Source organism: Dasypus novemcinctus, chromosome 30 (assembly GCF_030445035.2).
Source record: "Dasypus novemcinctus isolate mDasNov1 chromosome 30, mDasNov1.1.hap2, whole genome shotgun sequence".
Taxonomy (NCBI): Eukaryota; Metazoa; Chordata; class Mammalia; order Cingulata; family Dasypodidae; genus Dasypus; species Dasypus novemcinctus.
In genome coordinates this window covers 26842579-26911969 of record NC_080702.1, presented here as the reverse complement: position 1 = coordinate 26911969, position 69391 = coordinate 26842579, and the positions used below count along the sequence as shown (strand labels likewise).

The window sequence follows — 69391 nt, the reverse complement described above, 5'->3', positions numbered from 1 at the left end:
GCTTTTTTAAAAACACTCTAACCCTCAGCTTTCCATAAAGCTATGCAGAATTGATAAAAAGGTTGTTTGTAAATCTTTGGAAATGACTAGAAAAGGCGAAGGCACATCATGCTGTTTGTAACTAGCAGAGGTAATATATGAGTATGAGAGAGGTGGAAAGGGAAAATCTAAGGTCATGTATATTACTAGAAGGAAAGCTAAAAAATGTAACATGGGACTGATGGCATAGAAAAACCTCATGTGAAATGCATATATGAGTAATATGGCATGTATGACTTTTTCTTTGAATCTCAAATGTACATTAATGTTACAAGTATTAATATCAGGCAAAAATACAACCAAAGCAAAATTTGAACACTAGTATATGGTAATATATTAATGATCTTCCAGTAAGGGTTAAAAAAAAAAAAGGAAATATACTAAGTGAAAGAAACTAGACAGAACGTACTACATATTGCTTGACTCCATCTATACAAAATGTAAATACAAATTAACTAGAGAAATGGAAACAGAATAGCAGGGGAAACAGCTGAGAGGTAATGACTTTTGGTTGTTTGTCTGCTTTTTTGGCTTTTATTATTATTATTGGAATAATGAAAGTGCTCTAATAATGATTGAAGTGATGAGTGTACAACTATGTGACTATACCAAATACCATTTGATCGTACACTTTGGATGGATTGTATGCTTTATGAATAGTTATCAATAAAATTGCTTTCAGGGAAGCAGATTTGGCTCAAAGGATAGAGCATCCGCCTACCACATGGGAGGTCCACGGTTCAAACCCCGGGCCTCCTGATCCGTGTGCAGCTGGCCCATGCGCAGTGCTGATGCACGCAAGGAGTGCCCTGCCACGCAGGGGTGTAGCATAGGGGAGCCCCACGCGCAAGGAGGGTACCCCATAAGGAGAGCCGCCCTGCACGAAAAAAGCACAGCTCGCCCAGGAGTGGCGCCACACACACAGAGCTGATGAGCTGATGCGGCAAGATGAAGCAACAAAAAGAAACACAGATTCCCGGTGCTGCTGACGAGAATGCAAGCGGACACAGAAGAACACACAGCAAATGGACACAGAGAGCAGACATCAGGGGGAGGTGGGGAAGGGGCGAGAAATAAATAAAAAATAAATCTTAAAAAAAAAAAAGATTTCAGCTGTGTACAGCAGGGGAACAGAGAGAGACTGAGAGGTGAAGAATTTTCTTGTTTGTCTGTTTTTTGTTTATTATTATTGAAATAATGAAAGTGCTCTGGAGATAACTGAAGTGATGAATGCCCATCCGTATGACTGTACCAAGTGCCATTGATTGCACACATCGGATGAATTACATGCTTTATGAATATGTATCGATAACATTGATTTTTTTTAAAGTATTTTAAATAAAAAAGATAGATTTCACCAGTTTTGCTGGAGAGCGAGTCCTTGAAGTGCCTCACACTGTCCTGTTAGAAGTAGGTCCTCTTTTAATAGTTTCTTATATCTCAACCAGGTCAATTTGTTTCCCATTCAAAATTTAAATAAAATTTTAAAAAATTAAAGACATTTAATAAATATTATTTATGATTCAATTTTAATTAAGTAGGTCCATCTCACGTTTTAATAGATAGTACATTACCATATAGTTCAAAAAGAAATATGGAGAAAATTAATATTATGAATTATTCTTTCCACTCCCGCTCTCCTGTCCAAATAGGTCTCATCCTCTAAAATTAGTTAACATTGATTATTCATTCCTGTCTATACTAAGGCATTTCTATCAGCATCTGCAAGCAAATGAATTTTTTTTTTTTGGTATTGTTGTTGTGTTTGGATTGATTTAGATTACTACTAATGGACCTTTCAAATGCATTAGATCCACTAATGGAGTTTTCAAGCTGTCATTTTCCACTACGCATGGATTATTGAGTCATGAAATTGTCTAAAAACATTCCAAAAACCTTATAAGCTACTCCAGTATAAACGTCATATTAATTTTCTTTTTAAAAAAATATTTATTCTATTTATTCCTCTGTACCCCATTGTTTACACCTGCCATCTGCTCCCTCTGTCTATTCTCAGTGTGCTCTCTATGTCTGCTCATCTTCTTTTTTTTCTTTTAAGGAAGTACCAGGATCCAAAGCTGGGAACTCCTATGTGGGAGGGAGGTGCCCAATGACTTGAGCCACATCCGCTCCGTGGTTGTTGTGTCTCCTCACTGTGCCTCCTCTTTGTGTCTCCTCATTGTGTCAGCTCGCTGCACCAGCCCATCGGGTCAGCTCACTGTCTTGCTCGTGTTTTTTTGGCACAGGGTGCCAAACTCAGGACCTCCCATGTGGTAGGTGGACACCCAACTGCTTAAGCCACATCCGCTTCCCTTACTATTTTTTTTTAATCCAATCACACAGAGGAGGTGTGGGAAAAATGACTGGTTGTCTCCCAACATCTATTCCACCAACAAAGTGATATCATATCACATCTAGTTTCTTATGACTTGTGTTATGTTCACTGCTACTATGTTTCTAAGTTTCACTCCTGTTGCGTATAACAACAGTTGATTAATTTCTCCTGCATATCAATATACAATTATGTATTGCTATAAATATACCACAGTGTGTCCATTTTCCAGCCAATGGACTTGTAGGATTTTCCATGTTTTTGGTTTTGTTTTGTTTGCTGTTGTATACAGAGCTGCTGTGAGTATTTGTGAACATGTATCCTTGTACCCTCCTTAAAGATTCCTAGGAAAGGAATTGCTGGACCTAAGCTAGGTGAATATGCAGCTTTCCAAGGCAGGACCAACTCTTTTCAACTGTCCCAAGTGACATTGCCCAAGAGCAGTGGAGGAAATTTCCCTCATGTCACCTTCTCCAACTGGTGGCATTTTCAGAACTCTTTTTTTTTTTTTAACATTTCCTTATTTCTCCCCACCCCCCTCATTGTTTGTGCGCATTGTCCGCTCTCTGTGCCCTCTCATTGTGTGCTCATTTTCTTTTTAGGAAGCACTGGGAACCAAGCCTGGGACCTCCCATGTGGGAGGGAGGCACCCAATGGTTTGAGCCACCTCTGCTCTGGCTTGTTGTGTCTCTCATTGTGTTTCCTCATTGTGTCTCTTCGTTGCGTCATCTCACTATGCCAGCTCATTGTCTTGCTTGTCTTCTTTTGGAGGCACCGGGAACCGAATCTGGGACCTCCCATGTAGTAGACGGATGCCCGACTCCTTGAGCCCCATCCACTTCCCCATTTTCAGAACCCTTAAGTTTGGCAAATCAGGAACGTGTGAAATAGCGTCTCACTGGGATTTCAGTGTGTATTTCCACGATTCCTCCTGAGGCTAAACATCTTTTCACATCTTCAAGACATTTGCAGAGGGAAGCGGACTTGGCCCAGTGGTTAGGGCGTCTGCCTACCACATGGGAGGTCCAGGGTTCAAACCCCGGGCCTCCTTGACCCGTGTGGAGCTGGCCCACGCGCAGAGCTGATGGGCGCAAGGAGTGCCCTGCCACGCAGGGGTGTCCCCCACGTAGGGGAGCCCCACGCGCAAGGAGTGCGCCCCGTAAGGAGAGCCGCCCAGCGAGAAAGAAAGTGCAGCCTGCCCAGGAATGGCGCCGCACACACGGAGAGCTGACACAGCAAGATGACGCAACAAAAAGAGACACAGATTCCTGTGCCGCTGACAACAACAGAAGCAGACAAAGAAGACGCAGCAAATAGACACAGAGAACAGACAACAGGAGTGGTGGGGTGGTGGGGTGGTGGGGTGGGGGGGGTGGCGGTGGGGGGGAGAGAACTAAATAAATCTTTTAAAAAAAGACATTTGCAGACATCTTTCCTTACTCAGCTTAGGTGATTTGGCAGAAGAATTCAAAACTATTGAGCTGCTGGTCTCTTCTTTTCTTGATCTTAGCCAAAAGGCAGGATACAAATTTTTTCACATGGACCAAAAATACAGGAGAATACATGTCAGTCTTCAGGAGTTGTGACAATAAGCATCTTCAGTGAACTGTCCTTTTAGGTTTTATGCACTTTTCCTGCATTTGTCATATTTCACCTTTAAAGATGTCCAAAAAATTCACAAAGTGAATTCATACCTCGTCCCCCATTCACCCAGTTTCCACATCAACCTTCCCCAGTGTTGGAGAAAATACGGCACTTACTGCGACCCAGAGACTGAAATGACTATAGACAAAGAAAGATTGAGAAGCTCTCCCAACGGAGGGGGTCTGAGGAACAGACTTCGCCCCCCCACCAGCATGGTGGGGGTCCGAAGAGAGACTTCAGCCCATTCCTGGAAGGGGGGGGACTTGAATTTATACAGAACGTCCCTAGGTGGGGAGAGGATAGTTGGCGGGAGGGGTTGAGGATCCGAGAGAGGTCCAGGGGCCAACAGGAAGCCCTAGAGGTGAAAACTTTCCCTGACAGTGACTAGAAGATAGTGGGTTAGGGAGTGATGTTTCCTTGGCATGCTGCAGGAGTAGATGTTCCTTTGTTTTGCAGAAATTTTATCTCCCTCTGATATGTAGGTAGGGAAGGATTCCATTTCCCTTTACTCCCTTTTCTATGTGGTGTCTTTATTTAACCAATGGGGAAGCACCATGCCTTGGACATGTGGGCTTATGGGGGATGGGGTTAGCCTTTCCCCAGTGCCTATCAGGGGAAACTGAGCTACAGCTTGTTAATTATTGCAAACCTCTGACACCTAGTAACCCATTTTATTAGATTCGCGTGTCCTTCTAGAGTTCCTTTATGCAAAATAAACAAACACAAACGTAAATACTTATATTTAGCCTTGTTTACACAAGAGGAGGCTTGTCGGTTGCCCTGGTGGGCTGCAGCTCGCTTTTTTAAATTGTAATTAGAGAAGTTATGAGTTTACAAAACCATCATGCAGAACACACAGGATTCCCATGCAGCACCCCACCACCAGCAACTTGCATTGTGGATAATTGCAAGGAACATCATCAAAATATTACATTTGTGGGGTAGATGTGGCTCAGACAGTTGGGCACCTGCCTCCCACAAGGGAGGTCCAGGGTTCGGTTCCCAGTGCCTCCTAAGGAAGACAAACAAACAACGAGCAGACAACAAGCAAGACAACGAGCAAAACAACAAGCAGACAGCAAGCAGAAAAAAAAAAACACTCAAAAAACAAGCAGGAAATGGATGGGCGATCCCAGGTTCTGTTCCCTGTGCCTTCTAAAAAGAAGAAGAAACAAACAGACAGTGAGCAGACAACAAGCAAAAACAACAAGCAAACAGATGAGGGCGCCATCTCAGAGGGGGAAAATAAAATAAAATAAAAATCTAAAAAGAAAATTTAAAAAATATGTATATATATTACATTTGGTGCCTTTTTCCCACAAACCAACCTCTGGCATTTTCAGAACTCAATTTGATACATTGAATATTTGATGCCGTTCACGTGAAAACGTTCCCATAGTTGCCCTGTTAACCAGCCCATCTCCCGCCGCAGGATTCACGGTGTTATGTGGTCCCCTGCTTTGCACAATTCATCCTGCGTGTGCGCTCAGTGGCTCTCAGTTTCGCCCCAGAGTCGTGCTACCATCAGGTCATTTCTTCTGGCAGCAAGCCTACCTGCAGAATGAATTTCCAGAAGCGGGATGAACGAGTCAAAAGGTCCAAACCTTTATAATGTGCGAAACCCCCCACGTACACTCTCTCTAGAGTTCTGACATTTGCACCCACGCTAGCAAGTGGCAGCCCAGCTGGTGGCTGAAACATGGTCACTCCGAGTTGCTTTTTTCTTTTTTCTTGGGGTAGCATATCTGCGCCGTCAGATTTCCTGTTTTAACCACTTTCAAGGGTTACAGTTCAGTGGTAGCTGTTACATTTACAGGGTTGTGCTGCCATCACCGTGGCCCATTACCAAAACTTTCCGTCACCACTAAGTGTTAATTCTCCCTTCTCCCGCCTCTGCACCCCTGATACTCTGTAGGCTACTTCTGACTATGAATTTGCTTATTCTACCTATTTCATGTAAGTGGAATCATACAATATATGTCCTTTTTTTTAAAGCAGTTTTGAGATATATTGACATACCACACAGTCCATCAAAAGAGTAGAAGCAAAGGCGCTGAGTATCACCACAGTGTTGTATATTCGTCGCCACAAAAACTTTTAGAACAATTTTATTCCTCCAAAAAGAAAAACTCTACACCGCTTAGCAGTCACATCTGGATCCCCCTCTCCTTCCCCAGCCCTACGTAACCACTAATCTAATTCCATCTGTATAAATTGATTTATATTTGCATTTTATATAAAAGGGATGATAGAATATGGAGTACTTCGTGTCTGGTTTCTTTTTTTTTTTTTTTTTTTTTTTTTAATTCCCCCCCTCCCTTGGTTGTCTGTTCTTGGTGTCTATTTGCTGCGTCTTGTTTCTTTGTCCGCTTCTGTTGTCGTCAGCGGCACGGGAAGTGTGGGCGGCGCCATTCCTGGGCAGGCTGCTCTTTCTTTTCACGCTGGGCGGCTCTCCTCACGGGCGCACTCCTTGCGCGTGGGGCTCCCCCACGCGGGGGACACCCTTGCGTGGCACGGCACTCCTTGCGCGCATCAGCGCTGCGCATGGCCCGTGTCTGGTTTCTTTCACTTGACATAATGGGGTTTTTTTTTTTGACTGTTATTAATTTCTTGTAACATTAACATACATTTGTTCAGTTTCTAAGAAAAACAGTCTTATATATGCAATATTACCCACATTCGTATTTCACATGAGGTTTCACTGTTACACAGTCCCATGTTACATTTTTTGACTTTCCTTCTAGTAATACACGTGCCCTTAGACTTTCTCTTTCAACCTGTCACACCCATGTAATAGCACTGCTAGTTACAAACACTGGGATGTGTGTAGCAGTTTGATGTGGTTATGAATTCCAAAAAGAGATATTGGATTATGTTTGTAATCTGGCCTGTACCTGGACGTGATTGCATTATGATTAGGGCTTTGATTGGGCCACGTCATTAGGGCGTTGAGTCACCACCCTTTGGTGGGTGGGGATTCACGGATAAAAGGCACGGCAAGGGACAGAGTTGAGGGTTTTTGATGTTGGAGTTTGATGCTAAAGCTGGAGCCGCAGGGAGAGAGACAGAGCCGTTCACCTGATGGTCTACAGCTGCCCTTGTGGAGAGAGGCAAAGCCTAGAGAGCCTCATGGTCTACAGCTGGCCTTGTGGAGGAAACAGAGGAGCTGAGCCCAGAGGAGCCCAGGAAGCCTGAGCCCTCGCAGCCGTCGGCAGCCATCCTGCTCCAACACGTGGAAATAGACTTTGGTGAGGGAAATAACTTATGCTTTATGGCCTGGTACCTGTAAGCTCCTACCCCAAATAAATACCCTTTATAAAAGCCAGCAGATTTCTGGTATTTTGCATCAGCACCCCTTTGGCTGACTAATACAACAGGCTTAGGTGATTCTGGTTCATGCTATCCTTTATTGTTTTATTTTTATCCCCCTCCTCCCACCCCCCCCCCCCCCTGGAATTTCTGCTTGTCTTCTTTAGGAGGCATCGGGAACTGAACCCAGGACTTCCCATGTGGGAGGTAGACGCCTAACTGCTTGAGCCACATCGGCTCCCAAAGGTATACATTTTTTTAAAAAGAATATTTATTTACTTATTCATTTCCTCCCCTTCCCCTCCTCCTGCCCTGCTGTTTTTGCTGTCTTTGTTGTCTTCTCTTCTCATTTCTCTCCTCTAGGATTCACCAGGATTTGTTCCTGGATTCCTCTGATGGGGAGAGAGGTTCCCTGTCACCTGTGCCACCTCGGTTCCTGGTCTCTGCTGCGCTTCACCTTGACTCTCCCCTTGTCTCTCTTTTGATGCATCATCATCTTGCTGCGTGACTCACTTGTGCAGGCACTGGCTCACCCCATGGGCACTGACTCGCTGCATGTGCACTCTTTCTTTTCTTCTTTTTCACCAGGAGGCCCCAGGGATCAAACCCGGGTCCTCCCATATGGTAGGAGGAAGCCTAATCCCTTGAGTCACATCCGCTTCCCCAATCTATACTTTAAGAACCACTGGTTTAAGCCAATCGAGTCTCCTTGACTGCCAGTAAGAATTCCATGGCACCTGACAATTTTTATGTTCTATATTTGTACCCAATTTCATAAATAGTGCAGCTATAGATAAAATTAAGGAATGCATTTCCCGCAAGTGTACCTGTGGTCTTTGTCACAGCAAGGATGGCGTGCAGCCACAACGCTGGGCTAACCTGCCTGGAGAAATGTCCAATGAATGGTTTGGGACTCTGTGGTCCCATCAGATGTCAAGATGTGAAAGTCTGAAATCCTCCGCCTGAGCTACAGTGAGAAAACGCCACCCAGAAGGCCGGGGACAAAGGCTGCTGGAATTAAAGACGTGCCCACCAGGGCACCTTTCCCCAGGTTAGCAGGTGAAGCGGCTGCCCGGGAGGCTCCAGCGCGTGGGCTGAAGACAAGGTCAAGCAAACGCTGAAGGTGATTGTAACGAAGGCTAAGACCTTCATGCAGGTGGGCCCTGTTAGGACCGAGTGACCTTCTAGCAGGTGGAAGATCAGCGGGGAAAGCACCCGGCGAAGGGCGCGCAGAAACCCGGGGCGCTGAGGGGCGGGTAAGGGGGAAAGGTCAGAACTGAACACCAGCCGCAGGTTCTTCCCAGGTCAAGAAGGGGCTGGAAATTTATATCAGAATCCTACTGCAGGGAAGCGGACGTGGCCCAGTGGATAGGACGTCCATCTACCACATGGGAGGTCCGCGGTTCAAACCCCGGGCCTCCTTGACCCGTGTGGAGCTGGCCCACGCGCAGTGCTGATGCACGCAAGGAGTGCTGTGCCATGCAGGGGTGTCCCCCGCGTAGGGGAGCCCCACGCGCAAGGAGTGCGCCCCGTAAGGAGAGCCACCCAGCGCGAAAGAAAGTTCAGCCTGCCCAGGAATGATGCCGCACACACAGAGAGCTGACGCAACAAGATGACGCAACAACAAAAAAGAAACACAGATTCCTGTGCCGCTGACAACAACAGAAGTGGACAAAGAAGACAACGCAGCAAATAGACACAGAGAACAGACAACCAGGGCAGGGGGAGAGGAGAGAAATAAATCTTTTTTTTAAAAAAAAAAGAATCTACTGCAATAGAGAAACAAACGAACGAGTGAAAATGTTAAAAAAAATAAAAAACAAAACAACAAAGACGACTCCTATTGCATGGTCATCATGAGGCATTGCATATATTTTTCTTTAACGCAGCATAGAATGTAGTCTACAGTGTTTCTAGCCTAGAGTAGATTTAATCAATGATAAATGCCTTTATTGGCTTCATAAAATACCAAGTTAAAAACCGATTTGAGGGAAGAGGATGTGGCTCTACTGTAGAGCATCTGCCTACCACATGGGAGGCCCAGGGTTCAAACCCAGGGCCTCCTGACCTGTGTAGAGCTGGCCCATGCGCAGTGCTGATGCGCACAAGGAGTGCCCTGCCACGCAGGGGTGTCCCCCATGTAGGGGAGCCCCACGCGCAAGAAGTGCACCCCGTAAGGAGAGCCACCCCACATGAAAAAAGTGCAGCCTGCCCAGGAGTGGCGCCGCACACACAGAGAACTGACGCAACAAGATGACACAACAAAAAGAGACACAGATTCCCGGTGCCACTGACAAGAAGGCAAGTGGACAGAGAAGAACACACAGCGAATGGACACAGAGAGAGGACAACTGGGGAGGGACAAGATGGGGAGGAGAGAGAAATAAATTAAAAATCTTAAAAATAAAAGGAGCTATGTACAGCAGGAGAATCATGGAGAGATTGAAAGGTGATTGTTAAGGGGTCGAGCTTTTTTTGTTTGTTTTTTGTTTATTATTGGAATAGTGAAAATGCTCTCATAATGATAAAAGTCATGGCGAAGAACAGAGCTGAGGGCTTTTAATGTTGGAGTTTTGATTTGAAGTTTGATGCTGAAGCCTGAAACTGGAGCCCTGGGAAGTCAGCACACAGAGGAAAGAGGAGCCAGCCCCAGGAAGGAAGGAACCTTGAACCCAGAGAAAAGCAAGCCCCAGGAACGGAGGAACCCAGGAAGCCTGAACCCTCGCAGACGTCAGCAGCCATCTTACTCCAATACATGAAAATAGACTTTGGTGAGGGAAGAAACTTACGCTTTATGACCTGGGATCTGTAAGCTCCTACCCCAAATACATACCCTTTATAAAAACCAACCAGTTTCTAGTATTTTGCATCAGCACCCCTTTGGCTGACTAATACAGTATTTGAATATATCTCAATAAAACTGCTTAATAAATAAATAATTGTGTGAGAATAGCCAGAAATAGCAGCTAGGTACAGCAGGGGAAAATCAGAGAGACCATGAGGTGAAGAATTCTCTTGTTAGTTTGTTGTTTTTGATTTGTGATCGTTATTATTAAAATAATGAAAATGCTCTAATAACAATTGAGGTGAGGCACGCACAACTACGTGCTTATACCAAATACCATTGACTGCACACTTTGAATGAACTGTACTCTTTATTAATATCTATCAGTAAAATTGATCTGTTAAACAAAAAGACTTGGCAACCAAAACAAATTCAATAAAATTGATTTGTTAAAAAAAAAAAAAAAAGACTTGGCAACTGAAAAAAAATACCCATGTATCCATCAACTGTGTGGAATTTTTAATGTCATCTATAACCAGGTCACCCCAGAACACACATTAAAAGCTCTGGGGATGGGATGCAGGCATAGGTTATCTTAAGCCCCCAGGTGATTCCGATGTGCAGCCAAGGTTGGGTATCGATGGTTTAAGTTTCAGAAGCTGCATTTCACCCCAATTTGGGGGTCTTGGCCTTTGAAGGAGGACCCACCCATGGAGCGCTGATGTGATCAGAATTCTGGGGTACCTGAAGTCTCAGGTGTGTTGGGGGGCGATTCTCAGGACTTTAATTTTTTTTAAAATTTATTTAACTTCTTAATTTCTCCCCACCCCTTTGTTGTTTGCACCTGCTGTGTCTGTTCTTCTTTGTTTCTTTAGGAGGCATTGGGAGCTGAACCTGGAACCTCTGGTGTGGGAGGGAGGTGCCTAATCGCTTGAGCCACCTCTGCTCCCCTCATTGTTGGGTCTCTCATTATGTTTCTCATCCCTTTCTCTTGTTGCGTCAGCTTGCCGTCTTCTTTAGGAGGCCAGGAGCCTCTGCTGCCTGCTTTGGGATGTGTCTCTCATTATGTTTTCTCTTCTTGTGTCTCTTGTGTCAGTTTGTCACGCGCCAGCTTGCCGTCTTCTTTAGGAGGTACCAGGATCCCAGCGACCTCCCGTGTGGCAGGTGGGAGCCCAGTCGCCTGAGCCACATCCGCTTCCCTCTCTGGGCTTTAGACGGAATCCCTTTGATTGGATTAGTGGCTGTCTGGATTAAGGGTTGCTTGGATTTGCTCTTCTAAAGAAGCGTCATCCCCTGCTTTTGTGGCCACCCGACATCGGCGCCTTCCTATGGCTACAGAATATCTCATCTTCAGACGGAAGTTAACTTCCCAGCATCCTCTGCACTGGTTACATCCCTTCGGTTCTGCCAATCATGTTTTGGATCAGAAGTCACTGATGCGAAGAAAAGGTCCCTGCGCCAGAATCCACTGGGACCCACGTTCAGAGGTGTCAAGGGCCAGGTTTCAGAGATTAATGGAAATGAGAACACTCCGCTCAGAACAAATAAATAAAACGCATGAGGTGAAGCTGAAGCTAGTCAGGTGATGAAAATGGGAATGTTTATGTATGTACGTTCCCACGATGAAAAAAAATTAGAACTCATAGAACCGTACTTGAATGGCATAAGAACAAGATATTGGTTCATTAGTTGTAACCAATGTACCACACTAATGCAAAACACCCATGGTAAGGGAAATGGTGCACTTTCTGCACGTTTTTTCTATAAACGTTTGGGGTAGATTGAATTACACACTCCAGTCGGGACGGGGTCTGAATCTTAATCCTCATTCCTGTAAGTGTGACCCCTTGTGAAAAGGTTCTTCTTGAAGATGTCTTATGTATGTGTGTATTTATATATTAATTTGTTATTTTTAGGAGGCACTGGGGAGCCAACCCCGGACCTCGTACATGGGAAGCAGGCGCTCAACCACTTGAGCTACATCTGCTCTGAAGATGTTACTTTTATTTTTTAAAGATTGATTTATTTCTCCCCCCCCCCATTGTCTGCTCTCTGGGTCCATTCGCTGTGGGTTCTTCTGCGCCTGCTTGTCTTCTCATTAGGCGGCTCCAGGAACCGATTCTGGGACCTTCTGGAATGGGAGAGACGCGATCATTCTCTTTTTTTTGTTTTTGAAACATTTATTTATTTTATTTCTTTCCCCTTCCTCCCCCGGTTGTCTGTTCTCTGTATCTTTTTTTTTTTTTTTTTAATTTTTTTATTTTTTATTGACTTTGTAATAATATTACATTAAAAATATATATGTGAGGTCCCATTCAACCCCACCCCCCCACCCCCCCTCTCTCCCCCCCCCCCAACAACACTCGTTCCCATCATCATGACACATCCATTGGATTTGGTAAGTACATCTTTGGGCACCTCTGCACCTCATATACATTGGTTCACATCATGGCCCATACTCTCCTCTATTCCATCATGTAGGCCCTGTGAGGATTTACAATGTCCGGTGATTACCTCTGAAGCACCATCCAGGGCAGCTCCGTGTCCCGAAGACGCCTCCACCTCTCATCTCTTCCTGCCTTTCCCCATACCCTTTGTCCATTATGTCCACTTTTCCCAATCCAATGCCACCTCTTCTATGTGGACACTGGATTGGTTGTGTCCATTGCACCTTTATGTCAAGAGGAGGCTCAGATTCCACCTGGATGCTGGATGCAATCCTCCCATTTTCAGTTGTAATCACTCTAGGCTCCATGGTGTGGTGGTTGTCCTTCACCTCCATCTTAGCTGAGTGTGGTAAGTCCAATAAATCAGATTGTAGGTGCTGGAGTCTGTTGAGGCTCAGGATCTGGCTATCACATGCGATCATTCTCTTGTGCCACCTTGGCTCCCTGTTCTGCTGCGTCTCTTGTTATCTCTCCTCTGTGTCTCTCGTTGTGTCATCTTGCTGCATCAGATCTCTGCTTGGGCTGGCACTCTGCGTGGGCCGGCTCGCCCTCACCAGGAGGCCCCAGACATCGAACCCTGCATCTCCCATATGGTAGGCAGGAGCCCAACTGCTTGAGCCAAATCTGCTTCCCTGAAGATGTTACTTTTAATTAAGATGTGGTCCGACTCAGTGACGGTGGGTCTTCATCTAATAAGTGGAGGCCTTATCTAGAGAAGAAACCAGAAGCCGGAGGTCAGAGAAGCCGGAAGTCAGGGGAAACCTAAAGACTGTGTGACAGAGGCGAGGCCAGGAGCCCCCGGGGCTGTGGCAGATGACATGACAACACCACAGCACCGGCAGATAGATACCTTGACTTTGGACTTCTAACTCAAGATCATGAGCCAATAAATGCCTGCTATTTATTTTTTAAATTTTCTTTTCTTCCATTTTAATTATTTTTGCCTGTTCTTCAAACCAAACCAAGTTGTAGTCTACGCGAGGGCAGTGCTGGCAAATGAAGACAACCAACGACGGCGCTGAAAAAAGTAAAGGAATAAAACGCCTGAGGTGAAGCTGACGTCGGGAGAATGCACAGCAGCAGCAATTCCAGCAGCGGAGCTGAGCCCCCATGAGGTATGCAGCGTCGTTGTGACAGAGGATGCAAATCATCATTTCTGGGGCAGGATACCCGCCTGGTGTTCCTGGCTGTGCAGCCCCCAAATCCTGGTTGGCTGCTGCTCTTCTAGAGCTCTCCGTGCCATCTGACTTTATTATACACTGTTCAAACACAGACCAAGAGTAAGGAGAATTGGATAATAAACCCTTTGCACCAATGACACAGCCTCAAACTTATAGACCCATGGCCGATCTCATTTCATCCACCCATTACAAAAAAAAAATTATTTCTCCCCACCCCCTCGTTGTTTTGCACTTGCTGTGTCTGTTTGTCTTCCTTGTTTCTTTAGGAGGTGCTGGGAACTAAACCTGGGACCTCTGACGTGGGAGGGACAGTCTAATTGCTTAAGCCCCTCCCTTCCCTGCTTTGGAGTGTCTCTCGTGTTTTTCCTTTTGGCCTCCTGTTGCATCGTCGTTGCACCAGCTTGCTGTCCTGCTGGTCCTCTTTAAGAGGCACGGGAATCTCAGCTCCCTGCTTTGTTGTGTCTCTCATTATGTTTGCCTTCTTGTGTCTCTTGGTGTCAGCTTGCCGCGCCTGCCCTCAGGCCAGCTGTCTTCTTTAGGAGGCACCCGGAACTGAACCACGAATGTCCCATGTGGTAGGCGGGAGCCCAGTAGCTTGAGCCACATCTGCTTTCCCACCCTTTTTTTTTTTTGAGTGTTTTAAAACAGATCCAAGACATAAATCATTTCATTATAAACACTTCAGTATGTATCTCTAAAAGATAGACTTTTTTTTTGTTATACAGCCACAATAAAATGATCATCACTAACATACGTAACAATAATATCTTCTAATACTTAGTTCATGCTTAACGTCTTGGGTTTAATAATGTCTTCTGGCTTGTTTAAAACAGGATCTGAAAAAGGTACGTGTGTTGCATTTGGCTGATTGCATCTTCAATTTCTCTTCCTCTGTCGCTTTCCTCCTCTCTATTTTTTTTCAGGGATCTATGAGATAAAGAAACCAAGTCATTTGTCCCGTACAGGGTCTGTGTTCTGGGTTTGGTTGATTGTTTCCTTCAGTTGTCATGAAACTGGGTTGTTTGTCCCTTGCATTTCCTGTATACTGGTGGTAAGACCTAGAGGCTTTAATGTAATTTAGGTTCAGTTTTGAGAGGTCTTAATTTGATTTGGGTTCAGTTTTTCTCTGTTGCACACTTGGCCTTCCTCCCTGCTCCCCTTCCTCCCTTCCTTCCTTGTTCTTTCCAAGAATACTTTGGGGTTCATGCTGTGTAGTCCATCGCATTAGACTCGTTGCTTCTCGGTATCAAGAACAGTCAGGATTTTCGGGTGCTGTCAAACCCAATTCTTTCCCTGGAATGTTTCCCATGAGTCTTTCACATGCTGGCTTTAAAAGTCCATTTTCAAGATTTATTTATTTATTTATTTCTCTCTTCTTTCCACTACCCCGGTTGTCAGTTCTCTGTCTATTTGCTGCTGCTGCTTTTGTCCGCTTCTGTCGTTGTGAGCGGCATGGGAATCTGTGATTCTTTTTGGTTGTGTCACCTTGTTGTGTCAGCTCTCCGTGTGTGGCACCATTCCTAGGCAGGCTGCACTTTCTTCCACGCTGGGCGGCTCTCCTTACGGGGCGCACTCCTCGCGCGTGGGGCTCCCCTACGCGGGGGACACCCCTGCGGGGCAGGGCACTCCTTGCGCGCATCAGCACTGCACATGGGCCAGCTCCACACGGGTCATGGAGGCCCGGGGTTTGAACCGTGGACCTCCCATGTGGCAGATGGATGCCCTCTCCACTGGGCCAAGTTCACCGCCTGATCACTATGTTATACAGCCCATAGATTATCCTCTAGATGTCTTTCAATTAGCATTAACCTCCCTGGACTACCTGTTTCAGCCACACTTTTATAAACCAAGAGTTTGTTATACTCATTATAATGTGCTACCATCAATTCCATCCATACCATATATAACATATTTATTTTTTTAAAGATTTATTTATTTATTTCTCTCCCTTTCTTCTCCCCACCCCAGTTGTCTGTTCTCTGTGTCTATTTGCTGCGTGTTCTTTTTCCGCTTCTGTTGTTGTCGTCAGTGGAACGAGAATCTGTGTTTCTTTTTGTTGCGTCATCTTGCTGTGTCAGCTCTCCGTGTGTGCGGTGCCATTCCTGGGCAGGCTGCACTTTCTTTTGCGCTGGGCGGCTCTCCTTACGGGTGCACTCCTTGTGCGTGGGGCTCCCCTACGCGGGGGACACCCCTGCGTGGCAGGGCACTCCTTGCGTGCATCAGCACTGCGCATGGGCCAGCTCCACACGGGTCAAGGAGGCCCGGGGTTTGAACCGCAGACCTCCCATGTGGTAGATGGACGCCCTAACCACTGGGCCAAGTCTGCTTCCCTAGAGTTTACTTTTATGAAATTAAACTTTTAAAAAATTTTCTTCATTAACAAGGAGACCTTGTTTATGCCATTTAACCCATCTATGTTTGTTTATCTACCTTTCTGAACAGTGGAGAAACAATTAAGCTTGTTTTTAGGATTAAATGAGATAAACATGCCTGGACAGAAAAAAATAAAGCTTTATTGAGATATATTTCACATATAAAAAATTCAGCGATGTAAAGTGTACAATTCAATGGCTTTTAATATATTCACAGAGTTGTGCAATCATCGCCTCAAACTACACTTAGAACATTTTCATTATCCCCAAAAGACATGCCATACCAACTGGCAGTTACACGCCATTCTTTCTAGCCCCAGCCCTTGACAACCAGTAATCTACCTTCTTTCTATGTACAGTTGCCTATTCTGGAAATTTCATATGAAAATAGATTTCTAGAATAGGTGGCCTTTTGTGCCTGGCTTCTTTCATTAGCAAAATGTTTTCAAGGTTTATCCATATTGTAGCATGTATCAGAGTGTCACTCCGTTTTATCGCTCAATAATATTCCATTGTATGGATGTGCCGTATTTTATTTACCCATTTACCTATGGACATTGTTTTTTTTCTTCATTGTTTTGGCTATTAGGAATAATGCTGCTAGGAACATTCATGTCCAAGTATTTGTGTTGACATATGCTTTCGGTCCTCTTGGGTATATAGCTCAGAATGGCATTATTAGGGTTGCAGGGTCCATCTGTTGAGCATTTTGAGGACCAGCATACTTTAAAAAAAAAAGATTTATTTATTTATTTCTCCCCATCCCCTCACTGTTTGCACTAGCTGTGTCTGTTCATCTTCTTTGTTTCTTTAGGAGGCACTGAATCCGGGACATTGGATGTGGGAGGGAGGCACCTAATTGCTTGAGCCACCTCCATTTCCTGCTTTGTTGTGTCTCTCATTATGTTCTTCCTCCTGTCTCTTGTTGCATCATCTTCTTGCATTAGCTTGTGCCTGCCCATTATGTCAGCTCACTCTCTTGCCCATCTTCTCCAGGAGGCACTGGAAACCTCTGCTCCCTGCTTTGTTGTGTCTCTCATTATGTTTTTCTTCTTGCCTCATCTTTTGTGTCAGCTTTGCTGTGCCTGATCATTGCGCCAACTTGCTGTCTTCTTTAGGAGGCACCGGAAACCGAACCATGGACCTCCCATGTGGAAGGCGGGAACTCAATTGCCTGAGCCACATCCGCTTCCCCGGCATACTTTGATCATTCCCTTTATTGGTTCTATTAGCCAGATTGGTCCTTGCTGATGGCACTTTATGGAAATTATTTCAGTTTATCCATTAATTATAGTCACAATTGCTATAATCACAGCTACAATTGATTAACTATTATGTGCCAGACACATGGCTACTAAATTTATTTTTATATGGTGCCTATAATTTTAGTTCATCTACATAATCGTGATAAGGAAGATGATAGTTAAACATGGAACTTTTTTTTAAACATGCGACATTGACGGAGCAAGTCCTGCTATGTATGAAGTGTCTGCTAAGTTCTACACTGTCAATGCCTCATTTAACTTTCACAACCCAATGAGGTGAGCACTATTATCACCTCCATTTTATGAACAAAGAAACTGATTCACAGAGACGTTTACAGTACTTTCTTTCTTTTTTTAAAGGTTTATTTTATTTATTTCTCTTCTCGCCCCACCCCTCCCCGCAGTTGTCTGTTGTCTGTGTCTATTTGCTTTGTGTTCTTCTTTGTCTGCTTCTGTTGTTGTCAGCGGCATGGGAATCTGTGTTTCTTTTGGTTGCGTCATCTTGTTGTGTCAGCTCTCCGTGTGTGCGGCACCATTCCTGGGCAGGCTGCACTTTCTTTCGCGCTGGGCGGCTTTCCTTATGGGGCGCACTCCTTGCGCGTGGTGCTCCCTTGCGTGGGGGCACCCCTGCGTGGCATGGCACTCCTTGCGCGCATCAGCACTGTGCATGGGCCAGCTCCACATGGGTCAAGGAGGCCCGAGGTTTGAACCACGGACCTCCCATGTGGTAGACGGACGCCCTAACCACTGGGCGAAGTCCGCTTCCCTACAGTACTTTCAACAAACATTTATGGAGCACTCACTCTGTGCCAGGCACTGTTCCCACTGGTGGCGATGGAAGAGTGAACAAGTAGATAAAAGCCACTACCCTTAATGAATGAATCAGATAAACAAGTAAAAGATACAGTGGGTCAGGTGGTGATACATGTGGTGGAATAAAGGGCTAGGGAAGGTAGCTGGGAAGCAACTGTTGTGTTTTTTTTTTAGCTTTATTTTATTTATTTATTTCTCCCCCCCTCACTCCATCTCGTTGTTTGTGCTCTCTGCTTTCTGTGTCCATTCACTGTGTGCTCTGTGTCTACTCTTTAAGAGGCACCGGGAACTGGACCTGGATCTCCCATGTGGGAGAGAGGCACTCAATCGCTTGAGCCATCTCCACTCCCTGCTTTATTGTGTCTCTCCCTGTATTTCCTCTTTGTGTCTCCTCGTTGGGTCAGCTTGCCCTGCCAGCCGCTCGCGCCAGCTCACTGTCTTGCTCATCTTCTTTTGGAGGCACTGGCAACCAAACCGGGACCTCCCATGTGGTAGGCAGGGTCCAAATGCTTGAGCCACATCTGCTTTCCGGCATGTATGCTGGTCAGGGCCGACCTCACTGTGAAGGTGAGATTTAAGGACTGAAGGAGGTGAGGAAGTAGGCTAGTAAGATAGGGAATCAATAGATGGATCTGGAACCTGGCAGAGAGTCCACATGGACATCAATAACCCCCGAGATGGCTGCTGGAAGACCCCCACCCCCAAGATCCTGCCATCCAGAACAAAAACTTCTTCTGGAAGCCAGGAGAAGCCCTGGATTTTCCCCAAGGACTTGATCATTGGGCCCTCATGGGGGATTGATGGGTGGGGTAATCAATCAAAACAGCCAACAGCTGGAACCCCTCCCCTGCCATTAGCAAGGGGTGGAATAATAGTTCAAAAAGGCAGGCACAGAGCCTAAGCGCGCTCTCGCACTCAACTCTCTTGCATCTGGACCCATTCCTGTCCTCTGCGCGCCGCTCTCGCCATTTTTCCTGTGCCACGTGGCCACGCAAGTAAACCTGGGCATTTATCATCTATAAAGGGGAATTGTAGCTTGTAAAGTAGCCTTCTTGATCCTTTTTCACTCCCTTCCTCTAGCTGGGACCCCCCGATCTGTTATTTTCTCCCATTTCTCGCCCCTCCCTGCCTGAATAAATTGCTGGCCTCACTCACCTGACGAGCTCTTGAGATTCATTTCTGCAGCACAGCCAAGGACAGTGATAAAATCCGGTAACAGGGAGGGCCGAGCCAGGAGAGCTTGGAGGCCGAGCATGTCAGTCAGCGGCAACCGTAGGAACGAAGGCCCCGAGGCGGGAAGGTCTCGCAGTAGAGCTCGGAGGTCACTGTGGCTGGAGCGAGAGGGGATGGGAGGTGAGGGTGGGCTGGTGACTGCACGCGGTCGTGCCGAGGCCCTGGAGCCTGGTGGGATGGCGGAGGGTGGACGTGAAGTCTTGCCATCACCAAGGCGTGAGCTGCGGGGTGGGGGGCGCAGTGGCGGCCCAGCCGCACCTGCTGCAGAGGAAAACGCCTTCCGAGCCTCGAGGGCGGTCGCGGAGGCGGTAATGGAGATGCTGGGCGACCGTAGAGACCCCGGCCTGAGGACGCGCGGGGAGCGCGCCTTCAGCACGGTGGACAGCGCCGCGGGCGTTGCCTGGAAACCGCGGAAGTCCCCGCCCTCGGGGGCGGGGCCAGCGAGAGCGTCCTATGAGAAGCGGCGCACTTCGTGGGGCGGGGCCAACGAGAGCGTCCTGAGAAGCGGCGCGCTGCGTGCGGAGGGGCGCACCCCGTGGGGCGGGGCCAGCGAGAGCGTCCTACGAGAAGCGGCGCACTTCGTGGGGCGGGGCCAACGAGAGCGTCCTATGAGAAGCGGCGCACTTCGTGGGGCGGGGCCAACGAGAGCGTCCTGAGAAGCGGCGCGCTGCGTGCGGAGGGGCGCACCCCGTGGGGCGGGGCCAGCGAGAGCGTCCTACGAGAAGCGGCGCGCTGCGTGCGGAGGGGCGCACCCCGTGGGGCGGGGCCAGTGAGAGTGTCCTATGAGAAGCGGCGCGCTGCGTGTGGAGGGGCGCACCCCGTGGGGCGGGGCCAGCGAGAGCGTCCTATGAGAAGCGGCGCATTTCGTGGGGCGGGGCCAGCGAGAGCGTCCTGTGAGAAGCGGCGCGCTGCGTGCGGAGGAGCGCACTTCGTGGGGCGGGGCCAGCGAGAGCGTCCTGTGAGGAGCGGCGCGCTGCGTGCGGAGGAGCGCACTTCGTGGGGCGGGGCCAGCGAGAGCGTCCTGTGAGAAGCGGCGCGCTGCGTGCGGAGGAGCGCACTTCGTGGGGCGGGGCCAGCGAGAGCGTCCTGTGAGGAGCGGCGCGCTGCGTGCGGAGGAGCGCACTTCGTGGGGCGGGGCCAGCGAGAGCGTCCTGTGAGAAGCGGCGCGCTGCGTGCGGAGGGGCGCACCCCGTGGGGCGGGGCCGGTGAGAGCGTCCTGAGAGGCTGCGCGCGCCGAGGGGCGGAGCCAGCTGGGCGACCTCTTAGGCTTTGCGGCCGGCGCGGGGAAGAAGCGGCCGGCCCCCGAGGGGCGGGGCCTCGCGGAGCGGAGCCTGGTGGCTGGGCCTGGAAGGGGCGGGCGTCGGGGCGACCGGAGGGTCTTGGCGGGGGTGGTGCGTGCAGTGGCTGGGCCTGGGCCGGTGCCGCGAGCCTCACAAGGGGCTCCCCTTCCCTGGGATCGCCGAGGCTGCGCAGGGGAGCTCCCCGAACGGGGACTTGGTGGCTCGGGAGAGGACGCCCAGGTCCTGGCACCCAAGCGGGCAGGTGCTGCGCTCCTGGGCGCGCAGTGGGGAACCCGGGCCGCCCTTCCGGGGAGCTGGGGTTTCCAAGCCCCAAAGTTGAAATTGGGGCCCCTGCTCCTCCCGCAAGCCTGGTGGACACGTGTTTTCTGGTTTTCCTGCCTCGAGGCTGTCCTGATTCTGGTGGTCTCGCCGCCCCCCAGCTCCTTGGGTGACGCGTCCTATGGGTATCAGGGGACAGCTGTGGACATCAGCCCTGAGACCTCAGGATACGGTTTGTCTCCCCACAGTAGAAAGAAGGGGCCCAGGAGTCGGGGGCTCCCTCCTCTCCAGATACCCTGAGGGGAGACCATGCGCCCCTGGGTCCCAGCCTGCCTCTCCCAGGACCTGCGCATTGCCCGCTCTCGGGTCCAATGGCGGGTGGGTCTCTCACCAAGCCCCCACCGGAGGAACCACTCTGAAACTCAATCCCGACGCCGCGGAACTGCGCCGCCCTCCCCGGTTTCTCAACCTGCTTCCTCCCCCACACCTCTCCTCTGCCTCCGTCAAAGGGCCTGTTCCCAAGCACCGACCAGCCCTTACCCCCAAATCCTTCCTCGGCTCCCCCCTGCACAGCCAGCGCTTCTGCCACATGACTTCAGCCCCTGGGCGATCCCGCTCCCCTCCCCCGCCTGCATTTTTCCTAAGGTGTTCCCTACGCCTGGCAGAACTTTCCTAACACACCTTTTGCCTTTCCTGACACTTTCCGACTCAACTGGTGCCTGGTGAGAGGCCTTTAGACCGGAAGCCCCACCAGGGCGGGACCAGGTTGGTTGCAGTATTCTCAGCACCCAGCAACAGGGCCTGAGATACATCACCCGGTAAATACATGTTGAGTGAATGAAACAACGAACAAACGAAGTCTCTGTTTATTCCAGGACGGGATAGAGGTTGAACATCCAAGCCTCTGAGAAGGCTTGCTGCATTCGGCCTAGAAACGTCTCGAGGTGTCAGGCCTGGCCAGTGAAGGGCATGGCGTGGGGTTGACTTGGGAGAGTGGGGGCTGAGGCCGACAGCCCAGTCGCAGAGGACGGGGGTCTGGGAGCCAAGGTGCCGGATGCGGCAGAGCAGAGGGCAGGCGCATGTGGGGTGGCAACTCTCTGAAGGACTAGGGCCCCCGTGACTGTCACGTCCAGAGGTGGGCATCCTGGGTGCGCCCCCGTTTCTGCGTAGAGGCCCTCTTTCCAAGGTCACCCACCCAGAAGCATCACCCAGGGATCAGCCCCCAATTCTCCACGGGGGGGCAGGTCCCTCCCGACTCCGCTAGACACGCACAGGGCTGGCTGCTGCTCCTGCTTCTGTCCTCTTGCCTTCAGGTGGTGCCGAGTCCTCCAGGCAGCACACGCCTAGCTGCTGACGCTCCCCACCTAGGCTCCAAGCACCCACTTGCCAAGGTCAGGGCTCTGGCCTTGCCCACTGCTGCTCGGGAGGGCGTCCTCTGGTGGCCAAGACATCCAGGCCACCCGTCGGCAGCAGCTGAAAGGCCAGCAGGCCTGGGTAGGCCCTCACCAGCTCCACGCGGACAGCACGGCACCTCGCCCAGGACAATAGCCGTATCTTCCTAGAACCAGCTTCCGACTGGGGCCGGCCCCGAGTTGCGGGGCCTCATCCAGGCCTGGAGCAGGGAGGATCCTGTCTCCACAAAGACCCATCCAAGTCCTGTCCCCAGGGGGCTGGACTGTCACCTCGGCACCGGGAACAGCCGCAGGCCCTGCTGGAACTTGGCCCCACCCCTCCAGGTGTGGGCAGTAGACGCGGCTCTGGGCTCTGCACAGTACATCCTCTCAGAGCCACCCTCCTGCTCTTGGCCCAGGGCGGTGGGCTCAAGCAGGGCCTGCCCAAGGAGGTAAGCCCCCGGGGCCCTGCTGCCCCCAGGGCAGAGGAGCACAGCACCGTGTCCTGCTCCCTGAGGACGTCACCTCAGGAAGACGAGCCTTTTCCAGGCCCCTCCCTGCCAGTGGAGGGTGGGTGATCTTGGAGTGTCTGCATCCAGAAGCTTCAGGGTGGTGGGTGGTGGGGGCCACTGCTTGGGAACCCAGAATTGAAGACCCGTGTCCAGAATCCGGCTGCTGGTTCAGAGAGAGGAAAGCTGCAAGGTGGAGTGGGTGCTGCTCTCCCGGGAGTCTCTTCTCGTCCCAGCCCCTGGACGGCAGAGGGGTCATGCAACATGCCATCAGCCGGTGCCCGGGCTGGGCTCCTCCTCGGTCCGTCCTCTCGTCCTGGGCACCGCAGGTGACTTGAAGGTTCGCCTCGTGGGCCACCTCTCGGGTATCTGGCGCCTCCTCTGCTCTAGTTTACAGTTGAATCCCTCCCATTTCCTTTTCCTTAGCATAGAACACCCTGGTTTTGCTTCTCCCCTAAGACAACTCTCCATCCTCTGTAGGCACACTGGATTCTGCACCAGCTGAGCAATCCTGAGTCCAGAACAGTTCTCGTTTCCCAAGGGTCGCAGCTGAGCAGGAAGGGGAGGCCACGGGGCCGCCATGCCCGGCCTGAGGGCGGCACGGTGGCCCCTCAGCGCTGCAGGCGCTGGCACCCGGGCTCTTCTGAGACACACCGAGCTGGACATGCCACAGGTGGGAGCCTAGAAAAGCCAGTCCAAGGGCTATCCCACCCCTCTCCCCGCCCCAGGCCGGGGCTGGGCATGTCTCCACCTCTGCAGGAGGGACACTTCCTCTCGGCAGCTCTGCTGTGGGGGCCAGTGGAGGGTGCTGAGCACATCCTAAGGCCTTGACCCACTCGATGCCGGAAGCATCCCTCAGGTGTCACAAATGCTCCCCCAAAATTTCACTGTCCCTTGGGAGGAAAAGTGCTCCAGGTCCAAACCGTGGCTCTAGAGAAATCTGCTAGGAGAGGTCTGGGCAGTGAAGACGCCCTCCACGATCACCCGGGTGCCTCTGGGTGGGAGACCCGCCCAGGGCACAACTGTGGTCCCGTAGGCAAGCCCTGTGCCCAGCGCTCCATGGCTAGGGGGACTGGAATCCTGGGTGCCGGAGCCAGGTGGCGCCTGCCCTTCTCCAGTCAGGTTCCGTGTACCTCTGGTGTGTCACGGACAAGTGCAACCGCATTTGAAACTACCCGAGGATCCGGGAGAAGACAAAATGGGACGAGGACTCTGCCAGGTCGAGCTGCACACGCCCGTGTGTCCTGTAGCGGGGCACGCCGCAGGCAGAGGGCCAGAGGTGGGGGTCCACTGGGGCCGCTGGGTCCAGGAGACCCCAGGGTCCTCCAGGCCTGGCTGCTGCGCTGCCCGCCCTGGAGGGACGGCGCCCAGAGGCCCAGAGTGGGCCCCTGCCCCGTGCCAGGGACCGTGCTGCTGCCCCACCTCCCCTCTCTTGAGTGGGAACAAAGCCGAGGAACCAGCCCCACGGCTGCTGGTGGGGCAGACACCTGGGCCTCAGACGGGCACGAGTTTTCGTTTTCTTTATTTGTCTACATTCAGCTTAATTCAGATGTGCTGCCTGAAGGGTCCAGACATTAAAAAAAAACAAAACAAAACAAAAACCCAAAACGAAAACAAAAGAACCCCCCCCCAAAAAACCCCACTCTTTCCCACTTTTTTAAAATAAAATCTTCACTTATAAAACGGAAACACTAAAGCATTAAAATACAGAAAGCTCGTTTAACTCACTTCACAAAAGCATTAACAGATGACGTATCCCTCCTGTAACTCTTTATAATAGACAAACTGAGTTAACACGAACACCAATTGTAAGTAGACAGAGGAATACTGAACTGCGAGAACTCGGGAAGCTACTCGGACAAAGTTGGAATGGCAACTAACAAACCACTGAAGACGGAGGTCCAAACACGGCTAAAGGCGGGTCACAGGACGGGTGGCGGCCGGACCAGCTGCACCTCACGAGGCGGCGACGTGGAGCCGGGTGGGGACGGGGGCGAGAGGGCCCGCGGGGGCCAGATGACAGGGTGTCGGCGGCGCCCACGACCGCCGCGCCCGACGGGGTGCCAGTGCAGAAGGTGGCGAGCTTCCCCCCGCGCCCGGGGGCTTATCTGTACTGGTAGTTCATGCTGTGCTCTGCGTTTCTGCCGTAGCCGCCCTGCGAGGCCTGGTAGGAGCTGGGGGGGCCGCTGTAGTTCTGCCCGGAGCCCGGGGAGTTGTAGTTGGACTGTGACGAGTAGCCTCCTGAGGGGGGGAGGCGGGTTAGGGGGTGGCTCTCCCGCGGGCCTCTCCTGCCCCGTCGGGGCTGCCTTTCCCGTCACCCAGAAGGGGGGTGCGGGTGGCCCTGCTCTGTGGACACTGGCGACTGGCCCAGGTGCGGGCCCATTCGCGGCAGAAGCCGGCAGGAGGGGCTGCCCAGCCCCAGGAGCACAGACAGGTGCGACTGCAGTCCCCGTGGGGCCGTCTGTGTTTCTTAAGCAACTGCCCACATGTAACAAGACAACTTCGGGAGCAAAATTTGGATTCTGGGCTCCCCTTAAAAGCCTGGCGGGCTGGGGGCCTCCCAGAGTCCCGCGAGCCTGGGGCTGCCCGGCAGACGCCACTGCCACCCGCCCTCCGCGGCCTGACCCCGCGCCCGCCACCAGGGCTCCAGGCCCACCTTGTTTGCTTTGGTAGGAGGAGCCGCCCCCAGAGCCGCCGCCGTAGCCCCCGTGGGAGCCTGGGTTGTAGGACGACCCTCCTGAGCCGTAGCTGTTGCCGCCGCTCCGGCCTCCACTACCACTGTAGTCTGCGGAGAGAAGACAGCGAGGTTAAGGGCCGCGGCGACACTGGGGCTCGGCAGACCTCCCTGCCACGGGCTGCCCCCCAGCTCTCAAACTGGGGCCCGCCCGGCCGCCCACCGGCTTCTCCAGCCAGAGGCCTCCCAGCGGCTCAGCAAGGTCGGGCCGGCCGACGGCCAAGGGTGGCCTCCTCTCGCGCCCGGCCTCCCCCCGGGCTCGCGGCAGCCCCGCTGCTGACCGCCTTGCCGCAGCCAAGAGCCCGTGGCTGCAGCCTCGCCCCACCGCGCCAGGCGGGAGAGGGGCCAGCCGTGCAGGACACGCCCCTTCCCCGAAGAAAGGGCTCAGGCAGCGGCCCAGGGCGGGGGCTTCCCAGCGGCCCCTGCGGCCCCTGCGGCCAGGCGGGAAGCCCGGGCCGTCTTCCTCGGCCCGTGGCCGGAGGGCTGGGCGGGCAGGTGGAGCAGCCACGCCTTGGGCCGAGAGCTGGAAGGCAACTCACTGAATTTGCTCTCGTAGTTGTAGTCTGATCCGCCCCCGCCTCCGGGCGAGCTGTAGGAATTTGAGTAGGAGTAGTTGCCTTGTCCATGGCTATAGCCTTTCTGCTTGCCCTGGGGGGGACCGTAGTTGCTGTACTGGCTCTGGTTATAGGACTGCTGCTGGCCCTGGTGGGACTGGTAGCCCGAGCCGTACGAGGGCTTCTGCTGGCCCCCGTGCGGCGGCTTCTTCCCAGCGTGTTTCGGGGGCACTGGTGAGTTGTAGTTATCGCCCTGGTAGTAGGAGCCGTAGCCAGAGGAGCCCCCGCCGCCCCCGCCGCCGCCGCCACTGGCATTCCCAGAATGCCCTCCGTTGCTGTAGAATTGACCTAAACAGGAAGGGAGTGGGTCAGGAGTGGGGCCAGGCAGGCAGAGGAGAGGGAGAACACTGCCGTGGGCCCTGAAGGCTGACCCACAAGCACCTGCCCAGGCCGGGCACAGAGGGACCATCTGCGCCACCCACAGGTGGCCGCCACAGGCAGAGAGCAAGCGGAAGGGGGAGAGGGCCACGGCTCCGCTCCTTAGAGCAGCCTGGTCTGGGCTGGCCCAGCCTTCAGCGCCACTCACCCATCAGCTGACACCAAGGGGTCACCGCTAAGCAGCCTGCCGCCAGCAGCGTGGGTGGGGAATGTCCACATGACAACGAGATGGGCGCCGAGCGCTGACGACATTCGCCACTAGCTGATGCTACCCAGACCTCCCCAGCGGCGACAGGAGAAGCAAAGCCCCAGAACAGCAGCCTGCCGCCCTCTCCCCTCACTGTGCTGGGCAAGGGCTTGGTCACCGGCCCCCAGGACCCCAGAAGACACTCCAATGAGGCTCTGAAAACGGATCTTAAAAGACCAACTGGTCTCGCCTGGTTCTTGGAGGAGTGAATCAAGACTCAGGCAGTTCATCTGTGGCGTCTTCCTGGTATTGCTTGTGCAGCCAAATGACTCCAAGGAAGATCCCAAACCTCATGCGGAAAGGGAAACTGAGGTGGGGAAAGAATACCCACCGCGCAGCCTCAAGCTCTGGCCTCAGTGGCTTCCCAGAGGCCTCCCCTGTCCCCAGCACAGCTGCTGGGCGCAGGCGGGACCCAGCAGCAGGACAGACGGGCGAGCAGTGAGGCTGCCCCATTATCAAGCCCTCGAGTGGAGGCGAAGCCCCCAAAACACCTGCTGGTCAGCCCAGTGGCTCTGCCCAGGCCTCGGGTGGCCAGTGGGGCTGGGGTCAGCTAAAGCAACACATTAGCCAACGAGAGCGCCCACCCGCTAGTGGGCGAGTGAGGCTGGAGGGAGGGAGGCCGGGGCGTGTGGGCGGCACTCCACGCAGCTGGCCGGTGCCCACCACCTGGGCACGGGTGGCAGAGCTCCCGGGCTCCCTGGAGCAGGCCACCCCCTCGTGCTGGCGCTGACACTGGCGGGTGGACGGCAGGGCAAGGGCTGTCCCCATACAGCTTGTCCTTCCTTCCCAAGTTCGGCACTGGACGAGCCGGGCCTCCTGAGGGGCGGAGGGGCCTGAGTGGTCATGGGCCCCCCACCTGCTGAAGCTGCGCCCCTCACCCTGCTAGGTCCTGGGCCACTTGACGGGCATTTGCAGACTTCCGAGCGCTTCCTCTGGGCAGGCCTGCTCCATCCCCACCCCCATTGCAAAGCCGAAGCGCCCGGGAGGACGCCCCCCAGCGCAAGGACAGCAACATGCGCAGGCTCAGTGAGGAGACTGGGAGGACCCCGGCTCCTCGGCAGGCCCGCCCAGGCCCCGCCCGCAGCGCCCCAGCACCCTCCCCTGAGCAGCACAGAGCACACCCGCAGCGCCTCCCCTCCCCTCAAGCACAGGAATGAAGACACCAAGTACCGAGGGCTTAACATGTATTGATTTAAAAAAAATAATAATAAGGGGTAGGGCAAGTTTTCAACGTCATTCAGGATAACTATTTCCCAGTATAAAAAGACATTATTCTCAAACAATAACTTTCTAAAAAAAAAAAAAAAAAATACATCATGCAATAAAAGTTTTAAAAAGTTTCACTGAATGTTTCAAACCTCTGGGAACAGATTCTGTCATAACCGTTGTGACCAGTTTTTGCCTGAATAAACGCAAAATCTTGCAAGTCAACACAGGTGGGCTTGGGGGCAGCAAGAACTGCTGACCAGCGCCCCAAAACAACAGGCGCCTGCCACAAGGGAGGCGGCCACGGGGCTCGGTACAGAGCCACATGCCGCCGCGGCGCGGCTCTCTGCGCCGAGGGGCAGCGCTGGAAACGCACGCCCGCCCGGCTCGAGCGCGCAGGGAGCGCCCAGGCTGCGTGGTGCCAGGTGCAGCCGGGCGCCCAGCAGCGCGGCCTCGGCCAGGGCCAGCTCTCCCCCCGGAGGATCCAGCCACGTGCTGGGCTCTTCCTGCTTGACTGGATTTTTTAAAGCCCCACTTAAAAATCAAAGACGAAAAAAGGATCCCATGCACTTGCAGCTGTGACTAGGACTTGCAAAATTTCACGTCGTCTACTCCTTAACGCCTGTCTGTTTCTGGCACTGATAATGGAAACAGTTTTGATACCTTTGAGAGTTCAAGTTCAGTCTTCTAGCTCAACCAGCCACAAAATGTCACATCCCAAACAGTAACCCACCAGAGCGTTTACAGAAGGCCAGAGAGGCTGACTTAGCACAATTTACAATTCCCCAAACGTCCCCGACGTATCACATGATTAAAAAACAAAACAGAAACAGAAACAGAAACAAAAAAAGCTGCTTGCTCTGGATTCAGATTTTTCATTACTGTCAAAGGCATCAACCAAATTTGGGGATTTGTTAAAAGGTTAAAAAATTCATACAAAACCTGCTGTAAATTAAGACAAAGGTAGATTAAAATGCTTCATTATCTGTCTCTTAAATAAAGTAATGCTTTCCATAAAAAGCAAAGGTGGGCTTTTGCCTTGATGCTGAACAACGCTGGCTCTAGAATTCTGTGCAATTCTGCACAAAAATACATTCTCTGAAAATTGTTTTCCACTTATTGTGACCAAGTTCAAAGGCAAATCACGATAAAAACTGCCATTGTCTTAAATTCTGCAGGCTAAGAGTCTCAGACAAGCTGCGGTGAAAAGCCACGGTAGAGAAACCCAGTGAAGCACAGGGACACAGCACGGACACTTTGGGTTTTGGAGTTCGAGAAAATTGGAGTAAAAAGTTGATTTTGTGTGCAATACTTTTAGATGCTCTAGGAAGACCCAAAATCATGATAGCCGTAGCAGTCTGTGAAAAAGTCACCTACAAAAGGGGGAGACAGAGCAGAGAAAAAAAATTAGAATTCTTTTGAAAGATGGCACAGAGCGCCACATTTGAAATTCATGTTTTAGATTTCTCTGCTCCTGTAACCCCCCAATGAAGGCTCCTTCTCAAGACAAGAGCTGTGCACTGGCAGGAAAAGTATATTCACAGAATGGGTGCTTCACATATGGCTTAAAGCAGAGAAATTTAAAATTCTGACTTTTAAGTCACACACATCTAAGGAATCACACTCCTGCAGGGTAGGGGCCAGAGGACAGGCTGACCTAATCACCAAAAAGAGGTGCGCGCCGCTCCTGCGCCCCAGGCAGGCGGCTGCTGGGCAACCCTTCCCTACCGCAGGCCCACGAGCTATCCTGCAGCTTCTCCCCAAGCTCAAGACAGAGAGAGAGAGACACTTACTGTAGCCCGCCGTCGCCGAGTTGCCTCCGTACCCGTAGCTCCCATACCCGGCGCCTGGAAGAGAGGGGAGGAGAGGAGAGGGTGAGGGGATGGAGGTGGGCCTGCCCTGCCCGCCGCAGGCCGGGCCCCGGGGCGCAGGCGGGTCCAGGTCCTCACCGGCGTTCATGTAGCCTCCGTGGTTGGCGCCACCAAATCCTCGACCTCGGCCCCGTCCGCGGAGGTTCCCTCCTCTCCCCCGCCCGCGGAGGTTTGGGGGCGGGGGCACTTCGTTGTGCATGGGGCCGCCCATTCCAAACCCAGGGTTGTGTGGCTGGACGAGAAGCAACAACGAGAAGCAACAAGTCACGTTAACCCCGACTCGAGGCCCTGGGAGTGTCCAGGCCCCGCCACGGCCCTCCCACACAGCCGCTCACCTTAGCAGCAAATTTAGGTCCGCCTCTGACGGGTACTGGGGCTCTCTTCTTTTTATTTGCTTCTAGGGCAAGAGGGGCGTCGGGGAAAAGCTTCTCTAGCGCAGCAAGGGCAGCATATGCCTTTGCCACCTTCTTATTGGAACCAGCACCTTGAAACTTCTGCCCGTCCACCTCAACCTGCAGGAGGAGAGGCACGTCAGGGAATGAGACACCCCTTGACGCCCGTGGCCAGCGGGCCTCCGGGAGGGTCGGGCTGTCCCCGCCGCTCACCTCCATGACGAAGCGCTTGTCGTGGCTGCCGCCCGTCTCCGAGATGAGCTCGTACTTGAGGCCGCGCCTCTTCTCGTTCAGCTCCATGACGGGGTTCTTGCCATGCTTGGTCAGGATCGGCCCCTGCTGTTTTACGTTCTCAGGGGAAACAGGAAGAGAGCAAACCGACCAACTCAGCTACAGGCCTCTGGCCGCAGGGCGGAGCAGTGCCCACTCTCCTGCTCTGCCGCCGCGCCCCGAGTGCTTCACCCCGCTCTCCCTGGCCCAAGGGTCCCTGCCACATCCTCGGTGGGGCCTCGCGGCAACGAGGTGCCCCATGCGCACCCCACACCGCCGCCAAGTTCCCGACCACGGGCCAGCACTGCCTCGGCTCCCAGCACCCAGAGCTGCCCGCCCAGGCCTGCGCCGTCACGCCTAGCACCCACCACGTGCTCACCTCGGCGGTGGGGTCCGCGGGGAAGGCTGCGCTAGGGGTCGACACGGCTTCCACCACAGGGGGAGGGGCCACCACCGCCGGCTTCGCCTCCGCCTCCTCGGCCGAGTCCTCCCCCTTGCTGGACTCCCGGCCTTCGGCGCCTGTGGGCAAGCCCATGTCCTGTAACACCTGCAGAGGAGGCAAGACCCCCGGGGCCAGGGAGGGCGGGCTCAGCACCGCAGCCGCCCCAGCCGCCCCCAGGTCCTCCCCAAGCGTGACAGGTGCCCGGAGCCCCGCAGGCCCACCCGCGGGGATCCTGAAGCAGCAGCTCCCAAGCTGGAGGGTTCTTCCCTGAACTCCGAGGAGCTATGGCTGTGTCGCCATGCCTGTGGGCCCTCTGGCCGCGTGTGGTCTGACAAATGCTCAAACTTCTAACCAGCAAGCCCACCCTCCAACGCCAGCGGACCCCACCCAGGGCTCAGCCACACGCTCCCACGGCGAGGAACGTGGCTCTGCTGCGAGGACGAGGACGCGTGGACGCGGGCAGGGGCGGCAGGCCACGCGCACCTTGACGGCCACATGCAGCTTGGCGGTCTTTTTCGAGGGCCCGGAGGCCTCGAACGAGCTGCCGTCGACCTCCACAGACATGGTGAAGATGGGGGCGTGCACCGGGCCGGCCTGGGAAACCAGCTTATACTGCAGGCCCGGCTTCAGCTGGTTCAGCCTCATCAGCGCGTTCATCGCTTGCGGAGGCTCCGCCTTCTCCTCTAAAACCAAACATCCAGAGTGCTCTGGAGAAGGCCTTCAGGGGCTCTGCCACCGAGAGGACCTCTAAGTCCATTCTAAACTGGGCTGGGGTCGCGTCCGAAGGCTCCTGCCACCCAAGGGATTTGCCAGCCCCCCCCCGCTTCTCCCAGCCAGCTTGTGGCTCTGCTAAGGCCACGCCGTGAGCCTGTGCTCTGCACCTGCCGCTGTATCTCATGCTCTTTTAAAAGGACTTAAGTATCGTGTCCGAGAGAAGTAAAAATGAAAGCAGAGGCGGTGGTCTCCCCGCTGTAGAGCGAATGATGTGAAGCGGAGTCCGCTGGACAGTCCGACAGCCCCACCGCTCCCGTGGCCGTACCTTTCTTCTGGATCTTCTTCTTCTTCTTGCTGGGAGACTTCTCCTCCCCGTCCTCCTCCATCGGGCGTTTCATGGGCGTAATGGCGTAGGTGGTACTGGGGGGGATTTGGACTGAAACGCAGAGCAGGACAGACGCAGCTGAGCACCCGGCCGGCCGCCTGGCTGGACGCCCAGGACGGGGAGGCGGCCCGAAGCCTGCGGCGTGCTTACCGGTGTAGTCCACCGGGTTCTCGTTCTTTGGTTTCTTGGGCATCTTGGAGGGCAGAGGGTCCATGCCCAGGACTTTATGGAGCTGGCCGAAAGCGGCGAGTCGCAGCGCGTGCTGGAGAAGGGGAAGAGTGCCTGACTCAGCTGCCCTGCGCGCCCCGCCAAGGAGCCGTGTGCGCGCTAGCCCTTCTGAGACGGGTGGGGCCGAGGGTGTCGCTAGTGGTCTCCTCTACAACAGCAAGGGGTCCCCCAACAGCCAGGGGCGCGCCTGACTGCTAGGGCCCCGCCTTGCTGTGGTGGAAGGCCAGCCTGTGACCACCCCCCTCGAGAGGAGTACAGGAGACCCCAACCTGGGGACTGGTTGCCACATGGAGCCATGTGGGGGGCGTGCGGGGAAGGAGCCCCGGAGCTGTCCAACGGCCAACACGTCTCCCCGCTGAGCTCGGTGTCCGAAAACGGCACTCGAGCCGGCCGCGGGGGCAGGCAGCAACCACGCATGGCGCCAGGGGAAAGAAGCAGCCCAGGCTGGGGCGCCCTGTAGCAGGCACGCTCCTTCGCCTTCAGTCCCCGGCCTGAGCCTAGTGTCCAGGGCCTACCCTGCGAATACCCAGTAGTGGAACTGGCAGCCAGCGATTACAGCCTGGGTAAGGGCTCACGTGAGCAATGGCGATGACTATACCTGCGCACTCTGTGTGATATCTTCCCGTTGCTGTCTGTCTAGATGCCCAATAGCATCAGTGGCTTCTTTTTCACAAGGGTCATAAATGCCAGAACCATCTGAAGGCAGGAAACAAGGAAGATATGCAGAGGATTATCTCTGAGCGTTCTCGGAAGCGCCGTGCTGGCTGAGGGGACTGGGTGCGTTACCCCCCGGGCCCATCCACAGCCAGCTGCGGACAACACGCCGAGCCAGGTGACCCACTCGGCGTCCAGCCCTCAACAGAAATAACGCACGTGTGTCTCAGAGCAAGAAAGTCACGTGGGAGTGGGTCACCCCTGACCCCGGATCCGCCCTCTGAATCACGGCTGCGGACCCGGCACAGGGCTGGCTATGATGGCGCGAGAGGGTAGTCACATGCTTTGGCCTGGGGGACACGGGCTGCTGCTGCCCTAACCCAGTCGGAGGCCCCGGGCGCTGGCCTCGGGCTGCCGTCCCTGTCCTCCCCTGCGGCTGGCAGAGCAGACGCCCCACCTGGCATCACGATCCCAGACGCCAGGCACTCGAGCACGCGGCGGAGGGCCTCGCCCGCCCCCATGGGCCTATTGGCGGTGCCGATGGATTTCTCACACAGAAGCTCCAGGGGCTGAAAGGCAAGAGGGCAAGGCGTCAGCCACTGCAGGGGAGGGGGGAACAGGGGGAGGTGGGGGCCCCGTCGTCCAGTCCTACGAGCCAGGAGAGCGCGTCAGGGCCGGGCCAAGGACGGAACCCCTGGAGCAGGGCTCAGCCAGCTTCTCCCTCCAAGGCCAGATGTTATTAAACACCCAGTGAGCCAACAGGCCAAGGGAGGCCACCACAGAGGTGCTGGCTTTCCAAACGCAGCCATTGGGAAAGATAAAACCCACATTCTTAGCTGTGGACCATTAAGGCGGCCTGCAGGCCTGCGCCACCCTGCCCCAGAGCACCGCAGCGCTTCGTCACGGAGAGGACCCGGCGCTAAAGAAACGGGCTGCCAGGCCAGCCCCTCCCCCGCCCAAGCTGTGTCTTCCTCACATGGCTGAGTCTCACTCTCACCACCGCCCAGGGCGTGGCAGAGGAGCCGCTCACCAAGCAGCTCTGAGGGGACACAGCGCCGCATGCCCAAGGGCCCACACTGCCCAGCTCCCACGGGATTCCTGGGCTCAGGGGGGAGGCCAGGGGAGGCCCCAGCTAGAAGGTGCCCTTACCCATCCTCTGAGGGGACCCCAGGTGGGCACGCGGGTGCACAGGTCTCTCAGAACCCGGATGACAATGACACAAGACTTCAGCCCATTGGCCCTGGCCTAGAGAACAAAGCACAGGCGCGTCATGCCGAGGCACCTCCCCTCGCAAGGTGAAAACATGAAACACGAGTCTCGCGGTACTGCTTTGTCAAGGGCAAAGGGCACGTGTGCACAACCAGCGAGGGTGCGGGCGGCAGCCACGGTGCTGCGTGGACAGTAACGTTACTCTTAACACACAGCAGCAGCAGCCCACCTCCTCGGCTACGAGCCCCCTCTGGGGACGGCAAATTGGTTTACGTGCGCTCCTTTAGCACCGGCATGCCGCGGGTGCTAAGCTCGGCACGGCTCTTGTCAATGTTAAAGAAACGTTACGGTCACAGTTAGCCAAGTTAAAACTTAGGAATTCTCTACTGAAAGACAAATAGAAGAACAAAATGCAAACCTGGAACCACTTGGCGTGTCGGAGGGACGCCAAGGCAGCAAGGCATTTCTGCCTGTCCAGAACGTCCGGGGGGTCGTTGACTGATAGCGTTTCTATTCATGGATGGAATAAGAAGACAAGGCACAGTTTGACCAAGGGGTTTCTGTCAGGTGGAAAGGGAGGTGGCAGTGTCCTAAAGGGCAGCTCAGGCGCCCAGGAGAGGTCGTCTCCACCCTCGAGCAGGGGAGGAGGAGCTAGAGCACATGGGACTCTTCCCTGAGAGCAAGTCGTAAAAAGTGGAGGCCCCCTTGGAAAAAGAGAAAAACAAACAAAAACGAAAAAAGATAAAAACAAGAAAAACAAGAAAAACAAAAGTGGGAAGTTACTCTAAGAGGAACAATCCCATGGGGGAGGGGGACAGACAGGCGAACCCTGTCTTTGCATAGACTGTCACCTTGCTTCCTCCCCATGCTCTCCCCATAAATCAGCTGCTAAAAATTTCAATAGGAAAAAAACAACAACAAAAGAACCAACAAAAAAGTTGGGGGTGGGGGAGGAGGGGTGAACTCCCCCTCTGCTCCCGAAGCCTCCACAGCCAGGGACCACCTCCGCCCGCGAGGCCTGCCTGCCCTGGCCCCAGCCCTTGACAGAGAGAGTCCTGTTGGTCAAAGGTCCAGCGTCCCTGAATCGATCGACTAGGAGGGCTCTGGTCGTCGGAGCCAACGGTCAACAGAAGTGACAAGGGCACCGGGCAGCCTGTGCTGCAGCAAAACCGCAGGCTCTGGCTCTGCTGCCGTGCGTGGATCAGGGGTTTGGATAAGGCCTGTCGCTTTCACGTCACAGCTTAAGATTTGTCATCAAAAACATCCACCCGGAAGGGACACGAGAGGGGCCCGGATGGACTCTGAAACGTTCTCATAGCGTCATCCGTCTCTCCGGTCCAAAGATGGGGCTGGAAAAGCCGCACGGCTATTTAGAACTCGATCCACACCCGGCACCGGCTCTTCAGCTTTCAGCCACGGCAGCCGCTGAGGGCAGCCGGCGCCAGAGGACACACCAAGATGCCCTCGGTTTTGCCACAGCACAAGCTGTTTGCACGACCCCGACACGACGTTCATGCAGAAACCATCTGGTTCTCTTCAACAATTTGAAAACCATAAAAAGACAGGGGGCCACTTCTCCAAGGCCAGACAATGGCTCAACCGAAGGTCAGGTTTGACACTTAACAGGAACATTCAAGGATTAAGAGTAACAAGAACAGTTGCAGTTCCCCTGTGAGAAGTGCTACTCACTTTTAGTGCAACTGTTTTGTCAAGTCCCAAGTACTCAAACCAAACGGGAGATGGGCTCTCAGAGTTAACAGCCGTCAAGCCTACACCAATATCCTCTACTGGAAGCAGTCTAAAACTGAACAGCACGTTTGAAGAGCGAGGGGACACAAGCATCTCAAGGGCTCCTGGCCCTTCTCAGCCTCCCTACCTCCAGCTAACACTTTCTCCATCTCTTCTCTGACAACAGGGGATGTCAGGTGGATGGTCAGGGACAACGGAGGCTCTTTTGTGTTTTTTATCACAATTGCAGCATCATCGACAGACTGGAGGATTTCATACTTGTCTTCTGTGACAGCCTAGAAAAAGAAATCGCAACTTTCAAAAATGCCATCCACAACAACCCAGTCGCCAGCTACCATGGCAGACAGGTCAACATCTGGGGGTGGGGGGGGGCCGAAGTGGCAGAAGGGCCCCCCTCTTGCCGTGGGATCTCAGACCATTTTCTGGGTACCCCAGAGATGGGAATAACTAACTACACACAGAGAAAAGTGCCTTGCACGGAGAGTTTACAGTGCGATGTGAGGTAGGAGTCGGGACGTGAGGGAAGGAGACCCGGCTTGGACTCCCTGCTGTGTCGCTGTGGACGGATCGTCTCAGTGAATGGAGGTTTCTGACCTACAGCGAGTTCAAGGACACAAGGCACACTAGGAGGCTGCAGGAGGACGACGCCGGGCGTGCACCGGGAAAGCGGTGCCACCACATGGGCAGCATCTGGCCAAGCTATTTCCACCCCGGGACGAGCGGCCAGCAGAGCATGGAGCGAAAGTTTCCATCCTAAGAGGGGCGCCAAAGCCTGTGTGCGCTGCAAATGAGGACGCTCAGGAGGTGCCTCGATGAAGGAAGAGCCAGGCTGCTCTCGGCTAAAGGTGATGTAAAGGAGGGGAGGGGCACCCAAGGCGGCCCTGCGCTCGCCTACAGGAGGGATCCTCGTCCCGGCGTGAGGCTTCTTTGTGGTGGGAGCTGCCCTGTGTGCTGTGGGCAGTTGAGCAGCCTTCCTGGCCTCCACCCGCTGGCTGCAGGCAGTACCTCCTGGCGACGGCCCCCAAAATGTCCCCGGAGACACTGACCACTGGTCCCCGAGAGGCAGAACTGCCACAGCAAAGAACCACTGATCTAACCTGATAAGACATCCTAAGGAGTGTCTCTCTCTCCTTCAGAAACTTTTTTTTTTTTGAGGTACGGGGGCCAGGGATTAAAGCCATGACCTTGTATGTGGGAAGCTGGCACTCAACCACTGAGCCACACTGGCTTCCCTAAGTTGGCTTTGTCGTCTGTTTTGCTTGTTTGTTTCTTCAGGACATACCAGGAACAGAACCTGGGACCTTCTGTGTGGGAGGCGGGTGCGCAACTGTGGGGCCACATCTGCTCCCCTTTAGAAACATTTAGGCTCAACTTCATCTTCTTCAATTAATAGTCACTGCACTGGCAAGGATTAAATGAACTTAAAAGGGCTTCCATTTAAAATTTTTTTATTTTTATTTAAGGCCTTTACCTTAAATAGCGCCTCAAAAATATCTAGTATACTGCATTAGCTCCAGATTTCAACTCTTGACCACAAATTGTTAGTAGCATCCAAGAGAATGCACATTTATATATGTAAAGAGAACACACAAAAGTTAATAGTGGTTTTCTTTTGAAGGGGTGAGGATTCATGGGTTAATTTTTGCTTTTCCCTCTGCTTCTCCTACAGGTAAGTCTAGGGGACCGCGTGCTTGTGGGGGAGGCGCTGAACGCTCAGGCCACCAGGCAGGGCTCCCCGTGCCAGTCACATTGCCCGTGACGCTTAAACGATGACAGTCCAACCTCTTGGGGATGTTATGAGGAAGAAATAACCCAGGCAGAGAGCACCTCTGGCCTAGGACTCAGGGTACGAGGCAATACTTCTGTAATGAGGTAAGTGGACTTCTTTCAATTTTTGCTCAGGTCCGGGTTTGTTTGGATCGGGGCGGGACCGAGAATGGATGGGAAACGAATGCCAAGGATTCGCTGCTGGTCAGCTTGGCACACAAGAACCGAGCGCGCCCGGTCACTCTGCTGGCAGGGAGTTGGGGTGCCCCGCAGCCACAGCCAGCCGCTCCCGTGACCCTTGCGGCCCTGTCCAGGCCTGAGGAGAAGGCCTAAGCAGCACAGCGCAGGGCGGGCCTGAAGCCCGCCGCCGGCCCTCTGCCTGCGGCCCTGACCTGCGCCCCGCCCCCAGCAGTCACTCACAGCGAGCTGGATGGCCAGGTTGTCGGCCACCTTGTCCAGGAGGGCGGTCGTGGGCTTCTCCTTACACAGCAGGACCAGCTCCAGGTCCAAGTCCCCCTTGAGCAGAAGGCCCTTGGCCACCAGGCCAACGCGCATCACGCCCCGCAGGGTTCTGGTCATGTGCTCCGTCTTCTGTTCCCTGGAGGACAGGGACAGCACCATGAGGGGCACAGTCCAGCCGGAGCCCAGGGGCCCCAGGAAAGGCAGGGGGCTCTTAGGAATGGAGACGTCGACACTCACACCGGCTAGTCTCACCAGAAAGACGAGGAGGAGGAGAAGAAACCCACACCTACCCGGCCCCTTCTTTGGTCTCGTCCTCTGGGGGAACGTCCATGCTCTCGGACTCGGCGTGCTCGCCAGTGCCCTTCTCCTGCTCATCGATCCAGTCGGACACGGCTTTGAGAGCCCGCTCCGTGTGCGACACCATGTTCTGGACAGCCTCCAGCTCCTCTTGCGTCGGGTAAACGGAAGAATGTTTGGCCATCACATGGCGATCATCATTCACAAAAATTCGCATTGGGCGCTGGAAATGTAAAAACTAATAAGTTATGAAGGATTTAAAGCAGGGTTTCTGAACCAGGGGTCTGTGAGTTTCAACTGAAATTCAAACAAACCACAGCATTCTTGTGGGGACTGCTGGTGCGGGTACGGTATTAAATAGCACACAGCTAGTGTGGACTTAGTAAACGGAGGCCTGTGGCCTTCGCCTGACTGGTAAAGGGGTGTGTGCCACTAAAAAGGTTGCGAACCCCTGATTTAGAGAGACGAAGCAGTATGCCTCGTATGTTACAAGCTGCACAGCTCACAATCAGGCTACTCCGTTCTTGTAAATGTGAGAACATGGACATGGCTGGAGATCTGAGATGTTAAACAACCACACTCGGGCTGTGCTCTCTGGGCAGTGGGGGAGTAAGGGACTGCCTTCATCCATTTCTACATACATGTATTTGTACATACATTATTTTAGAACGTAAAAAGTCTAATGAGAAATGGTAAATAAATCGCCTTGGGGAAATGCTATAAGCATCTTTGTACACAATGAATACATAACACCTGTGGTTAAAAAATACATATTCTTACCATTTTTACTTCTTTTTCTGTAGTGTCTGGAAATCAAATTTTTGCTTATCTTTTCAAATTGTGACCGATTTCCTTGGTGTTACCAACACTTCAACTATCTATAAGATCAGAAAATCCTATTAGGTGCAAATATTTCACAGACCCGTTAGTTTTAGCAACCAGATACTAGTCAGTATGAATGACACTAGTTTATATACACAGAGGAGCCCCAAAACACAGCAGGATGTCTTTACGTCCAAGTACTCACCCAACCCTGAGGCGTTAGACCACCAGTTACGAAATTCTCTTAAAACACAAGTACCTAGTTGAGTTTCTAGAAGCCAGGTCTGACATCAGGCCCACACTCAGATGTTGCACTTTCTTTTCTGTATTATCATCTCTTAGATATCACTAATAAGTCAATGTTGACAAATACATATAAAAATATTAACAAGCCTTTTAAAACGCCGATGTAGCCAGTTGGTCAAAATCTTGAGTGTGTGGAGAAGGAAAAGAGGGAAAGAGCTCTGGCCCTGAGGGTAAAGAGATGGCAGGAAGGCAGGAGACAGAGGGCCTAGAAGGCTTCGGTGAAACACCAAGTCAAGAACCTCTGAAAGGTCGGGAGGCGCTGGAATCTCTGAGAGAGAAAGATCTGGCAATCCCATTAAGCAGACACACCTATGGGTTCAGCTTTGGAGAGACGGAGACAAGTGGCTCACAACAGAAGCCTCCAGGACAAATGTATCCATCGCAACAATTCTGGTGTCTAAATAACATGCTGAGACTATAACCTACCGAATTCCCACTGTGCAAAGTCTGGTCCATGAAACCTTCTAAATACAACAAAAATCAGCAGCAAAACAGACTCCACCTATTTATTCCATGAGCCAGCGAGCCCCTTCAGCCTCAGCTTTACTAAGAGCCAGGCAGCAGGCTCGAAACCGGAAAGGCACCTGTTTCAGGAATAAACTCCAACCTGAGGGCCAAAACACGAATTTCCCACAATGCTCCAGGTCTACCTCATGAACACTGGGTACAAATTTAAAGGTTGCAAAGCCAAACTTTACAGCCTAAGAGTCTGCTGAGCCCCCACGGAGCCAGGGAGGAGACTGCTGTGCAGCCGAAGGCCCCGTGGTGGTGGTGGTGGTGGTGGTGGTGGTGGTGGTGGAGGCGGAGAGAGCACGAGCCCGCGGAGGGAGGCGGCGTGCGAGGGGGGAGGGCCAGTCTGGGGCTCAGCTGCGCACTGGGCACGGCCCCTGGCGAGCCCCCGAGCCTCGGCCGCGCTGGAGCTTCTGCACAGCCTGTGGGCTGACCACCGGCTCGTCCAGCCACTAGACTTGCAGCCTTGGGCAGAGGCCTCTCGATCTCAGCAGGGAACTGGGGACAACAAATGAGTCAACCTAAGTCCCATACCCCCACAATTTCCACACCCCCGCAAAGAGCACCTACTCTGACTGTCCCCAGGATCTACAGCACCTGGCTGTGGGGGCGGACAATGGAGCGACCCACCTGCAAAGGGGCACCCTGTAGTAAGGCACCACACCGTCCACTCTGTGAGGAGAGAAGGATACTGCCGCTGTGTTTAAGAACAGCTCTATCTGCTGCGGACCTGTGTCAATATTTATGGCTGAAATTATACACCCGCTAAAAAATACTCAGGACTGGGAAGCGGATATGGCTCAATCAACTGGGCTCCCGTCTACCACATGGGAGGCTGGGTTTGCGCCTCAGAGCCTCCTCGTGGAGGCAAGCTAACCCATGCCCAGGGAGCACAAAGAGCTGGCGAAGCAAGATAACGCAACAAAGGGAGACAAGCAGACAGAAGAACACACAGCAAATGGACACAGAGCAGACAGCGAGCAAGTGGCAAGGGGGGGGGTGATAAATAAAAATCTTAAAAAAAAAAACAAAAAAAAAACCTCAGGTGGGAAGCGAGAAGAGGCTGATGAAACAAGGCTGTGAAATGCCAACAGCTGGGGAAGCTGGCTGATGGGTATACTGGGATTCGTTTGTGCATATTGGTTAATTTCCATTAATGGTTTTATTTCTTGATCACAAAGCATACTCCACAAAATTTTACAAAAGTACAGCCATGGCAGATAATCTAAAAATCAAACCAAAGTTGCAGAAACCTAATTCTAAACCGACAAGAGCCAGACCAATCCGCAGGCAGCGCCGAGCGCCGAGCTGGCGGAGCTGGGCGTCGGGTGAGGCCTGCGCTGCACGCCACCGGTCCTGGCCACCTCTGTGCTGGCATCTCCTCAATCTGATAGTGACGGTTGATGTTTACAGCAGTATTTATTTATTCAACAGGATTTAGCATGTACCTCCTCCATGCCAGGACCGGGCTAGGTGCTGGGGACAGCGAGGGACAAGGCAGGCCAGGTCCTGCTCCACGGGCCTGCTTAGTAACGTCCTGAAGGAGACAATCTCTTCCCCCCAAGTCCAACAGGGTGGCGGCAGAGGCCAAAGCTTCGCTGTACACTAACAGCCTCTTCCTCTCACATTCTGACTCCATTATAAATATCAAACATAGAGCTTCTGGCTGCTAAGGGGAGGGGCTTTTCTTCCTGGAGTAATGGAAATGCTCTAACAGCCACTGTGGTGGGGGATGAAGGCACAACTCTGATTACACCAAAAGCCACTGAACGTCGTACACACACTTTTCCCACGGATTGTGTGGTATGTGAATGTATCTCAATAAAATTGCTGTAAAAAAAATAACAACATCAAAGTTTCAGGTGGCTAAGACCTTTTTATTAAGGTTTTTCTTCTAGGATTGAAACTGGCAAAAACCTACTAAAAGGAGCTCCTTGGAGAAAAGGTTGACTCCATACCTGAAATAGGAAATAAGACAGGTGAGCCACTGCAGTGTCAGAAGGAGGAAGTACTCGAAGAAGAAGGCAGGTGTGTCCAAAGGACACAGCAGCAAGCTTGAGAGGACACCTGAGCGTCAGAAGAATCCTGAGAACTGAAGTATATTGCAAGGCTAGAGTGGCCAAAACAGCATGGTCCTGGCGTGAAGACAGCAGCACACTGACCGATGAAACAGAACTGAAACCTGAGAAACTGACCCTCAGCTCTATGGGTCACCTGAGTCTTGACAAGGCCACCAAGTCCACTCTATCGGGACAGAACAGTCTCTTCAAAAGGTGCTGGGAGAACTGGATATCCATATCTGAAAGAATGAAAGAGGACCCCTATCTCACAGTTTATGCAAAAATGAAACTTAAAATGGATCAAAGACCTAAAATATAAGGGCCAGGACCATAAAATTCCTGGAAGAAAATGTAGAGAAGCATCTTCAAAATCTAGCAGTAGATGGAGTTTTTTTTAGACTTTGTACCCAAAGCACAAGTAACAAAAGAAAACATAGATAAACAGGACCTACTCAAAATTAAGTACTTTTGTGCTTCAAAGGAAAAGACAGTTTATGCAATGGGAGAAAATATCTGGAAACCACATGTCTGATTAAGGGTTTAATATCCAGAAAGTATAAAGAAATCCTACAGCACAACAATGAAAAGACAAACCGCAATTAAAAAATGGGCAAAAGACTTGAATAGATGTTTCTCCAAAGAAGAAATACAAATGGCTTAAAAGCACAAAAAAAGATGCTCAACCTCATTAACTATTAGGTAAATGCAAATCAAAACCACAAAGAGCTATCATTTCATGCCTACTAGAATGGCCACTATTAAAAAAATAGAAACTACAAGTGTTGGAGAGGATGTGGAGAAACAGGAGCACATATTCACTGTGGTGAGAATGAAGAATGGGACAGCTAGCATGGAAGGCACTTAGGTGGTTCCTCAGGAAGAAAAGTATGGAACTACCATACGATACAGAAATCCTACTAGTTATAAACCTGGAAGAAGTGAAAGCAGGGACGTGAACAGACATTTGCCCATGCACGGATATCCTTAGAGACATGATTCCAACTGCCAGAAGATGAAAGCACCGCAAGTGTCCATCAACTAATGAATGGATAAACAATATGTGGTGCATACATATGATGGCTATTTTTCAGTTGGAAAAAGGAATGACGGGAAGCAGATCTGGCTCAATGGATAGAGTATCTGTCTACCACATGGGAGGTCCAGGGTTCAAACCCCGGGCCTCCTGACCTGTGTGGTGAGCTGGCCCACACAGTGCTGATGCGTGTAAGGAGTGCCCTGCCATACAGGGTGTCCCTGCATAGGGGAGCCCCACATGCAAGGAGTGTGCCCCGTAAGGAGAGCCACCCCATGTGAAAAAACTGCAGCCTGCCCAAGAAGTGGGGGTGCACACATGGAGACACAGCAAGACGACACAACAAAGAGACAGATTCCCAGTGCTGCTGACAAGAATGCAAGCAAACACAGAAGAACACACAGCAAATGGACACAGAAAGCAGACAACTACTTGGGGGGGGGGAGGGTAAAGGGGAGAGAAAGAAAATAAAATAAATAAAAAAAAAAAGAAAAGAAAAGAAGGAAGTCCTGATGCATACGACTACATGGATGAACCTTGAGGACATGCTGAGTGAAATGAGCCAGCCACAAACAGACATATATACAGTTACCAGTCAATAGAATGAGGCTAGAGAATGGGGAGCTGATGCTTTATTTGTGCAGAATTTGTAGTAAGGCTGATTGTACGTTTGGAAATGGACAGAGATGATGAGAGTACATTACGGCGAGTAATTAAGAGCGCTGAATCACGTGTGTGACTGTGGCTGAAGAGCTTAGAATCCTGTAAGTCACTGGAAGGAAAGCTAGTGGATGAAACACAGAACACAGCACAGTGAACCCTGCTGTAGACGATCACTGTGACCACTACAACAAACATAAAAATGCTCTTTCGTGATCTAGATCAAATGTATGTCACTATTACAAAATGTCAGCAATCACGTGGTATATAGGAAAAATACACCCAATGCAACTATGGACTAGAGTTAACAGCAGTATTTTAATATTCTTCCGTCAACTGTAACAGAGGTACCACACCAATGCTAAGTGTCAATAATGGTATACAAGAGGGATGTGGCTTTTCTTTTTGGAGCAAGGAAAATGTTCTAAAATGGATCGTGGTGATGAAAGCACAGCTCTGGGACTGTACTGAGCCGCTGACTGCACACTTTGGATGGATGGATGGTATGGATAGAAACGCACATTTCTGCTGTTCCGGTGGAGCCCAGCCAAGGCGAGCAAGCCCCGAGGCCATTCTCAAGCCCATCAAGTCTGAGGACTCCTGGATGGGCGAATCCCAGGCCCGGGATTTACGGAGGGGGGGGGGGTTACGGAAGGCGGGGCGGTGCCTGAAGCCAGGCTGCCAAGGAGAGCCTTGCCCAAGGCCCCGTGGTAAATGGGACCCGGCGCTGAAGGAACTGGCAAGCAAGCCTCTTACGCTGGATAAGGAAAAGACTTCCGATATAGTCTAGTTTGTTATGTCTCAATATAACAATTTAACCTTCAAAAAAGAGAGAAGAATTATTCCACCTATGGGAAATTCTAGAACAGACAAAACCAACCAGTAATGGGGAAAAATTAGAACAGTGGCTGCCTCTGGAGGAGGGTGACGGGGTGGCCTGCGAAGGGACACGATGGGGCTCTTGGGGGTGACGGCTGTGGCCGCACCTCGATAGGGGCTGGGTATATACACAGTGGTCAAAAGCCACTGAACGGTGTGCTCCAGATCTGTGTGTTACTCAAAAGGAAAAGAGCTGTAAATAAATACTGAGCCCTCTAGCTAATATTGAGAGGGAAGACTGCAGCTTATTTTGAGATGCATCCCACACAGTGGACTGCCGAACAGAACAGATGGCCGGACAGATGTGTGCAACGCTAGTCAAATCTCAATGGCAGGCTTTTGGGGGTGGATATAGTCATTCAAGTAAAATTATGTCACCTCTTCTGTATGTTTGAAACTTTGCATAATAAAATACTGTAAAAACCAAACTGTAATTGATTCGACGCATAAAAGCTATAAAAACCCACGAGGCCACAATGATGCTTGTCTACCGCGGTCGGAGCCGACTGGAGCCCAACTCCTTACTTGGGGAATTGTTGAAGGAGGGAGGGAAGCTCGACCCAGGTGATGGGCGAATCTACTGGAAAACGCCAGCTGGCAAAGGGCGGAGGGTAGGGCTTGAAACCCACCCTCTGGGTGCTGGGGAACAGATGCCCACGGGATCCAATGGTCACCCCGTTAAAAATGCCCCAGGGACAGGCACAGGCCCCGCCAACACACCAAGAGCCCCTGTAGACTGCTACCTGCTGCCTTCACTGTTCAATTGAAAAGCACTGGTGGCATCTGCTCCAGGGGTGGCCCCCTCGCCCCTCCCTCTGCTCTGAGGTGGGCCTGCGGAGGGGCCTGAGAAGGAGCGGTGGCCGCTGGTCGATCTCTGCCCGGCTGTGGTCCACTCACCGCATGGCCTCTTCCCTCAGGCGAGGCCGTGGTGGGGAAGCCCCCCCACAGGGAGGAGCTCTAACATCAGAGCTAAGGCGAACATCTGAACACTGGGACACTCCTGTGCAGGGCCACGAGGCCGGCCTTGCCCATCTAGGCGAGCCCAGATCTCCCACCCAAGCCAGCAGGAAACCCTCTCATCCACTGATCCCGGGGGCCTCTGGGCGAGCAGAAGCCTCCTTCTCCAGAGCATGCCTCAAGAGGAACGCTACTGGCGAGGGGCATGCAACAGCCACCCACACGCACCCATCCACTGCCCCCCCAATCTAATTTTAAAAGCCGTGACACTGAACAAAGCTCCGACGGCCGTGTTCAAGACTCAAACTTTGGGAGAAGGGAAGCCTGGTATTCACCAGCCCAGCCTCTATGAAAAGACTCCAAAGGAAGATGTGAGTGGAAGTCAAGTCTCAGGATTTTATAACATGACTCGTGTGGCATGGGACGTCCTAACACGCACAGATCAGGTTCGTGGGTCTTTGTTGTTCTCAACCCCGGCCCACCCACAGCATGCCGAGTTAAGAAGTTTAAACCGCAAAACGTTATGCTTGCAGCACTTGACCTCTCGCTAATTACAACATGAGGTTCATGGCAGGTGCTGCTGGAGGAGAAACTCCGAAGCCAGCACACCCGGCTCACCGCGTGCCCCAGGAGGGAGGGGCGCTGAGGGGCTGCTTCGCGTCCCAAGCACCCCCAGGCAGGACCCCTGCTCGGCACCCCCCCTCCAGCCCCAGCGATCCTCATCTCGAGAGGACCAAACGCAGCCTCGATGCTTACACTATCCACCCCCAGCCCCGGGGTTCCTCATCGCCTCTCCCGGGTGGAGAGGTGAGAGGCCGGACCAAGACTGATCTTTTAGCAACTCCGGCAACTTTTACAGATGCGTGCCATTGGGACACATCAAAGACGTTTACCAAGCAACCTATTCAGAAGGTGGCCATGGAAAATCTGGCTATCCATGCCACTCTGAGAAATTTCAAAATCCAGTTCCATCTGCAATGATATTTTTACTGCTCCACAGGGAGATGACAAAATTGGGAATAAAGGTTTTCTCGAAATCTTCAATATAAAGGACTGTCCTTTAAGTTTATTTTCTTCCTGTTTTTGATCCTTTCTTCTTACGAAAAGGTGAACGTGGTGTTCACGTAAACAACTAAAGAAAAAATAAAACTTTTTACTGGACAAAATAAAAAGCTGGCAAACCCAGGTTGTTTCCCAAAAGGATTCTGGAATTCCCGCTAGTCTGCCACCCAGGACTTCTTACTGGACAAAATAAAAAGGTGGCAAATCTGGTTGTTTCCCGAAAGGATTCTGGAATTCCCGCTAGCCTGCCACCCAGGACTCCAGGAGCACCTGGGACGGTGGCGCGCCTGGGGTTCTGGAGGCAGAAGGCAGGCAGAGCTCAAGCTCTCCACCCCGACTGGCAGCTGTGGGAGCCGTGGGAGCTGTGGACTGCGGGCAAATCACTTCCCTTCAGCGCTGGGTCCAAAATGAAGATGAAAACACCACCCACACCTTAAAGCTGCAGGTAGCGGAATGTGGGAAAACGCTTTATGAACGGAAAAAACTACAAATGCCGTATAGTGAAGGGTGTGATTTTAACTATTCTTGGACGCACCACTAGAAGAAACCCTTTAAAAATCTGCCTGGGAGCAGGCAGAATATGACAGAAAAAAATGTACAACCTGCCTCCAAGTGGGAATTAGCAAACTTTCTTTCCAAAATGATCTTCAGGCAGCAAGGGGGTGGGGGAAGCAAGCTTAGGAAATCATCTCACCCTGGTCAGGTGAAGCCTTGGATTATTTTCCTTTTCTTTATTAATTTAAGTGTGCTATTTAATTTTGAGTTTACTTCTCCTGAAAGTGTTGTTTTCTGGTTAAAAAACACACACCATTTTCTCAAAGGATTTTAAATATTAAAACGCAGACACGCAAATTATTTTAGTGTGTAAGGGTGCCTTGGTTAAGTAAAACTCTTTGAGGTAATTGTAGCCTCACATGCAATTGTAGGCAATAATACATAACTCACGTATTCTTGACCTGATTTCCCTCATGTAACATTTTGCAAAACCACAGCACAATGTATCAAGCGGGATGCTGACAATGATACAGGCAAGATACAGCACACACCCACCAGCTCCCGCCTCCCCTGGCAACAACTCGGCCAGACACCATTTCAATCACTCTGCCATTCCAAGAATGTTACAGATGAGAAGAACCATACAGTATGTAACACTTTGGTAATAGTCTGTTTCATTCAGCATAACTGCCTCAAGTTTCACCCAGGGAGTCACGTGGGTCGACAGATCTCGGCTTGTCTGACCATTCATTCAGGACACCCGGGTGGTTTCCAGCGCCTCGCTGTTTTGAATAAAGCTGCTCTGGACATCCATGGACTGGCTTTTGTGTGAACATTAAGTTTTACTTCTTTGGGATACATGGTCAAGAGTGAAACCGCTGGGTCATACGGGCAATTGTAAGAAACAGCCACATTATTTTCCAGCGCCAAAGCCCCGGGTTTTAAAAAAACAAACTTGAGCCACTTCATCGAAATCAATGTGATACAATCTCTCCCCTCCTGTGCGCTCACACAGCCGCGGCGCGAGGCTGGGGTCCTGGCGAGCCCACTCCCGCAGGCCTGCCCGGTTTCCTGGCAGTTACACTCACTCCTGGGAGGCTTCTGCACCGGGCGCTGGCTAGACGAGCTTTTATTTAGTAAGTTAGTAAGTGCCATTACGAGCCACGGGGCCCGGCTGGTATGTCCATACCGCCAACATTCAGACTTCTGTGTGAATTATGAATGCACAGCAAGACATATTAAACTGCAAAAGTCCGAACATGCTGAGAAGCAAACCTACCCTGAAACGTTTAATGCCTAAAAACACACTGAGATAAGCAAAACGATGTAGCTCTAAGGTAAGCAGCAGAAAAGCAAGTGTCCTGGAAGGCTAATACTCAAACAGGACCTTACCCTTGAGCTTGGGCCACAATCCTGATGATGATGATGAGAAGGGCTGACTGGAAGCCTCAAGGAACTTACCACTGACCTCAAATGGCCACAGGACCACTTCTCACCAAGACGTACAAAATATTTAGAACAGCACTGTGATTATACTAAAAGTCACTGATGATACACTTTGGCTATAACAGCCAGGAATAGCAGCTATGTACAGCGAGGGAAGCAAAGAGGGACTGGGAGGTGAGGAATTTTCTTGTTTTTTTATTATTAAAATAATGAAAATGCTGTAATAATGATTGAAGTGATGAACACACAACTATGTAATCATACCAAATACCACTGATTGTTCCTTGGGATGAACTGTATGCTTTATTAATATGTATCAATAAAATTGATTTGTTTAAAAAAATACTTGAATCAAACTTACACTTTTATAAAAGGATGGCATTCAACTTTGTGAGTAAATAATCTGTTATTACATGGCCCACAAGAAAATAGCCTTTAGATAGCAAACTCATTTTCAATTTTTCCATTTCGTGGACATTTAAAAGGAGAAGAAAACTAAACTTCATCTGGCCTTTGCTTTCTAACATGTAAATTAGACACATGAACAAGACATCTGAAAGTAGCGTGTGTTACCATTCTGTTTGAATCTCCAACTATTTATAATGGGATCCCCTCTAAAGTGCTGTCTTTGAAAAATCTCCCAGAAACTTAACATCATAAAATCATAGGAGACAATTTAAAAACAAAAATCTGGTACTGACGAGACTTCCTAACGCCTACCCATTCTTTCACTTTTTTTTTTTTTTCTGAAATGCTACCAGTATCACAGAGAAGCAACACTGGCTTATCCTAAATGATAAAGCAGAAAGAACCAAGTCATTCCAGACAAAAGTGCCAAGTGGGTACCAACCTCCTTCACTCACTCACTGGAGGAAGATGCCAGTCAAACCGTTATCTGTCTCTCAATTTCAAATCTTTCTGTCGGAAACAGAAACCAAATCGTTCTCTTCAAGATGCAGAGCCCAGAAAATCCTAACCACCGCATCATTAAAGGAGAGGAGGGTTCCGACAAAGTGAGATTGGAATACAATGTCACAACTTCACGTCCATGCTAATACTAGACAAGGACACCTACAGACCTTTCACACCTGCACCGCGGGAAGCAACTGGCTGACAAAATGTGGCGGGATGGGAGGCCAAGAAGGTATGAACCCGGAATTCTTCTCAGAGGAATCACTCTTCTGAGCCCAGGAAAGGTGAACCCCAGGGCCAGCTGGGGAGTGAGAGAGGCAGATGACAGGGAGCTGTCCCAGTCCAAACAAAAACTTCCAAAGTCTTTCAGAAGGAAAAAGATGTCCGATTCCCAAATCTTGCTCAAGTCTAATGGCAAGATGCTGCCTTCATCTTAACCCAGCACGGGGGACGGGGAAGCTGCCCTAGAAGGCTCCCCATTACTGGCTCTAGATGCCCCTACCTGGAGGCCTTCACCTGAGGACAGGAAAGAAGCGCATTGGAGAGACAAAACATCGGCAGCCAACCTTACCAAGGTGATATTCTGACAGGAAAAATAAAACAATAAACATGCTTAGAGTCCTCGCTCCCAGGAATTATGGGTCTCCAAAACACTAAGTGCATATACTAGAAAAAGCTAGCAATTTTTGCCATCTGTTAAATAAAAAGTGCCCACAACGAGGCACCTCTCTGCTTCATAGAGGATGAGTCCCAGGCGAGGAAGTCTGATGAATCAGGGCCTGGCAAGGCCAAGCCTGTGAACGTTCGCTCAGACTCCAGTTTGAAGGGACCAGCAGCTTACCCGCCAGGCCCAGAGACGGCTCGGACACAAGGACCCCAGGATGACAACAGGGCAGGGACAGCAGTACCTGCTAGTCCCCTGGGGCCTCAGCTGCCGACGAGGCTCTGGTTCCCACACTTCATTCACAGCCTGAGCAGCTGCTGCAGCGACATCCCAGGGGGTCACTCGCAAAGCCTAGTGGCGGCCCTGGGGGCAATCCTTGGAGACTCCCGAAGGCAAAATACCTGCGCACAGGACAGCTCCAAGACCTAACTTCAGGCGGCACCTCCGCTTAGCCCCGTGGACCCCCAACATGCCACCAGACCCCTCATTTTAAAGAGGAGGGGGACTCCTCAGCCATCGGAAAGCTTCAAAACCACCGAGAGACGTGGCTGCATGAAAAACAGGGCTAGCACCAAAACTGATGCTTCCTGCTCATCTGTCACTCCCCTGAACAGAAGCCCAAACAGCTTTCCCTCGATCTCGGAAATATTAAGAGCTTGCCTGCCCTGCACACGTTCAGACCCAGGCTGGACACGTGTGACACCCCCAACACACTCATCCAGGCGGAGGCTTAACCAGGACGCAGTCTTAAGGACTTCAAGAATCTGAATCAGCCCCCTACGCGAGGAAATACAAGCCGACGGCATTCAATCCCCCCGAAGTCTGCGTCCCAAGCTTGGAGGCCATCTCGCCGGTTCCGAGTGCACCCCAAATATCTCACCGGATCCCCCGGCGGCGGGGGGCGTAAGCCAGAGACCCTTCGACTCAAAAAAAAAAAAAAAGGGGGACGCTTCGAGTCTCGGTCCCCGCTCTGCAAGGCCCAGGGCGCGACAAAGGCCGCGCGTGGGGATGGGGGGGCTCCCGGGAGGGGGTCGGCCTCCTCGCGCCCACGGAGGACAAAGGCGGCGCCGTTTCCCGCCTCGGGGAGCTGGGGCCTCCCCGCCCCCCCGCCTCCCGCCGGCCCCCGCGGCGGGCAGGGGACAAAGCGGAGGAGGGGGCGCGGCGGGGGGCGGCGGGCGGCGCGCGCGGGGCCCGAGGGGGGTGTGTGCGCCCCGCACGTGCGCGCGTGCGCGCCGGGCGCCGCAACAGACAAAGCCCGGCACCGGGCCCTCGCCGCCGCCGCCATCTTGTCTCCTCGGCACAATGGGGGCGAGTAACGGCCGAGCGCGGGAGCGCGGGCGGCGGGCCGCCGGGGGGCCGAGGGCCCGGGCCGAGGCCGAGGGCGCGGGGCGCCGCAGGCCGGGTACCCCCCCCCCTCCCCGCCCCCCCCGGGGCCGGGCCCCGCGCTTTGAGGGGGCGGGCGGGGGAGGGGCGGGCGCGGGCCCGGCCGCCGCCGCCGCCGCCTCGGCGCTTACCTCGTCGGCGTCCCCTTCTCCCCTCCGACCGCCGCCCGCCTGCCACAGCCCGCTGGGGTCTTCCTCCCCCCCCAAAAAAAAAGCCACGCGGTGCGTGCCGGGCTGCCGAGTCCCAACTGCAATGGCGAGCGGAGGAGGAGGAGCCGGGCCGGGGGCGAGCGGGCGGGCGCGCGCGCCGGGGAGTGCGCCGACACGTGACCGGCCGCGGCCCCGCCCCCTCGCCGCCGCGCCGCCGCTCGACACAGGCCGGGCCTGGGCGGGAGGGCGGGGCGACGGAGGGTAAGGGGGCGGGGTCTGGTCACGTGACGGGGGCGGGCGCGTGTGACGGGCCTGGTCACGTGGCGCCGGGACGTTCCGCTCCCCGTGCGACGTCGTCGATGGGTCACGTGACGGGGGACGGAGTTTAAGGGCCGGCTGCCCACGCGACGAGCATTTTTGCGTCTCCCGCTTTCCCATTGGTGGGCTTATGTCACGTGACCAGGTCGCCGCTCTGGTTTCAATGGCGGGTCTCTATTTTTTTTGAAAGCGGCCGTTACCACGTGATGCGGGGGCAAGGGTCGGAGCCTGTCGGCGGAAGCGCGTTTGCGCGCCTGCGCGGCCGCCATTTTGCCGTCCGTTGCCATGAGGACGTTGGCGGAAACCGCCGCGAGACGCTGGCGCGCGCGAGCGGCGTGTAGTGACTGGAGCTCCCTTCCGGAGGCTCGTTGTGCTGACGAGACGGCGCCGCCGGCTTCCTTTCTGCGCCCCGCATCTCCCGCGAGTGGTCGAGCCGTCCCGAAGTGCGTGTGCGAGAAACGGCCGGGCCGAGGCCCTCGTGGGTGGGTCCCTTGGGCCTTTCCCGGTGCAGCGCCAGGACCGGCTTCCCGGGCCTGGAGCCTCCGAAGGGCAGAGCCGAGCCGGTCGGCATCGTCCAGCCCCGCCGGAGACACCGAGGTCCAGGGAAGGGAACGATACCGTCCGAGGGTTCGCGGCCCGTGCGGTGGGGAGCCGGGGTGGAACTCGGGCTCCCAAGTACAGCCGGTGACCGGGTGCCTTCTCCCTCCAGGCCTGGTTCCGCCTCGTGAGAACCGTGATGTGCCATCTGTATACGTCCCGCTCTCCCTTGGGGCACCGTGAGGTGGGCGCTCACGACGCGTCGTCGCTAGGCGGGTTGACAGGGTCACCCGGTGCCGGGATTCCGAGTAAGGAGCAAGGCGTTGTTGGGAACATTGCCTTCCTGAAGGAGGCCGACTAACGTGTCTTCCGGGCGAAACTGTAGGGACGGTGCGCTGAGGGTAAAGGTGCAGCATTCCGTATCAGCCCTGTACGGCCAAGGGTAAAGCACCTCCCTTATCTACGAAATGATGAGTACTGGAAAAAAAAAAAAAGGCACTTGGCATAGTTGTGCAAAGCAAAGGCCCCGAAATGGTAGCTATTTAATATTAAGGCACCGTGGCAAAATACGGTTACAAAAATGGATGCATGCTGGACCTACTGCTTTTTTTTTTTTTTTTTTTAATTTAAATTGTACCAAGGATTTTGAAACAGAGACGTTCGTATGCTGTAAAATGTCTAACGTACAAAGCAATAGGCGAGAACAAAGTCAGTCTCCCCCGGAACACTCAAGTCTGCCCTCCCCGCCCCCCCCACAGCAAAACGTTTTGTGTATTTCTACGGAGACGTTTTACTTCCGGAGATGTGGAGTTGTGTTTTTCCTGGTTTTCACGTAGATGATACACACATTATTCTGCGTCTTGGTTTTTCTTCATTTGCTATTACTCTTGGAGATTTTTCTTACAGAAACACAGCTTGAGAATCAAGAAGGGTTTGGTAAAATTAAAAGGAGATGGATTCAGACAAAATCGATTCACGTTTAAATGGTTCACGGTCACTGTGTTGATAATGGCGATAACAGGCTTTGACATACATGCTTGGATTTGAGGCTCCATCGCGGGAGATGAGCCAAGTGTGACACCTGCGGGAACCAAGTCTCTGAGATGGCGCGAGGCGGATGGCTTGTCTAAGCTAACAGCGCTACCAAGTGGCAGAACAGGGACAGTTTGGTTTTCTGACTCCCAAGTCCAGAGGCCTTTCTTGGGAGGGACCCGAGGTTACGTTTCTCAAGGACTTGATTTTGGGGATTTCACTCCCCTGAGGCAGCCCCTATGGAAGAGGCACCAGGCACAGTAGGAAGCAGGTAGGGCTGTGATTACAAGCACAAGCTTTGGCTCAAATGAAAACCCTCCTTTAAGGAGCTCAGGAATGATTGGGGGTTTATTCGACCACAAGGGTTTGCTTTGAGTGCTGGGTGTGGCGTAGATGCTTGAGAAATGAGGGTGATTTTGCTTGTTCCCCGTTGGACTCATTCCCCATCCACCCTTCTTTAGTGAGAAGATCTCCTGCGCAGGAGTTGAGGTGACAAGGAAACCAGAACTTTCTGGGCCCACCCCCACTCATGGGGGCTGCTGGATCCCCTGTTTTCATCCCAACCTGACCATCTACTTGTAGCCATCATGCCTTTTTAATGTATTGGATTATAGCATTTATACGTAAACATACATAATATAGTAAAAGCTGTGAACTTAAAAAACAATCATGCATAACATACAGACCTCCCATGCCTCACCCCACCACCAATACCTTACCTTGTGAAACATTTGTAACAAATATGAAAGAGCATCATCCAGGTATTACTATAGTCCATATCTTATATTTGGTGTATTTTCCCCTAACCCTCCCCATTTTTTTTTTTGGTCCATAAACCATACACTTTTATCTGAAGTGTACAATTAATGACATTTGGTATAGTCACAGCGTTGTGTATTCATCACTTCAATCACAATTAGAGCATTTTCACTACAAAAAAGAAAAAACAAACCTTGTTCTTGTTACCTCCTTGATCACCATGAAAGGTGGAAGCTCCAAGATGCCATCTGTCCTCTCTCGTCCCTGCATCTACCCTGATCCCGCCTCCCGCCACTGCTTTCCTTTACTCTCTGGTTAACAAGCCCAAGTAAGCGCAGCCATTCTCTCACCTTCTTGCCTTAACCGGCCCTTCCCCATCATCTGACTGTGCCCCCTTCTCTTGTTACCCCCTCTTGCTCACTGATTGAAGATTGAGGTCTGTCCCCTCTTGCCATTCTCCCCTCTTGGCCAGCTCTGTCGTTCTCAGCACCTTGGTGTCCTCATGAGCAACCTCTCCATTCAGCGCTTTCCTCCTCTTCACAGAGGTCTCCCACATGAGGCCCCACTCTCCTGATGACGCCATGAACTCCCCCCCCCTCCCCCTGCCGCTTTCAACCATTGCCTCCTGCCTCCCACCCTCTCCGCAGTGCTGACCACAGAGCTTTCGGAACCACCCCTCTTGCCTTCTCAGTCTGTGTAGTTCATATAGTGAATCCCCACTGCCTGACTCCAGCACAGGCCCCATGGCCTGGCCACAATAACTGGTTCAGGAGCAAGGAAGTGACCGACGGTGGGGCCGACAGAGCCAGCGAGCAGCAGGGACCTTGGGCAAGAGAGCCTCTCATTGCCCTCATCCTGAAGCCAGGCAAGTGGAAGGTGTGTGTATTAGCCAAGGGCATGCTGATGCAAAATACCAGAAATTGGTTTTTATATTGGGTATTTATTTGCGGTAGGAGCTTACAGATATCAGGTCATAAAACGTAAGTTACTTCCTCACCAAAGGCTATTTCCACGTGTTGGAGCAGGATGGCTGCTGACGTCTGCGAGGGTTCAGGCTTCCTGGGTTCCTCTGGGCTCACCTCCTCTGTTCTCTCCACAAGGTCAGCTGTAAACTACCAGGCTAACAGCTCTGTCTCCTCTTTCCCCCGGGCTCTAGTTGAGACTTCAGCATCAAACTCCAACATCAAAAATCCTCTCAAGCTCTTTTGCAATGCCTTTTATCTGTGAGTCCCCACCCACCAAGGGACGTGGCCCAAGCAAAGCCCCAGTCATAATTTAATCATGCCCGGCTACAGACCAGATTACAGACATAATCCAATATCTATTTTTGGAATTCATACCCATGTCAAACTGCTACAGTGTGGTTGGAGATTGATGAAAGATACTTGATGGAGATTGAATCCAATGCAGAAGAAAGCTGAGCCAGAAGCTGGAGTGAGGGAAGCGGATGTGGCTCAACTTAATGAGCATCTGTCTGCCATGTGGAGGGTCCAGGGTTCAAACCCCGGGCCTCCTGACCCGTGTGGAGCTGGCCCATGCGCAGTGCTGATGCGCACAAGGAGTGCCCTGCCACGCAGGGGTGTCCCCCGCGTAGGGAAGCCCCATGCGCAAAGAGTGCGCCCCGTAAGGAGAGCCGCCCAGCGCGAAAGAAAGTGCAGCCTGCCCAGGAATGGCACCACACACACGGAGAACTGGCGCAGCAAGATGACGCAACAAAAAAGGATGCCGTTTCCCAGTGCTGCCGTTTAATACAAGCAGACACAGGAGAACACAGCGAATGGACAGAGCAGACAATGGGGCAGGAGTTGGGGGGGGGACTGAGAGCAAGGCAGGTTGTGAGCACATGGCCTGAGCGCCTGGTGCCAGCCAGGCCTCGAGCTTGGGAGCTGACCTCTGGGAAATTTGGGGGGAAGTTCCCATAGCCACAAACAATGAGGCCATCCTTTGGGCCACAAGGAGAAGCACAAGCACCTCGAGTTCATCTTCACTGCCTGGGCCTGCCCTGCTGCCCTGAAGCCTGCCCTCTGACGTCCGCTCTCAGCTGCACACACAGCTCCGCGGTAACACCACCTCACTTCCGGGTCTGGCCATCAGCACCCCCACAGCCCCCCTGGCCCCGTGATTGACACGCAGAAGGCATTTCACCCAAATGGGCAGAGGGGCGGCAGCTCTGGGTCTTGCCTCATCATCTGAGAAGGAGGGGCTCCCTTTGAGCTGGGGCGGCTGGGCTGGAAGGAGGTGAGTCCAGGAAATCCAGCTGGTGTCCTTTCACACCGTTCTCCTTTCTTTCAAGCACCCTCGCACCTCAGGGCCTTTGCACTGGACGTTCCCATGCTAGATACACTTCCTTTAGGTATTCAGAACAACCTCACTTGTCAGAGTTGCTCAGATGTCACCTCAGAGAAGCCTGCCTGGCCTGACCATTTGTTAGAAGGCAACCATCCAACTACCCTGTTTTATTTCCCTTCAGTGTATTTACTACCACTTATTACATGTTGAATTGTTCATTTTCTGTGTCTTAGTTCCCTGGGGTGCAGTAATAAAGTACTACAAACTGGGTGCCTTAAAACCATGGAAATCCTTTTGTCGCCCAGTCCGGGAAGCCAGAAGTCTGAAATCAAAGCGTGGGCAGGGCCACGCTCCTCTAAAACCCAGGGGGAGGAGCCTTCACGGATGGCTGCTTTGGTTTTCAGTTGGCGCCACGTGTTCCTTGCCTCGGGACCGCAGCCCGCCAGTGTCTGCCTCCTTCGAGGGGCCTCTCGTCCCACCCCCCCAGCTGTAGCGATGTCCAGATTTCCCCCTTAGAAGGACACCAGTCCTTGGATGAGGGCCCTCGCGTCTTCAAAGACCCTATATCCAAAGGCCCCGTTCACGGGGACCCGGGCTGAGGGCTGGAACTTGTCTTTTTGGGGAACACGATTCAACCACAGCAACTAGAGGGTAACTCAGGGGTGAGGGAATGTGGCACTTGTTCGTCCTGTATCTCCGCTACCTAATCCGCTCTGGGTTTAGGACACTCAAAACAGGGAGCAAGTAAGCCCCACACACAGGTGAGCCAAAAGGGCCCCATTTTCCCTTAAGCCACCTCGAAAAAAAATTCCAGGCATACCATACCAAATCTCAAGGGTCCAAGTCGGTAAATTTTCACGCATTGTATACATCTGTGCAACCACTACCCCAGTCAAAATCAGGGACCTTGTTGCCATTCCAGAACGTTCCCCCAGGCCCACCCGAGCCAGCCTCCAGGCCTCCCCGGCCACCTGGCTTAACTCACCAGGATTAGCCCTACCTGCTCTGTTTTGGAACTTGTTTTAGAAACGAAAACGTCCCGTGTGGAGTTCTTCGTGTCTGCTGCTAGGCAGAGGCACCTGGCCCGTGCAAAGGCCCAGAGGTGGGAAAGTGCTTTCCCAGAGCAGCACGCAGGCCCGAGGGCTGGGGTGGGGAGGGTGGGAGGAGGACCCATCCTGGACAGGACTGGGGGCGAATGGGCAGGTGGGCCCTGCAGGGGCCCCGGGGGAAGTGGCTTGGCGGCTTGGAGCGCAGGAGTGAGAGGACCTGCCTTCCAAAGCTACCCCTTCAGCGGCCGGGTTGAGAAGCGCGCTGGGGCGGGGGGGGGGGGGGGTGCCGAGAGGGGGCCGAGTTGTCATCTGGAAGAGCTGGCGGGGTTCGCCGGCCGATGAAACGTGGGGTGAGAGAGAGGGGAGAGGCCCCCGCCGTGGGAGAGGCGGGCTGGGGAGAGATGGGCACCCAGTCGGGGACCTGCAGGCGCTGAGGGGAGAGGGCCGCCTTCCCTGGCTCCTCACCTCCCTGCTTTCTCTCTCCCAGTCGGCACCCTGTCCCCACGCCTCCTGCCGCCCTCCACGATGAAGCCCCAGGGCCTTCTCTCAGAGGCCGCCTTCTTGACCACGTCTCCAACCTAGTCTTCCCCCATCCTGGTCTTTGCAGCCTCGGGCTCCCACCCTGCAGCACTGCGCCCCATCTCCCTTCCTGGCCTCCCAGCCCACTGCCCTGGAGGGCGCTCTCTCCTGGGCCCTCTCGCCGAGCCCACCTGCCAGGCCCCCTGGAAGCTCCTAGGATAGGTTTCTTCGGCACCCAAAGCGTCCCTAATATTTTATTTATCCATCCATGCAACCAAGATGGGTTCCACACCTAGGGCGGGCCACGCGCCTTGCTAAGTGCTGGGGGTGTGGCCGTGAGCTGGGCAGAACCATCAAGTACAATGCCGTACCCCACTCATCCTGTCCCCCAGCCCCTGGTGACCTCCAATCTGAATCTGCCTATTCTAGAAACTTCATTTAAGTGGAATCACGCAGTGGGCGCCCTTGTGTGTGTTTGTCTCGCTGCATTTCCTTTTTTAATTTTTAAAATATTTATTTTTAAAAGACACTTAGGTTACACAAAATGTTACATAAGAAAATATAAGGGGGAAGCAAATTTGGCTCAACTGATAGAGCACCCACCTACCACATGGGGGGTCCAGGGTTCAAACCCTGGGCCTCCTTGACCCGTGTGGAGCTGGCCCATGTGCAGTGCTGATGCGCGCAAGGAGTGCCCTGCCACGCAGGGGTGTCCCCACGTAGGGGAGCCCCATGCACAAGGAGTGCGCCCCGTAAGGAGAGCCGCCCAGCACGAATAAAGTGCAACCTGCCCAGGAACAGTGCTGCACACATGGAGAACTGACGCAGCAAGATGATGCACCAAAAAGAGATTCCTGGTGCCACTGATGATACAAGTAGACATAGAAGAACACACAGAGAGGAGACAATGGGGGAAGGGGGGGAGAAATAAAAAAAATAAAATCTTAAAAAAAATGTGTATATATATGTATATATATATTCCCATATGCCCCACTCCCCACACCTCCCACCTTTCCCCACATTAACAACTTCTTTCATTAGTGTGGTACGTTTGTTGCAATTGATGTACACATTTTGGAGCACTGCCACTAAGCACAGATTCTAGTTTACATTGTAGTTTACACCCTCTCCCACTCAATTCTGTAGGTTATGGCAGGATATATAATGGCCTGTATCTTTCGTTACAGTGTCACTCAAGACAATTCCAAGTCCTGAAAGGCCCCCATGTTACTCCTCTCTTTCCCTCTCCCTGCCTTCAGCAACTCCAGTGGCCATTGTCTCCATATCAATGAGGTATTTCTTCCATTGCTAGAATCACAATGTGTCTATAGTAGATTACCAGTGAGTCCACGCTAGTCCATATTTCATTCCTCAATCCTGAGGATTCTGGGATGGCGATGCCCACTCGCCCTCTGATTAAGAGGGGGCTTGGATCCCTCATGACTGATGGATGGGATTCTCTTGCTTGCGGTTGTAGACTCTTGGTTCCTTGTGTGATGGTTGTCCCTCCTCATCTCCTTGTTAGTCGTCCTGGGTGAGTCCAATGAACTGGAGAGTAGGCGCTACAACTCCTTTGAGATTCAGGGCCCGACCGGCACATGGACAGGCCAGAGATTCAAGACTCTTGGACGTATGCATACCAACTCCACCACCAACTATAGGTTCAATCAAAGGGACAGGAGAGGCAAGTGTAGAGAAGTCACATCTGAGTCCAACTCTCTCCAACGAGGGAGCACAAACTCCCAAGAGGTGTCCTGTTTTGTTTGGCTTCTTTCCCTAAATACCATGTTTTCAAGGTTCATCCCTGTTGTACCATGTATCAGTATCTCATTTCTTTAAAAAAAAATCAATTTTATTCACACACCATAAGATCCATCTAAAGTGTACAATCAGTGGCTCTCAGTATAATCAAAGCTGTGCTTTCATCACCACAGTCAATTTTAAAACATTTTCTTTGCTCCAAAAAGAAAAACACCATATCCTTTATACTCCCCTATTACTAACACTTAGCATTGGTGTGGTACCTTTGTTACAATTGATGGAAGAATACTAAAACATTACTTTTTTTTTTTAAACAAGGTACTAGGGATTGAACCCAGGACTTTGAATGTAGGAGGCATGCCTGCAACCCCAGAGCTACATCTGCACCCTAAAATATTACTGGTGACGATAACCCGTAGTTTGGGTTAGGTGTATTTTTTCCCATATACCATCCTATTATTAACACCTTGTAAGAGTGATGTGCATTTGTTCTAGCTCATGAAAGAACACTCATTTATTCTGTTGACCACACTGACCCATAGCAGGGTTCACCGTGCTATACAGCACATATTTCCTCCTCTAGCTTTCCTTCTAGTGACATGCCAGATTCTAAACTTCCCACCAACCACAGCCACACACGTGACTCAGCGCCGCTCCTTCCGGTAGTGTGCACCCATCACCTCTACCCATTTCCAAACATTTACAATCGGCCTTTTCACAAATTCTGCACAAATTAAGCACCAGCTCCCCGTTCTCCACCCTCATTCTAATCTTCCGGTGACTTATATTGTAGAGGGTAACTCCACGAGTTGGCTCGTTTTCAGTTTGTATTAGATCATTCTAGTACAATATTTGTCCCTCTGTGTCTGGCTTATTTCACTCAACATAACATCCTCCAGGTTCACCTGTATTGTGGCACGCATCAGGACTTCAATCCTTCTTACAGCTGAGTAATATTTCATCATATGTATGCGCCACATTTTGTTCATCCATTCATTGGCTGATGGACACCGGGGTAGCTTCCACCTTTTGGCAGTTTGACTAATGTGGCTGTGGGCATCAGTGCACAGGTGAATGTTGATGTCCCTGCTTTCAGATCTTCTGCATAGATACCTAGTAGTGGGATTGCCAGATCATATGGCTGTCCTGTACTTTTTTTTTTAAAAAGATTTATTTATTTATTTCTCTTCCCTTTCCCCCCACCCCAGTTGTCTGTTCTCTGTGTCTATTTGCTGCGTGTTCTTCTTTGTCCGCTTCTGTTGTTGTCAGCGGCATGGGAATCTGTTTCTTCTAGTTGCGTCATCTTGCTGTGTCAGCTCTCCGTGTGTGCGGCGCCACTCCTGGGCAGGCTGCACTTTCTTTCACACTGGGCGGCTCTCCTTAGGGAGCACTCCTTGCGCGTGGGGCTCCCCTACGCGGGGGACACCCCTGCATGGCAGGGCACTCCTTGCGCGCATCAGCACTGCGCATGGGCCAGCTCCACACAGGTCAAGGAGGCCCGGGGTTTGAACCGCGGACCTCCCACGTGGGAGACGGACGCCCTATCCACTGGGCCAAGTCCGCTTCCCTGTTCTGTACTTTACTTCCGGTCTTTCACAGTTTCACAAATGCTACGATGAACATCTTCGTGCATGCGGGAGTCCATCCCCAGAAGTGGAAGCGCTGGCTGTGGGGTTTCTGCATTTGGAATTGTCGCAGCCACTGCCAGGACCCCCGGTCACCCTGCATCTCGGACTCATTTCCCACACACCCCTAACTCTGCCCCCCTACTGTGGTCACCCCCATGCCCAAGATCAACAGCACCCCCACCCTCCATGTTCTGTCTCCCCAGTTCGTCCTCCCTCTCTGTCCTCTGACCCGACCACCTTTTCATTATCTGCCTGGCATGGCCCCACTTGCTGTTATGGATTGAATTGTGGGCCCCCTCCCCACAAAAGACATGTTCAGGGAACAGGTGTAGCTCAATGGTTGAGTGCCTGCTTCGCATGTACCGGGTCCTGGGTTCAATTCTCTGTACCTCTAAAAAATAAGTGGCAGATTAAAAAAAAAAAACAAACCCTCTTGATCTAGAGGTGGAGTGGACATCGCCATCCCAGGGTCCACAGAATGGAGGAATAAAATGTGGACTAGAATGGACTTACTGGTATTCTACTATAGAACTATTGTGACTAGTAATAGAAGAAACTGTACATTGATGTGGAGAAAGTGGCCACGGTAGCTGCTGAGGGCAGGGAGGGGGAAGAAGAGATGTGATGTGGGGGCATTTTCGGGACTTGGAGTTGTCCTAAATGATACTGCAGGGACAGACGCTGGACATTGTATATCCTGCCATCACCCGCTGAATGGACTGGGGGAGAGTGTGAACTACAATGTAAACTATTATCCATTCGGTGCAGCAGTGCTCCAAAATGTGTTCACTGAGTGCGATGAGTGTGCCACAATGATGAAAGAGGTTGTTGATGTGGGAGGAGTGGGGTGGGGTATACGGAAACCTCTTATATTTTCTAATGTAACCTTTTCTTGTATGATGTATATATCGTCAAAAAAAATACAATTTACAAAAATGATGCGGTGGGGGGTGGGGAGTGGGGTATATGGGAACCTCTTATGTTTTTATGTTTTTTAGAATGTTTTTTATGTAACGTTCTTTGTGACTTATTAATTTTAATTTAAAAAGTGTAAAAAAAAATAAAGCAAATGCAAAATGTAAAAAAAAAAAAGGCATGTTCGAGTTCTCAAATATGGCGGTGAATGTTACCTTTGGAAACAGGGACTTCGAAGCAGTGGGTAGTACAGGTGAGGCCAAGCTGGAGTAGGGTGGACGCTCATCCGATAGCACTGGTGTCCTTAAAAGCAGAGGGAGATTTCGATCCTGAGACACAGGCAGAGAAGAGAAGGTCATTGGAAGATGGACTCAGAGCTTGATGGGGTGCAGCCGCACACCAGAAGCTAGCAGAGGCCAGGAAAGGTTCTTCTCCAGGTTTCCAATGGAACGCAGCCCTGCCAACACCTTGATTTTGGGCTTCTGGCCTCCAGACCGGGAGAAAATATATTTCTGTGTTTCGAGCTCCCCAGCTTGCCGTACTTTGTTAAGGGCCGCCCCGAGAAACTAAAACGCTTGCTGGGACTTCCATTATCATCCCTCCATCACGCTGTGGTCAAGTCCCTGCCCTTCTCCATCAACCCTGGCTAAACCCAACTCTCGTCAACTCGGTGCCTGCACCCTCGCACTTGAGTGTGGTTGGGAAAAACAAAAACACAACGCAATCCTCTTACGTACCCTGTCTGTGCAGTGCCCCCCCTTGCCACTGCCTGTTTTCTCGCACCTTCTCTCTTCTCCATGACTTCCAATGTTGCAGCAAAGCCAGGAGTTCTGAGAGACAGAAAAACCCAAACAGCCCTCGGAGAGGCGGAGGAACAGATTTATTATGCACAGGCCCAGAGGAGAGTCAGTTTCCAAATTCTGAGCCCTGTTTTCCAGTTTTATAGGTATATATGGGATTTTTTGCGGGACTAATGTGACTCTTGCTCATTGGCTAATGCATTGCTAGGTGGAATTTTGCAAGCAGGGTTACACCCGCCTTCTGCTTGGGAAAGGAACGAGACAAACCGCGGGCTGATTTACAGAAGCAGGGGGCAGGAGTGGTTCCTTAGATTACAGATGCAGGGGGCAGGAGTGGCTCATTAGATAGTCTCCTGCAAGGCCATGCTCTCACCGGCTGGTTTACAAAAGCGGGGGGCAGGAGTTGCTCATTAAATAGTTTTCTGCAAGGTTACGCTTTTTTATTTCTCAACACCAACACAGCCTCACCCAGCCTCTGCTCTCAGCTGATGACAGAAGAAAATTATTTCACAAGAAAGTAATCATAATCAGGAGCTCCCACCCCCAAAGCAAGCACAGATCTACCTGCATTCCCTGCCTTCCACTTAGCTGGTGGCACCACTCTCTGTGGCCACATCCTTCTTTACGTGGCCCTCCTCCTTCTTTCCCCCAGGTGGACCTCGGCCAGCCCTGTGTCTTTAAAGACCACCCAAACACTGACAGTGGGTGTCACCAAGATGGCAGAGCTAGGTGCTCCAGGATTCTGTTCCAACACAATCTTTTTTTTTAAGATTTATTTTTTATTTATTTCTCTTCCTTTCCCTTCCCTCCCCCCCCAGTTGTCTGCTCTCTGTGTCCATTTGCTGTGTTCTTCTGTGTCCACCTGTATTCTTGTCAGCACAGGGAATCTGTGTCTCTTTTTGTTGCGTCGTCCTGCTGTGTCAGCTCTCTGTGTGTGTGGTGCTTCTGGGCAGGCTGCACTTTTTTTCACAAGGGGTGGCTCTCCTTACGGGGCGCACTCCTTGAGTGTGGGGCTCCCCTACGTGGGGGACACCCCTGCGTGGCACGGCACTCCTTGTGCGCATCAGCACTGCGCATGGGCCAGCTCCACACGGGTCAAGGAGGCCTGGGGTTTGAACCCTGGACCTCCCATGTGGTAGGCGGACGCCCTAACCACTGGGCCAAGTCTGCTTCCCATAATTTTATTTTATTTTTAAAGAATCTTTAGTTTACCTAAATGTTGCATTGAAAATACAGATTCCCATGTACCCCGCCCCCTCTCCCTCCCACACTTTCCCCCATTAACGACATCTTTCATTACTGTGGTACCTTTGTCACTACTGATGAACACATGCTGAAGCACTGCTACTAACCATGGCTTAGAGTTTACATTATGGTTTACTTCGCTCTGCCCAAACACAGAATCTTCACAGAGCTGGCAAAAACTGGTAGAACCATCTCTCTCCAAACTCTGGAAAATCAAAGGCTTTGAGAAACTGGGCAAATGCTAAGGGCACCTGAAAACCTGGCACTATTGCTGACCCACCCCCCAGCCTCTCCCCGGCTCCACGTGGGGTCCCTGCTTTTGGTGCTGGAGGGAGCAGCGTCGCTCCTGAACACATACTGTGCTAAATCTGTGCAGTGACGGCCAGAAGAACTCCACCCCGACCCTCCTCCCAGCTCACCATCCCAGAGGGTGCCCGGCATGTGGCAGCAGCTTGTGGGCAGCTAAATCAGTATACGAAACAAATCACAGCGGCCTGGGGCAGAGGATGACAGGGTTAAAGTGTATAGCACATAGGATAGAGCACCAGTATAGGGAGAGAAAAACTTATCCATAGGAAAGGGGATATTTAGGGAAGCAGGTGTGGCTCAAGTGATAAGGCCTCCACCTACCATATGGGAGGACCCAGGTTCGCTTCCTGGGACCTCCTGGTGAAATGGAAAGAAAGCGTGCCTGCATGGTGAGCCAAGCGCCCACGTGAGTGCCTGCGTAATGAGCCAGTGCCCGTGTGGTGAGCCAGTGCCTGCGCAAGTGAGTCACGCAGCAAGATGATGACATAAAAGAGGTGAAGGGGAGCGTCAAAGCGAAGTGCAGCAGAGACCAGGAACTGAGGTGGTGCAATTGAGAGGAAACCTCTCTCCACATCAGAGGTCCCCAGGATCGAATCCCGGTGAATTCTAGAGGAGAAAGACGAGAAGAAGAGAGAAATAGATACAGAAGATTGCACAGCAGGGAAGTGAACTTAGCCAGACAGTTGGGGCATCCGCCTACCACATGGGAGGTCCACGGTTCAAACCCCGGGCCTCCTTGACCCGTGTGGAGCTGGCCCATGCGCAGTGCTGATGCGCACAAGGAGTGCCGTGCCACCCAGGGGTGTCCCCCGCATAGGGGAGCCCCACGCGCAAGGAGTGCGCCCTGCAAGGAGAGCCGCCCAGGGCGAAAGAAAGTGCAGCCTGCCTAAGAATGGTGCTGCACATACGGAGAGCTGACAAAACGAGAGGACGCAACAAAAAGAAACAGATTCCCATGCCGCTGACAACAACAGAAGTGGACAAAGAACACGCAGCAAATAGACACAGAGAACAGACAACAGGGGTGGGGAGGGGGGGAAGCGGAGAGAAATAAATAAATCTAAAAAAAAAATCACACAGCGAATGGACACAGACAGCAAAAACAGCAGGGTGGGGGAAGGGGTAAATATATCTTTAAAAAAAAGAAGAGGGGCTATTTGGAACCCATTAAGTGGGGTAATTCCTAAGGCTGGTAGCAAATATCCAAAATAAGAGAGATCCGCAGAACAAGAGATGACCTGAGATTCCGCCATGGGCTGTTCTACAGGCTCATTGTAAGGAGGGCTAACTTTGAAGGAGAGCACCAGCCAACATAGAGCCAATCTGCAAAAACTCTTAAAAGATGTTTTTTTGTGTCAGTAGGTTGTTTTTCGTTAGCTCTGGCATGCAAGGAAATCTCCGTCCTATCACTACCTAGAAACAAACTTAATGACCATGAACAGACATTTCAGGGACTGAATTCCAGAGCTAACACAAAGTGTTGTTCTTTTATTTTTCAGCTTCTGGGAGATGGCATCAGAATACTCGAGGTAGGGTGCCACACTCTTGTCTCACCAAACGGGCAAGAAAGGGCGGAAGTCGTCCGGCGGACTGGCTTTGGGGATCTGCAGACCAGGACAGTGCCACACGCATCTTCCAGGAGCGATTGGGAATGGAGAGACGAAGAGGCAGAAAAGAAAACCATGAGTTGCTGGCCCCTGCAGCCAGAAGTGCCACCCACCCCCCCACCCTTGAGGCGAACAGCCTCGGTAAAACCTGCAGCTGAGCAGCCGATGGAGAGGGGAGAGGACATACGCCTCCCGGCGAAGGGGAAGGCTGTGGCGGAGGGCGGGGTGCTGCTTCTCTTCAGGGAGTTTAAACAGCCTAACCCAGCTTTGACTTGCCAGCTCAGAAAATCCAATCAGTGGGGATTTGGGAGATCCCAGGAAGATCTATCTGGGTGGAAGGGTTTGCCAAAGGCGCCATCTGCTGGCCAGCCGGGGAAGTGAAGGAGGACAAGGTGTGTCTCTACTTTCCCAAGTCTGTGCCCCATCAGGGGGTCCCTAGCCCTGTTTTGACAACTGAACCAGGGAAGTCGTAAGTTTTTAGGAAAAACTGAACCACAATTAAAAGAAGAGCTGTGAAACAAAAACACTAGGTAAAAGAGAGATTGGCCAACAGAGTAAAATCACCAACATAATCAGATGCTTAAGAGCAAAAAAAGTACAAGCCGTGTTAAAAAACAGCAAGATATGTCCAAGCCAAAGGGACAAACCAAGAATCCTGACATGACACAACTAATCGATGTACACACAGATCTCAGAAATCAATTCAAGGGAAAGTGAACATGGCCCAACTGATAGGGCATCCGCCTACCACATGGGAGGTCCGCGGTTCAAACCCCGGGCCTCCTTGACCCATGTGCAGCTGGCCCACGCGCAGTGCTGATGTGTGCAAGGAGTGCCCTGCCACGCAGGGGTGTCCCCCGCGTAGGGTAGCCCCATGCGCAAGGAGTGCACCCCTCAAGGAGAGCCGCCCCGTGCGAAAAAATTACAGCCCGCCCAGGAGTGGCACCGCACACATGGAGAGCTGATGCAGCAAGATGACGCCACAAAAAGAGACAGATTCCCAGTGCCACCTGATAATGCAAGCGGACACAGAAGAACACACAGCAAATGGACACAGAGAGCAGACAATGGTGGGGGGGGAGGGAAGGGGAGAGAAATAAAGTAAATCTTTTTTTAAAAAAGAAATCAATTCAAGGAGTTGTACAAAAATATGACTAAAGAGATAAGAACTATTAGGAAGACACTGGGAAAAGTAGATGTGGTTTAGGCAATTGGGCTCCCGCCTACCACATGGGAAGTCCCTGGTTCGCTTCCTGGTGCCTCCTAAAGAAAACAGTGAGCTGGCACAATGAGCAGCCATGGCAAGCTGATGCACAAGAGACACAAGAAGGAAAAACATAATGAGAGACTCAACAAAGCAGGAAGCGGCAGTGGCTCAAGCGATTAAGCACCTCCCTCCCACACCAGAGGTCCCCGGTTCAGCTTCAGTGCCTCCTAAAGAAACAAAGAAGATGAACAGACCCAGCAACTGCAAACAATGAGGTGGTGGGGAGAAATAAATAAATAAAATAAATCTTTGGGGGAAAAAAGACACTGGGTATCAGATTAGAAATCATGTAGTTTGGGGGGAAATATACCAGATGTAAGATATGGGCTATAGTAATATATATACATATATTTTTTTTCTTTTTTTTTTTTTTTAGGTACTGGGGCCAGGGATTGAACCTGGGACCTCATATATGGGAAACCAGCGCTCAACCACTGAGCTATACCAGGTCCCCTAGTAGTAATATTTTGATGATGCTCTTTCATAGTTTGTAACAAATGTTTCACAACAATGCAAGGTGTTGGTGGCGGGGTGTGGTACAGGAGCCTTGTATGTTGATATGGATGTTTGTTTTATAAGTTCACAACATTTCCTATACACTTATTGTTAAGTATGTGCATGTATGTATGACGTACTTCAATTTTTTTTTTTTTTAAGAAAAGAAGCACTGGGTGTGCATAAAGAACAGTTGAAAGCCTGCAAAGAAAAGTAGCAGAGCTTATGGGAATGAAAGACACAACGGATGAGATTTAAAATACATTGTGTAGGGAAGCGGCTGTGGCTCAATCAACTGGCTCCCGTCTACCATATGGGAAGCCCTGGGTTCATGTCCCGGGGCCTCCTTGTAAAGGCAGGCTTCCCTACACGCTGCAGAGAGCTGACTCATGCAACCAAAAAGGGAGACAAGCAAAAAACCCAAACAAACAGAAGAGCGTGCAGCGAATAGACACAGAGAGCAGACAGCAAGCAAGCTGCAAAGAGGGAGGGGAAATAAATAAATGCAGACACAGAAGAATGCACAGCAAATAGACACAGAGAGCAGACAGCAAGCAAGCTGCAAGGAGGGAGGGGAAATAAATACAGACACAGAAGAATGCACGGCGAATGGACACAGAGCAGACAACGCACAAAAAGCTGCAAGGGGCAGGGGATAATAAAAAAAAGATTGTGTAGTTCAGTGGTTGAGCGCCAGTTTTCCCACATACAAGATCCTGGGTTCAGTCCCCGGCCCTGGTACCTGGGCATCTGGAAGTTGGAACAGAGGCAATCATCGACAAATCAAAATCAGTGAAGACTAATACGATGAGCTATTTGAGGAATCTGAGAAAACAAATGTAAAAGGAATAGATACGACGAACGCATGCGGTGTTTGACACGAGACTGAGCCCACCGTTGGGGTGGAAGTTATGCACTGGGAGTTGCAGGAGATATTGTTGTGTGGGCCACAGAAAACGTTAAACTAACAGGTGGAGTTGGAGCCATTGCTCTGCTAATTGGGCCAAATGCTCCTTTAATTTTTT

The 69391-nt window shown here is 52.1% G+C and overlaps 2 protein-coding genes and 2 long non-coding RNA genes across 6 annotated transcripts; 2 read left to right on the top strand and 2 right to left on the bottom strand.

Annotated features, from left to right (window-relative positions):
• Positions 1 to 16230: 16230 nt before the first annotated feature.
• Positions 16231 to 19866, bottom strand: LOC131276694 (uncharacterized). Of its 2 annotated transcripts, XR_011647791.1 has the most exons (3): positions 19679 to 19866; positions 19343 to 19518; positions 16231 to 18746 (listed from the first exon to the last, which is right to left on the bottom strand). It is a non-coding gene; the product is annotated as an uncharacterized lncRNA (long non-coding RNA). The 2 variants fall into 2 exon arrangements; XR_011647790.1 differs by having other exon boundaries at positions 19343 to 19866.
• A 1484-nt stretch (positions 19867 to 21350) lies between these two features.
• On the top strand, positions 21351 to 24562 carry LOC131276693 (uncharacterized). Its single transcript, XM_071212775.1, has 5 exons — positions 21351 to 21357; positions 21489 to 21624; positions 23024 to 23219; positions 23360 to 23552; positions 23998 to 24562. Exons 1-5 carry the CDS (start codon positions 21351 to 21353, stop codon positions 24543 to 24545), a joined length of 1080 nt encoding a protein of 359 aa, XP_071068876.1. The 3' UTR covers positions 24546 to 24562.
• ILF3 (interleukin enhancer binding factor 3) lies at positions 24384 to 52194 on the bottom strand. 2 transcript variants are annotated; one of them, XM_058290483.2, is made up of 20 exons: positions 51819 to 52194; positions 39279 to 39376; positions 38492 to 38721; positions 38160 to 38337; positions 36100 to 36247; positions 34642 to 34733; positions 34164 to 34259; positions 33472 to 33583; positions 32959 to 33056; positions 32283 to 32394; positions 32073 to 32183; positions 31517 to 31716; positions 30971 to 31138; positions 30535 to 30672; positions 30265 to 30441; positions 30008 to 30161; positions 29852 to 29905; positions 26153 to 26515; positions 25536 to 25664; positions 24384 to 25120 (listed from the first exon to the last, which is right to left on the bottom strand). In XM_058290483.2, exons 2-20 carry the CDS (start codon positions 39279 to 39281, stop codon positions 24984 to 24986), a joined length of 2700 nt encoding a protein of 899 aa, XP_058146466.1. In that variant the 5' UTR covers positions 39282 to 39376; positions 51819 to 52194; the 3' UTR covers positions 24384 to 24983. The 2 variants fall into 2 exon arrangements, with proteins under 2 accessions (XP_058146466.1, XP_058146467.1); XM_058290484.2 differs by having other exon boundaries at positions 30535 to 30660; positions 51819 to 52046.
• A 232-nt stretch (positions 52195 to 52426) lies between these two features.
• Positions 52427 to 57051, top strand: LOC111761457 (uncharacterized). Its single transcript, XR_002794818.3, has 2 exons — positions 52427 to 52597; positions 52864 to 57051. It is a non-coding gene; the product is annotated as an uncharacterized lncRNA (long non-coding RNA).
• Positions 57052 to 69391: the final 12340 nt, after the last annotated feature.

What these genes read in the sequence shown, in the direction of transcription:
- LOC131276693 (XM_071212775.1), top strand. An exon ending in GCACCGCAGGTGACTTGAAG is followed by an intron (nt 23,220 to 23,359) that starts GTTCGCCTCGTG and finishes CATCCTCTGTAG; the next exon opens with GCACACTGGATTCTGCACCA. An exon ending in CCGAGCTGGACATGCCACAG is followed by an intron (nt 23,553 to 23,997) that starts GTGGGAGCCTAG and finishes GCCCTTCTCCAG; the next exon opens with TCAGGTTCCGTGTACCTCTG.
- ILF3 (XM_058290483.2), bottom strand. An exon ending in ATATCACACAGAGTGCGCAG is followed by an intron (nt 32,395 to 32,958) that starts GTATAGTCATCG and finishes CCCCTTCTCCAG; the next exon opens with CACGCGCTGCGACTCGCCGC. An exon ending in GAACCCGGTGGACTACACCG is followed by an intron (nt 32,184 to 32,282) that starts GTAAGCACGCCG and finishes TCTGCGTTTCAG; the next exon opens with TCCAAATCCCCCCCAGTACC.